The following is a 72,089-nucleotide window of genomic DNA, read 5'->3' on the forward strand; positions in this document are numbered from 1 at the left end:
TGGTGTTTTGATGTCCCTAGGACAAATCAATGCAATTAATCAATACAAATTTAAAAGAGAAACATTTGCATTCTTACAATTGTAAGATTTCAGTCTAACTGTTCAGGGAGCCACTGAAATGTTGGGGTCATCTACAAAATTTTCCATACACAACAGTTTCAAGAGTAGCTTTGGAGCATTTCCCATTCCTTGGAGCTTTCAGAAAGGAATTCCATCCATGTCCACTGACTTCCCAGAATGAACAGAAAGAAGAGGGGAGGTGCGTGTATGTACGCACAGAAATAGTAGTCCAACAATAAATGGCAATATCCTATACTATGAAGATTACCCCCAAACTTTAACAAAATGTGTTGGCAAATCAAAATGAATTCACATAACATTAATACTTGACCAACACATGGAGGCATGATTACAAACCTACACTGCAAAATATTTTCATCACACAATCAAACCCAGGTATTCAGCAGGATGCCTATTTGACAAAACTCCCCAAAACCTAATGGAACCAAGTTCCCTCATCCAAGAGGCCTGAAAAGCATAAGATTAAACAGTTAAATGTTATTTTTAAAAAACGTTATGTTCTGGGAAAACCCTACTACTGCACCCTGGGGTACTCTAGAAAAGCCCTACTGTATCCTAGTGTTAGGCTTACTTGCACTCTACTGTACCCTGTGTTAGGAGAATCCTGCCCGTACACTGGAGTACCCTAGGAGAACTCCAGGGGTACACTAGGAGAAACTTACTGTACCCTAGGAGAACCCTACCGTACCTTGGTGTACTTTGGGTGAAATCTACTGTACCCAATCCAGCACAACATGTGTTTTTGGACCGTGGGAAGAAACTGGAACACCCAGACGAAATGCACGCGGACATGGGGAGAACACACCAACCTCCTAACAGACCGTCACCCAGAGCGGGGTTTGAACCCACAACCCCAGGACCCTGGAGCTGTATCACAGCGACATTACATGTTGTGTCACTATGTCACCCACAAACAGACAAGATCTACATTCTCTGTGAGTCTCATGAAAAACTGGAGGGTCCACTTAACTGCAGTCATTTCATCTGGCAGGTGTGAGGGATACAATTTTGGATGTGGGCAAAACCTGGGCCAGTATCACTCTGCTCTCTGAGTGGTCATTATAGGACTATTGTATATTGTAATTATTTAAAAAATACATTTTAATTTAGAGCTCTTTTACCTCACAACCATCTGCATGTATTTTTTTAATAAGACTATTAAATACCTATAGGAATATCTATACCTAAATTTATTCCTGGTGTGGATAAATGTATGTTTTAGGAAATACTTCAAATGTGTGACATTATAAATTTGTTAAGGCAATTTTAAAATTTTTTCATAGGGTGTTTTTCTTTTTTTTTACATTGAGGGCACATAATTGCATGCATTCTTAAACAAGTCATTATAATTTATTGGCTCTTTTTGAATGATGCATTCCTCTTGATGAGGATGTGGTGATTGATGTTCACACCTGCTGAAGTGATGTAAGCTGCTCCTTCAAATTTCAACCAAGGCCAAACAGATGGGAGTCTGATGAATATGAAATGTGATAACTGACTATTCTCCTAATTATAAATTGATTCAATTTAAAAAGCGTTACTGTGAAGGAAGTGTTATAATATTTCTGTCTTTTATATTACAATCTAAAAATGTTCTGAATGAGAAACAAATTGAAATTACATAAATATTAATTTAACCCCTTTCAGCTCGGTGCTGAGACATAATCTGATAAAGTACGTGTGGTCTAGTGCCACTACTATCATGAACATGTCTGTACTGCAGTCCTAATTAGAATTTTAATCAGTCTCCAGTGTTTCCCAGCCTCTGTCTATCACAGCTTTAGTATCCAATCCATTCCCACAATGATGATGTCTTTTCATGAAAGAAAAAGTCTTATGCCTTATCTATTGTAACAGGCACTGCTGAAAAGAAGACCTTAACTTAAAACCTGTTTACCTAACAGACACCATGAACACACTCCTGAAAGAGTGAGCAACATCACTTCATCCAGAGCAACATCACTTCATCCAAGGTTGTGTGTGTCCTTACACAACCTTAACATTAAAACAGAGTCAGGAGACTGGAGTTCGGCATTGACCGGAGTTTATTTACACATACACAGGATCATGTATGAGTACAACTGGGTGATAGTATTTTATCTCAGGATGATCTGAAGTTTGGAAACTGGAGGTTCGGAGATTTCCTCACGTGCATGCAGAAAAGCACGGGCACAGCTTGGTCATCAGTTTGTCACCGGTTCAGTCTATAGCCAGTTAATTCTGTACAAAATCCAGTCTAACACCAAATATTTTAGGAGGGCCTTATATACATTGGAGTAGTGGGGGAAGGGAATTGGATAAAGAAGAGGAGTGAGAGGAAGGGTATGTAGAATGAGGGTGATGAAGTATATGTGTAAGACAGAGGAAGGGGGGAAAAGGTGAGAGAAGATGGAATCGGGTGGGATAGGAGGAAGAATGGGAGTGAGAGGAGGGGTAGGTGTGATAAGGGTGATGATCAAATTAAGAAGAAGATTAAGAAGAATATAGATAGAGGAAGAGGAGTGAGTGGAGGGGTATGATGAAAGACATGCATGATGATGCAGATATGAATCTAGAATTATCTGTACTTTCTACCCAGAGTCCAAAAAACACAGGCTGGTAGATGGCTTGGCTTTGCAAAATGCCCATAGGTGTGAATGTGATATCTGGTAATGGTTTCCCAGGCTTGTTCCTGCATTGTGCTTAGAGATACTGTGTATTTTTTGACCCATAACAAGCCTTGTAAGGATAAAACAATTACAGAAGATAAATGAATGTATAAAGTCCAAATATAATATGTGGTCTGCACTGTTGTTTCAGATATTTACTGTAAGTATATATATCTCAAGTATATGTTATTGTCATATGGACCCATTGTGACCCTGAACTTGATAAGCTTTTGCAGATGAATACATATATATTTTTACTAAACAAACACCAACACACAAAATGCTAAACATGGACTCCTTTTTCTACACTCATTTTCAATTTGATCAGATCCTTTGCACACACTGGTCACTCAGCATTTCTAGTTACAGACTGTGGCCCATCTGTTGCTCTGCATATTTTGATAGCCCCCTACCCCATTCAGTACCCACACAGAGCAGGTATTATTTGAGTGGTGAACCATTCTCAATGCTAGCAATGAGACTGACATGGTGGCATGTGAGTTGGACCCTGGGGCTGTGGCCATCAACATGCCTTTCAGTGCACTATACTTACCAGTGTAAAGTCCAGATAATATATTTACATTTTATGCTAATTTTACTTTGTGGTGAAAAATACTTCATCTAACCAAAAGATGTTTCATATTGATATCAGCTGCATATTAAAACAAGCAGAACTGATTTAACATATACAGCTGTTTTCCACAGCATTTTTTTCAAATCCAGAGATTTGCAAATTTTATTTTATCTGGGCCAGGCAACAGTAAATTTCCTCTCATTCATGCTTGTCACAGTTATTAGACATGCTCCACCCCATGCTCCTCAAGGATTTAAATATTTATTCTCTAGCATGGCTCTCTGAAGAACCTGCCAGATATTCTGAATGATCTGTATTTCATAAGATTCCTAAAGATATTTTGCATAAAGCCTGACCTTATTAGCATACTGAGACATACTGTGTTATGGGTATATGCCACTGCATTTGATGAATGTCAGAAAAAAACTTGAAAAACTTGCAATGGATAGCATGTTTTGTGGATGTTCAATAAATGATAAAAAAAATATAGGCCAATAATTTAATAGTGTCCTGGAGTGTATGCTCCAGTGTCAGTTGACATATTTGTAAGTGGTTCCATGTTTGCATTTCTATGTTTTTAGTGAACAGATGTCATGTGAAATACATTTAATCTCCAGTTTGTACTATGAGCCTTTTAATCATGCTGCATTTAAAAAATAAATATATTAGATCCCGTAGTCCAGAACATTTATATCAATAATGTATATTGCAATAAGATTCATGGTGTACAGATGAAAGCCAGGTGCTAACCAAAAAGGCCAGATGGTCAGCCAGAAAGGCAGGTGAACAGCAGAAATATCAGATGGACATCAGGAAGACCTGGTGCACATTGAAGACATGGTTCACACATGTTAAAAAGGACAGGTTAGGGTTAGAGTTATGATGGATAAATGATGCATGATGGAAAACAGAGTTAACATCCCTGGATTCCATCGAAAATAATGATTCAAATGCTTTTAATAACACCTTCATGGGCCCTTTGTATTTCCAATTGTTTGGATAAAAGATGGCCAGTGTCACGTTGCAGGTGTAGGGGTGGTCAAAACATGAAGAACAGGAACAGAGGTAAGTGCAGGAGACTTTATTAACAACCACAAGGGAACTTAGACAGAGAGGATCTGGAAGAAATGTCTTCATCACAAAGTCTCTCACTAAGAAAAGATTATCTTATTCTTGTCTGTCTGAAGACACTGAAGGTGAAATCAGCCTCAGTATTACACTTATGACCAGCAAAGTTCCAAAATAAGTGCCAGTAACTTCAACCCATATATATTACCATCATTACCACGTTGGGGGGAACCATATCTGAGTAGATTCTAATAGCAGATATTACTTCCATCCATCCATTATCTGTAACCGCTTATCCAATTTTAGGGTCGCGGGGGGTCCAGAGCCTACCTGGAATCATCGGGCGCAAGGCAGGAATACACCCTGGAGGGGACGCCAGTCCTTCACAGGGTAACACAGACACACACACACACACACACACTCACGGACACTTTCGAGTCGCCAATCCACCTGCAACGTGTGTTTTTGGACTGTGGGAGGAAACCGGAGCACCCGGAGGAAACCCACGCGGACACGGGGAGAACACACCAACTCCTCACAGACAGTCACCCGGAGCGGGAATCGAACCCACAACCTCCAGGCCCCTGGAGCTGTGTGACTGCGACACTACCTGCTGCGCCACCGTGCCGCCCTGCAGATATTACTTTCTCTAGATAAAAAGTCAGTGAAACATACAACAAGACCCAGTAAAACATAGCTCCATTTCTGTTTATTGAATTGTGGCATGGCTTTGCTGACGACCAGACCAAGGGCTGTTTGTGTGTCCTCCAACTTAGGGAGAGTCATGGTCTAATGGGTAGAAAAGTTGGCTTATGACTGGAAGGTCATTGTTTGATCCCTACAACAGTTGGGATGGGGTGGGGTGACTGGAGGAACAGCACTCCCTATCAGTGTGTGTGTGTGTGTGTGTGCACTGACTGCTATAGATGTGTTAAATGCAAGACATTTTGATGTATGTTGCATGTTGGAATTTGCTGCTGACTAAGGTTCTGTGATTATAAAAACGTTTAAACTGGGACAGAGCAATTTCATGGGTCATTTATGCCAGGAAAGAAATTGAAGGAGCAAAATGAAATGGTGCCCCCTCCAGGGTGTATTTCTGCCTTGCACCCAATGATCCCATGTAGGTTCTGGACACACTGCGACCCTGAATTGGATAAGCGGTTACAGATGAATGAATGAAAATGAAATGGTGTCAGACTGGCAGGGCACTTCCATGAGTCATCTGAATATGTTGAACACCCTGAAGCTTTGGCTAGTGAGATTGACCCTGGGGTGTGCTCTATAACTCTCTCTCTCTCTCTCTCTCTCTCTCTCTCTCTCCTTTTTCAGGGACTTTCCAACTGTCAATCCACTCACCTGCATGTTAAATGTAAAACTGAAACACTTAAGTAATGCTCAAGGATTTATTGTTTGTTTGTTTGGGGTTTCATGCACTTAATCTTATAAAATACTGAGGGGAATATTCATCTTAAAGTTTCTGCACAGCAGGAAGTGCATTGTGTAGAATTCTTCAGCATAGCATTCTCCCTATTTCACACATTTTGCTTCTTATAATTACTGACCAAAACATCTCAAAAGCTTTGCTGGACAGGATCCTAATGTCATTATGTTTGTGAATGGACCTTTACTGGGTCAGAGAGGTCTGTAAAATGACATCTTCATTCCAGTAAGAGAACAGTGCCCCCACTGGCTGCTTGGGTTTGGTGCTGTGATATTTTGATTTGGGCTTTCTGGCACATGGGTGGGATCCAAGCCCTGTAGGGTCCGGAGAGAGAGGTTCATTGGAGAAGGAGAATGACCCACATTGCTGCTGCCTGCTGTTCTGGGCAGTATAATGATGTGATGTTGATCCATTTCTAGTGAGTGAAAGCGAAGCAAGGTTTTTGAGTTACAGGAAAAAGGCAGGGTTAATAAAGGGAACAAAGCATTAATTCAAGCTCAGACAATCGCCCCTGACCTCACCGGCCAGTTCTGGCTCTGAATCCGGACATTTTCACTAAGGCTCAGGAACTGAAACATCACCATCCAATCCCAGCTCCAGAGTCTAAGCACTGCCTGCCAATCTTAGGACAGAACACGAGCCTGTGCTAGCCAATTGTTTAATGGGGGTGTGGTTTGTGTAAAAAGCTTGTGCGCGAGTGCTGGACATTCACACTGTGGTTCACTAAAGGAGACTGTGTGTCTCGTGTGCCTTTCTGAGACAACTCAGCGTATGCCTCATTTTTCATCTCAGCGTGAGGGAAAGAGAGGAGGTGGAGGAAGGGAAGGAGGCTCTTATTTCGACTTTGGACTTCAGTGTTGTTTCTGAGGCTCCATGCAAAGCTCCATCCTCAGCATTCTGCTGTGTGTAGCCTCAGGTAAGTCTTCAGATCCTTCACCTTCAGACATGCACCGTTACCAGCATTGGACAGAGAGGACAGAACAGAGGATGATGGGGTATGAAGCAGATTTGTGGATTGATTTGTTAATTTCAAGTAACTGAATATAAATCTATAACTTTCTGCATGTTTCACAGAGCTTCCAGAGCCCAGTCTTTAATTACAGTCCAGCCCTTGCACTCTGAGGCTCAGAACAGGTTTACAGGTGTGTGTGGTTTACCTCTATTTTCATGAGCTCAGTATTAAACTACTGAATTGTTTAAAGTAAATTGTGATGTGTAACTCTGTGTGTAACTCAGTAAAAAACCTTGCTAATTTAATGATAATTTAGTGCACATGTCGAATATTGGAGTTGTGTTCTCCAGAGTGACTGCATTTAGGTTGAGTTTGAGTGGAGTTTACAATCCGGAGCCAATTTTTGGGTTAGTATTTGACCTCACTAAACCTTCAGACACATCTTCTGTGTAATGTAAAGTATTCACACAAGAACAGAGGCTGGGGGAGTGTGGTTGTTCTAATCCTGCTAATTTAAATTTATATTTAAAAATATGCAGTCTAAAAAATTCCTTGTGAATGATCACTTAAAATTTCTACAGACAGATACAATTAAAAACATTTCATTAAGATTTTTAAGTGGTTTACTTCTGGAAACAGATCATTTGTCCTATTTATTAAGACATTTTGGATGAACTGTGTCCACAAACAACTGGCCACTATAGTGTCTATGTTCTGAAGATTAAAATGTTCTTTTGGACCGTTCTCAAAGTATTTAAAATTTAAAAATATCCAAAAGGTCCAAAATACACCCTCCCTCTTCAGGGAGACGTGCTTGTTCCGGAAGCATTGCAAAAACCTGTCAAGTGAAGTTCAAAGCAAATCAAAGTATTTATTTAACAATATTGGATCCAAGAGAACTAATACATGAAAAAAAACAGTCTAATGCCCTTCCCAAGTAAAGTTCTGACCTCTCCCCATCTGACTCCACAGTTATACCCCCTATGACGTATAGCCTGGTGTTGAGGCGTTTCTGGCTGATTAACATATATTAATATGCACAATAAGACATGTTAGTACTCAGGTTTTTCGCGTGCGAGTTTCACATGCACCCGTGACCCCAAAACATTCATCATGCCCTTCTGACAATATACCTTTTCTTTCCCAAGCCTCCTTTTCTGTCACCAAAATTTAGGGGAGTCCCTAATGGAATTCAGGGTCCTCCTAAGCTTAACACTTGTGATTTATATCAGCATGCTAAAAGTCTAAGTGCACCTCTGTTCAATGTTAAATGTTTAAGAATTTAGAAAGGTGTAAATACTGAGTCAACATGCCAGTTAGTGTGCAGGATCTAAACTGTTTACTACATGGGTAAATACTGGTTAATCATTCATATGAGTACATATAAAATACAAGATTTCATACAATGAATATGTAATTATACTTTCTAATTTTAACTAATCTTCATTTAAGGATATTTGTCCACTAATACAAGGTAAAAAAATTGTTTCCTACAACAATTCCCCCTTATGACGTGTCCCAAGACACGTCATCACACTCTAAATCCTCCAAACATGTTTTTGACATGTAGTTAACCTGTGAGAGCGAAAACCTGTCGGGCAGCCAACCAACCAATTTTTTGACAGGAAAAATTCTCCCACTTGCCCCTTCTGCCCCCAGGCGGCCAAAATTTTAACCATGTCAACAGGAGGAAGTAACATTATTTCCCTGTTTGTTATCCCCCAAACTACTTATTCTACAACAGTAATTCCTCCCGCTCTTCCGCACACTCCAACATAGTTAACATATATGGTGGTGGAGGATCTTTGCCCTTTGTTATTGTTCTCTCTATCAGGGACCTAATACAAGGTACACAGCAGCATCCGCACGTGACTAGAATAGCGGCAAATACCACTACGACTGAAGCCATAGATATGAACACGCCTTTCCATTGTCCAAAAGTTCTCTCTAACCACTTAGTGATTGGATTGTCTACTCCCGTGTTTTCTGCCATCTCTCTAGACAGAGATTTTAGGGCTATTAAGGCTTTAGTCACCTTTCCATCTGGGGCCGTATTATTTGGAATTACAGTACAGCATACATCTCCGAGCATATGACAAACGCCACCCTGATTACCGAGTACCATATCTAAAGCTATACGATTTTGTATGGTCATTAATGAAGTTGCAGATAGTTGTTCTGATAAACCAGTTATTGCTGCTCCAGTGATGTTAGCCAGTCTCATTACTTGGTAATTTATGTAATTAATTCTATCAACGTTCTTGTTTGGTGTGATCCAAATGAAAATACTTTCCCATCCTGCCGCTATCTGATCTACCAATTTATGTTCGTCTGGCACTGCACGGGGAATTCCTATTGCGTCTATATAAGTGGGTGTGTTTTTAGTTAAGTCGAAGTCATAGTCACCTGATCGTCTAAGCCTATTGTGATTAGGAGTGGGTTTGTGCGCGCCATACATAGTGATTGGGGAAATTAATCTAACCATAGCACAAAGGCCGTGACTATCCATAGGTAGTCTTAGCAATAGATTTAACCCTCCACAATAATAATACAGTCCTGCTCTAGCCCATGGTCCTATATAGTTACCGGAGTCATGATTAAATATAGTGTGGCACCATTTAGGATTTATGTTACCTAAGTGTTTTGCACTCCGTGTCACGTCACCTGCTGTATGGTTAAAACAAGTGAAGTTACCTGATTCAGGAATCTTGAACGGCCCTGAGCCTGTGTTGTTTGCTATGACTGGAAAAATGTTTACCAAGGCAGTACTCGGAAATAATGGGGCTGGACCTAAAAACAATGTTGGTCTGGCTATGCACCCGTCCATGTTAGCTTCTCTGGCTTGCGCATTTATCCATCTAATCCATAAGTTACTCCCTTCAAACCCTGTGCTTAATTTTACGATTTGTTCGGTTGTCCATGTAGAATAATCTGTTCCCAATATAGACTGATTCCCCCCAGTGTTGTCTGTCATGTTTTTTGTGTCCTCAACGGTGTCGGCTGTTGGTTTATTTCTAACTCTGACCTTAATCCACCCCACAGGGTCATTACCACTTACATCTACCCCGACCCCTATGAAAAATGCTGAAGACTTTTCCCCATTAGAGTCGGCTTGCCACTCCAATGCAATAGTTATCAAATTGGTTATTAGACCATTATCCCTCTGTATGTTAAGTTTTTCCCATTTCTCCCGTTCACGAGTCGCTCAACGTGTAGTCGGATTCCAATTAACATGTGTTGACCTCATCACATCTTCCCATTTGTTACAAGGTCTAGCCTTATAAGCTGCTTGGTCGGTGTTTTGATTACATTTAATATTGTCGTCACGAGTCCAACACAAATACACCGGCTCCCCATTATGCCCCAGCTGATTTGTACCACATTTAACCACTTCACATAAGTTCACTCTCCATGTGGTTGTCTCACCCCAATGATAGTCTAATTCTATACCTCCCCAGCGTCTGATGCATTTAGATTTAGGCTGAGAGATGGTTCATCGTTTAGTTCTACTTAGCTGTGATGTTAGTTCTTTAATTGTCGCGTTTGCCGGGCATACGATTGCTGAAATATTGACAACTGTTCCCTCTACCGTTGTTAATTGTTCCTGTGTGAAGATCATGTCCAGTGTTATTATCATTATACTCAATAGAGTAATAGTTATGGTTACCTGGAGCCATATCAGAATATCTGGAGGAAGTACTGGTTGGTAATGTTGTCTGCATTTTGTCCTGTCACACCCCCTTTTACCATACCAAGCCATCATTAAACAATCAATGTGTTTCCCCACTTATTTTTATCTTACATTTCCTTATACTTAAGGAAATATTATCTAAACTCTTATATGTTTAAGTGTTAAAGTTACAGGGTGCGTTTTTTTTTTTTTTTTACAATTTGTTTAGAAAGTTCAACCTGCAAGGAAAGGAAAAAATTAACAGTAGAAGCAACCTGTAAAAAAGAAGAACAGTCCACGACAACCTGTAAAGAAAATAATAATGTGTTCTGGATCTTCAACAGCTTCAGACAGCACTCCAGTGACACCTGTTGTTCGCAGAGTGTCCAGCTGGCACTTGTTACTAATTAGATGCTTGCTTCTCCGGCTGGGGCTCCTCTGGTGGCAGTGCTGGCTTGCACTGAGACAGGTGGTACCATGAGCTGCCTTTACCTTTGAGTCGTACCGCGTGGCTGGTTCTCTCTGTCACCCGGAATGGGCCTGTCCAGCGAGGTTCTGACCACTTTCGCTTGATGGCTCTCAGATACACCCATGGAGCGATGGCCACTTCAGGAGGTATCTCATGCTCCTCGTCTCCTCCTCTGTTTCTCCGTACCTGCACAGATAGTTCCTCACACACTGATTTTAGTTTCAAAAACAGTTGACGATACTCATCTGTGTTTGTCCCAGGCAAGCCCGCATCAAGTCTTGTTTTCGGGCCGGGAAATGCTACGCCTCTGACCAGTTCAAATGGGGAGAAGCCTGTGCTTCTATTAATTGAACTCCGAATACTGATCAGGGCAATTGGGAGGGCATCAAGCCAATTCATGCCCGTGGTCAGTGTAATCTTAGCTAATTTTGATTTCAAATTTTGATTCATCCTCTCCACCTGACCTTGTGAGGCAGGATGATACACACAACCATAGCTATGGCACAGCCCCAACGACTGCTCCACCCACTGCAGTGTTTTGCTCGTGAAATGACTCCCGTTATCTGAAAAAATTTTCCTAGGAAACCCATGGTTCGGAATCCAACAATTAATCAGAAACTTACAGACTGATTTTGCATCTTCCCTCAGAGTGGGGACTGCCTCTACCCACCCCGAGAATCTATCTACAACGACCAGGAGATATCTATATCTCCTAATGGGGTCAATCATATCTGTGTAATCCATTTGAATCTTATGTCCATGAGAATCTGGCAATGGAAACCTTCCTGGAGCTAGTTTAAATGCTTTTGCTACGTTTTGTGTATTACAAATCTGACATTTAGTGATGTGATCAACCACTAATGCTGACATGTATGGGTGCCACCATTGTTTTAGATTTTCCAGTGTCTGTCGTCTTCCTACGTGCGCCACTGTGTGTGCTTCTTCTAAAACTGCTTCTGCTAGTGACATTGGTAAAACTACTTGCCCTTCTTGTGATGTCCACACCTGACTGTTTGGGCTAGCTCCCTTTGCTAGCCATACTGACTTTTTCTTCTGATCCTGTATGTGTCTAAGCTCTTGTTCTGTGGGAATCGGTTCCCAGGGTACACTGGAGTCCAACACAAGCATGTTGTTGGGTTCCGTGTATCCTGCTGCTCTTTTTGCTGCCTCATCTGCAGCCTCATTCCCTCTGTTTATTATTGTGTCTCCCTTTTGATGTCCTTTACACTTCACAATCGCTACCTTATTTGGCTTGTGTATAGCTGCTTCCAATCACATCAGTTCTGTCTTGTGTTTGACTGGTTTCCCTGTGCTTGTGACATATCCAACCTGCTTCCAATGTGGAATGTCTACGTGCGCAGCTGTTACTACGTACGCTGAGTCACAATAAATAGTGACGTCCCTTCCTTCTGCCACTTCTAATGCTGAAATTACTGCTAGCAGTTCTGCCTTCTGCACTGATGGGTTTTGTTTCACCTCCTCTGATATAACTGTCTGAAACTCATGTGTTTCCCCCTTTGCTTCCTGAACTACTGCGTATCCTGCTCTGACTTCACCTGTATCTGCCCTGTACCCACACCCATCCGTCCATAAATTCCATGACCCTGGAATGGGTGTGGCTTGTAAGTCTGGTCTTACTTTTCCTTGCCTTTCCACCTGTTCCTCACACTCATGTGGTGGACCTTCAAACATTCCATCTGCCATGTTAACTCCTTCGTGTGTGTAGGTGATGTTGGGTGCAGTCAATGCTTTGTGAATGCGTCTCTGTCGCAATGGAGTGAGTGTGAACATCTGTGAGTTTATGTACGCTACTGCTCCGTGTGTGGTTAGAATGCGCAATGGGTATCCTGCTACTAGATGTGCTGTTTTCTGTACTAATTTGGTCAGTCCTGCTACATGTCTTGTGCACTGTGGTTGTCTCCTCTCTATAAGGTCCAATGGGACACTTAAATACATTAGTACTGCTCTACCTTCCCCCTTTTTCTGAAACAGTACACCATTAATCACAGTGTCTGTTTCAGAAACATCCATGTAAAAAGGTAATGAATAGTCAGGTCTGGCTAAGTCAACTGCAACGGATAAGGCTTGTTTAACATCTATAAACGCCTGTTCTGACTCCACCGTCCAGGTGAGCTTACCAGACAAATTTCTCATCCCTAGAGATTTCACCATGTCTCTAAGAGGTTGTGTACGTCCGATAAAGTCAGGAATGTATTGTCTGCTATAGCCATTCAGTCCTAAAAATGCTAACATGTCTTTCACAGTTTCAGGTTTTGTGTGTGACAGTATAGCGGACCGGTGTGTGGCGGACAAGCCCATGGAACCCTGTGTTACTACTCTCTCTAAGAAAGTAACCCTAGATCTGCAGCACTGTAATTTCTGTTTAGAAACCTTGTACCCCGCGTCTGATAAGCATTGCTTCAAAGCAGATTTCTGGTGTTTTAGCCGCCAAAGCAATATCATCAACATATTGTATCAATAAGGAGCCTTCTGGCAGTTGGCATGAGTCCAGACTCCGCCTCAGGGCCTGATTAAACAATCCTGGAGAGAGAGCAAAACCTTGAGGTAATCTAGTGTATCTGTATTGTATACCTTTATGTGTGAATGCACATATATCTCTGCAGTGTTCTGCCAGCGGAATACAGAAAAATGCGTTAGCCAAATCAATACAAGTGAACCATTTCATGTCTGGACCTAGTTCCGACAGAGCGGTGTACGGTTTAGGAACCGGAACAGTGGCAGTAGCCAAGGCTGCATTCGCGGCTCTTAAATCATGGGCCATCCGATATTGGCCAGGCTCCTTTTTCAGAACCGGCAGAATCTGTGTATTCCATGCTGATTGACATGGTTCCAGGACTCCGGCCTCCACCAAAGCCTGGACCATTTTATCCAAAGATTCAACAGCATCTGGCTTGTGTTTATATTGGGGAATCCAAATTGGTTGTGTAATATTCATACAAAAAGAGACAGGTGTTTGATTAGTGTATCCTACATCAGCTGGTCCTGTGGACCACAATGTGTCAGGTAGTGATGCTAATAGTGCCTCCGTCTGTGGATGATCAGTGTCCTCACAACCATGGTGTCTAGGCAGCAATTGATGGTGCAATGTTACTAGGATGGGTGAGTTATCAGTGATGTGATATGTCTGTGTTGACTGTGAAAACATGACACCAGGCAGCTGGGTCCGGACCCAATCCGTGGCCTCATTTGCTCTTTTTACCATAGGGCCCAACTGCTTGGCCTCGTGTCTCGGATGGAGAGCTAGTGAAATGTGTGGTGCCGCCGTGTGAGACAGTTGTACCTCTAATTCTGTTTGAAAAGCTTCATGGTAATTTAAATCTCCCCCTACATCATAGAACAGGGTGACATGGAATGGGTCGGGCGGAGGGACGTAGGGTGCCATGGCTGTAATCCAAGGCGACCACTGGTGGAACAAAGCAATGAGTCATGGTAACGGGTCCGTCTGTCCAGTCACTAAACCCCAGTAAATGTCTACCGACTCATCCTGCTGAGGTCTCATCAGGTACATACCATCAGTGTACCCCACCACTGACACAGTTTTGTGTCCGTCCAACCACGTAAGTGTGATCCCATCTGGTTGGCATAAAATAGATACTCCCATTTTCATCAACAAGTCTCTACCACAAATGTTCAAGGGTGCTTGTGGTGCAATTAAAAATGAATGTGACACAGTCTGTGTACCAGTACTGACTGGCAAATGTCTTGTTTTTGGCAGTGATGTAGATGTCCCCGAGAAGCCCCTTACTTGCACAGTGTGTTCGCTCATCAGATGTGCGGGTAATACTGTGTTGATGGCTGACCATGTGGCTCCCGTGTCTACCAGAAAACGGATTTTGGAGGCCCCCACAGTTAATGACAGCATGGGTTCTGCCCTGGCCCTGCTGTCCTGGTGCTCCTCTGGGCCCCGTCAATGTCCACCCCACGGCTCCATGCTGTATTGGCCACCAGGAAGATGTGATGGCTCCGGTTTTGGTGCCGCCTGTGGGTGTGGTGCCTGGTGTGGATAGCCGGAGTCAGTAAAGAGTGGTGCCCTACATTGTGCTGCCCAGTGGTCCAAGGCTCCACATCTTAGGCACGCCCCTGTCCGGCGGCGGACCCTGCCCCTCCACCTGCCATTACCCCACCCCCTGCCCCCTGAGTAGGGCTGGTATGGGAAATATGGACTTGGTCCATAATTATACGGTGGGTTTTGTGGTGGCCCTGATTGGGTAGGCATGTATGTCTGTGTGTTCATGAATGTTTGTGGTGATTGCATAGTTGGTGGTGGTAGTGCAGTCATAGGCATCATGGTGTCAGACTTTGTTTGCTTTTTATTATCATTTATAGATTTCCTGGCTTCTGCTAGTTGAACAATTAGTAGGTCTCTTTGTAACTTAAGTGTCTCCTTGTCTTTGTTATCTAATTTTTCCTTATATTTGTTCATATGGAACAAAACGTGTCTAACCCACAGGTCATGTGGTGCGTCAGGGCCCACATTAGGATCGTCTTCAATTTTGTCCTTTATGAGGGCTGGCAGGCCTTTCACAACTGCAGTTCTAAACCAAACCAACTGCTGCCCCCTAGCGTTATAACGTCAGTGAGGCGCTGCGAGTGAGTGTGGAAAAGATCATAATTAGGTTGAGTAGATGTCTGAGCCTGTCTCTCTATTTCAGCTGCTTCCATGGAAGTAGTCAATCTTTTAATAATGTTTCTAAAATCCCCAAGTGCTAGAGTCATGCCACCTGTCAGACTGTCCAGCTTTCTTATCCAGGCAGCCGCTCCACTACATAAAGGTGGAAGCTGATTGACCAAAGTCTGTGCATCACTCAGTGATAATGGTACATATTTATATGTTCCTGTACTAGTGGCCACTAATGGAAGCATAGTGCCGACGTTAGTGTCAGTCCAATATCTGTCAGGCGGGTGTCGGGGTCTGGTGCTTCGTCTCAAAATGTCCGTTTTGTTTGAGGTGTGCTGTCGCATTCTAAAGTCTGTTGTTTTAATTCCAATTGTCTCTTTTCTTCTAGTATGAGGTTTTCCATGGCACGCAATGTATTGTTCAAATCAATCATCCGTCTACCACCACGTCGTCCATTCGCACTGTCCTCATCATCTGCTATGTCCCTCATCTTGGTCAGAGTCATCCGTTGTGACATGGCCCTCTAAATCTGCTTTAATCCTGATGTTTTGTTTATTTTTACTTGGCATCGGGTTCTTAAATGGTGTTGTCAGTGTTTGTTTATTGGCAATGCACACTTTATCCTGTTCTATATAATTTCCTGTGGTATCTATAATGTCAGAACAGTCGGTGTTAATATTAGTGTGTGCAATTGAAATTGACTCATGTGGCCTTCGCAATTGAAATGGATCTTCTGTGTGTGCATTTGTGTGTGTGACTCTGTGGGCTGCCTGCTGACAAGCAGAGCCCCTCCCGTCTGTGTCTGTCTGTAAACTCACTGTGCCTGAGTCTACACTGAAGACTGGTAGGATATTGTCAGGTGTTGGGACTTGGCCTAAGTTGTATGGCGGAGGCGGAGCTGTAGGCTCCTCCCCCTTGTGTTTGGTATACTCAATTTCCACTTCCGCATTCTCGGCAGTAAGTGAAACAGCCTTCAAATGTGACGGACCTGGTGTTTTCAATATAACGAGCTGCGGGGTGATACTGAGAAACGCCATTTTAACAGCTGTTAACTCCGCAATGTCCGTTTTAGCTATTTTCAAACTTTTCTTTGCCTTAGCTCTGTTGAAAAGGCTAGCCCTACTAACCTCTGCTTCAGCCTGATGTAATATTTGCTCCTTTTCTCTCTTCAACTGATTAATGCAAGTTATCAAAGATACAGTGTCCCCTGTGTGTGTTTTAACCCAGTCATCAAATCTCTTGAGCACACTTTTGTGCACAATATCCCGCTTTTTCAAATTTATTGCTCCATTTTTCACTCCCTCAGCGATCATTTCAATTTGCTGAACTAACGGTTTCCATTCCCAATTCCCCACGCCGTAAATGGCGTTTAATTCATTATGTAAGTCCCTAGTAGTAGCCATATTGTCTGTAAGGAGCTGATTTAAAAAATTGGACCTTACCTGAATGGGTCTTCGTTCTAGTTCACTCTTTAATTGCAAATCAATTAACACTGCAAGGTTTCATCACAATTCAACAGTTTCCCAGGGTCTCCCCCACACAGCGCCCACGCAACACTTAAGCGCTCTCTGGACGGTATATAGAAAAGAGAAGAAAAAAAAAAAAAGTCCAAGTTTTAAAGTCAGGTTTAAACACAGCCAATAAAAGCAGGACCACCTCAGCCCTGTGAATAATTTCACAGGTGGATAAAAAAACATAAGCGTGTCTTCAAACAATATTCAATCAAAAGCAAGCGAAGCCTAATTTACATTAATTATGAAACCGGCCCACGGACCGAAAAAGCTTATTAGGCAGAAGCAAATAACACGCCAATATACGAAATACAATTCGTAGTAAATGGAAAAAGCAAGAAAAGCAGGACAAGTATCTCACAACACACAATTAAACCAACGACTATATTTTAGGAACGAAAACAAGTTACCTGACACACTTAACCGTCAACAAGCCACAAATGTGCTTAATATGTTGAGAAATAGTTCCAGCCAAACAGAAGGAACATCATCAGCACACCGTTAAAAAGGCAATCAAATTCCAAGTTATATTATAACAAGTGAAAGCAAAATTTTTGAGAACTACTGAAATAGCAAGCAGGTTACAAAATATGTTATGATGAACGAAAAGTTCAAACCGAGGCAGAAAATAAATTTTTAACACAAACTACCACAGTCAAAAAAAAATGCAAACTGAACCGGAAAAATAAGATTCTTAATATAATAAGCCATAAACGAAATACAAAATATATTTTTATCCACAGCGAGTCTAAATGACCAATATATGCAAATAAACCCCAAAAAGAAAGACACAGAATTTTTAAATCTGAGCAGGCGCTCTTGTTCAAATAAATCAACCAGTTTATGCAATCCTCTATCGCCCTCTAGCGAGCAGAAACATACACGACAGTCATGTAACAGCCTCTAAGAATAACACAGGCTCTCAGAACAGACATAAAACATGAATACACAATCAAATTTCATTAAAATACACCAAAACCAGGTGGGAACAGCTTCCACCTTTTTTGCGGGAACAGCTTCCGCTCGCGGGTACAGCGTCCGCGACTAAATATGAAATGTGCGGGAACAGCGTCCGCGTGATTATACTTCAGAGGAGACGAACTCTCATGGACGAACCTTTTCGACCAGGCAATAAACTCGAAACCTCGTCAGGTTCCGAGTGGAGGACGCCACCTCTCTGTCTCAAAGATGGGAACCAGCATCCATCTATTATATTTTAAATTCAATAATTATTTTTTTCAAACAAGCAACCCCAAATGTATAAACTGATAGAAAATTATAAAAACATATTTAACATAAATTGATTTGCTCAATACCCCACTCCGGACCGCCGTCGGACCTCCGCACCACTCCAATTTAAAAAGTCCAATATGCAGAGTTTGAATAAACAGGGTCTGCGCACCCACCTTAGTTCATTGCGGCTGCGACTGGAAAGGAGTCCAAAATCGTCCTAATTCTCGAGCTTCCCGCACGTCGGGGTCACCAATTGAAGATTAAAATGTTCTTTTGGACCGTTCTCAAAGTATTTAAAATTTAAAAATATCCAAAAGGTCCAAAATACACCCTCCCTCTTCGGGGAGACGTGCTCGTTCTGGAAGCGTTGCAAAAACCAGTCGAGTGAAGTTCAAAGCAAATCAAAGTATTTATTTAACAATATTGGATCCAAGAGAACTAATAAATGAAAAAAAAAAACAGTCTAATGCCCTTACCAAGTAAAGTTCTGACCTCTCCCCATCTGACTCCACAGTTATACCCCCTATGACGTATAGCCTAGTGTTGAGGCGTTTCTGGCTGATTAACATATATTAATATGCATAATAAGACATGTTAGTACTCAGGTTTTTTGCGTGCAAGTTTCACATGCACCCGTGACCCCAAAACATTTATCATGCCCTTCTAACAATATACCTTTTCTTTCCCAAGCCTCCTTTTCTGTCACCAAAATTTAGGGGAGTCCCTAATGGACTTCAGGGTCCTCCGAAGCTATCAGCATGCTAAAAGCCTAAGTGCACCTCTGTTCAATGTTAAATGTTTAAGAATTTAGAAAGGTGTAAATACTGAGTCAACATGCCAGTTAGTGTGCAGGATCTTAACTGTGTACTACATGGGTAAATACTGGTTAATCATTCATATGAGTACATATAAAATACAAGATTTCATACAATGAATATGTAATTATACTTTCTAATTTTAACTAATCTTCATTTAAGGATATTTGTCCACTAATACAAAGTAAAAAAAATTGTTTCCTACAACAGTTCATAGTGGGTACCACAGCAAATGAAGGTAGAGGAAATGTTCTGATACATCTGAGACCACCCTGGGTTTGAGCACTTGATGCAAGAAGGGTCATGAAAAAGGTAGATATTGGATCACCTGCTCCTGCCCCCTCTGGGTGGGCAGGTACCCCACAGGTATTTTTTTTCAGAAGACCTTATTTCCTGGCTTCCACTGATTTCTAATAAGCTGCAGACTTCCCAGTTTGAGACTCAGTGTTATTGGGAGCAGTCCAGCATGAAACTGTTTACAGTGGTGCTTAATGGGACCAGATGTCAACACAGATGTATTTTATTTCCTGTCCACCACCTGTTAACATCAATCACCTGTAACATTAAAACCTCCTGCTTAAATTTGTGTGGGTTCCCTCAAGCTGCCCAAGCACCTGTGACTTGATCGGTGGTGGAATCTTTGTGATTTCTGAAGGATGTCCTGTGTTCTCTGAATTTAAGGCACCAGCATCAGTTTATTCAGTACTGTAAGCTGTGATGTGGATATGGTCCTCCATGGATATGGGCCTCCATGGATATGTGTGTTTACTGTGTGGCATGTAGCATTTTCCTGCAGAGAGAGAACACCGTTGTTAGAGAATACAGCTGCTGTGAAGGGTGGGCTCTGCCTGCAGTGTTTAGATGGTTTGCTAACGTCAGAGCTAGCTGCTTCTGTTTTAACCAGGAAGCAGTTTTATGCTTTAAGCATTTCACGTGTTGTTATGATGCTGCTTGACAGTGGGACATTCAGCTGGTGCTGCCCTGGTTGCTGTTGGTGATGGCTGCAGTGAGCGCATTCTCATGCCGCTGACTGTTCACTCTGCTGCTGTGTTGATGTGGTGACCTATTTCAAGCTTCTGACTGCTAAAACTGCTATTATCTACAATGACTGCTAAGTCTAAAACTCTGGTCATGTGTTGCTCATTTGCCGCTACATAGACTCATTATTTGTGTTGTGTTGAATTTTTTTATTGCTGTGATCCTCTTGATATTCTGTTTTTGCTATTTTGTAATACTTTGGGTTCTTGAAAAGCACTATATAAATAAAATGTGTTTTTATTATTACAACAATATGGCTAGAGAGGGTCCATGGACTGATGGAGCTCCATACAGTACCTTCGGGATGAGTTGAAGTGGTGTTTATGATTCAGGGTTGGGGTCATTCATTCTTCACCCCTTGCCTGATGTTTTTGGGGCTGAATGTAACCTAGCATCACATACGTTTTTTTCAAATTTTCTGTAACATAAAGTTCTAGATTCCAGTATTTTAGTCTCTCTCTCTCTCTCTCTCTCTCTCTCTCTCTCTCTCTCTCTCTGCAGTGGCTCTGATTATGGTTAATGTATCAGAGGGGTCCTCCCATTGCCCTCTGGGATATTTCCCCTGTGGTAACCTGAGTACCTGTCTGCCTCAGCTGCTACACTGTAATGGAGTGGATGACTGCGGGAACCAGGCGGATGAGGAAAATTGCGGTCAGTCTTCAGTTTCTATGAAGAATCCATTTGGTTAATTTTGTTTCAGAATTTCAGAAACTCAGATTCAATTTGTTACTTGCTGTAAATTCTCTTATGTGAGAAAAAATGGTTGGTTGATTGAAAATTTTTAAAGTATCAGACTATTTGCGGCAAGTCTCAGGTCTGTGATTTCATGGTGGAGTCACCGGGAGCAAAGTACTTTCTGTTTTTTTTTTTTTGTTGTTTTCTTTTCTTTTCTTTTCGAGCATCTCACATTAATAAATTCATCCTCTTCACTGGGCCAACTGGGTTTTTTAATATTACACAAAAAAGTTTTACTTGTGTCTCAAAAGCTTTTATTACGACTTGTTTGAGCTGAAGCTCAAAATGCTTTAGCTCAGTGTGACAATGACCTTTGAAATAATTTGAAATTCTAATAATAGAACTATGGATATTTAAAAGGATGGTGATATATAATTTTTGCCACATCCAGGGCACCATTAATCCTTTAATATTCACCAGTCCAGTGTTTCATTCATCATTTCTAAGTTAATTTCTAAGTTAATATTAACTCAATGACAGTGGAGAGTTATTGGATAACAAACCTCCTGATGTGAACAAGAGAAAAAGCTTATGAGTCCATCCTTCCATCCATTATCCACCGCTTATCCGGGTCCTGGTCGCGGGGGAAGCAGTCGGAGCAAGGAGATCCAGACCTTCCTCTCCCCAGCCGCTGTCTCCAGCTCCTCCGGGGGTATACCGAGGCATTCCCAGGCCAGTCGAGACATGTAGTCTCTCCAGCGTGTTCTTGGTCTGGCCCGGGGCCTCCTCCCCTTTGGACATGCCCGGAACACCTCACCAGGAAGGTGTCCAGGAGGCATCCGGACCAGATGCCCGAACCGCCTCAACTGGCTCCTCTCGACGTGGAGGAGCAGCGGCTCCACTCCGAGTCTCTCCTGGATGTCCGAGCTCCTAACCCTGTCTCTAAGGGGGTGTCCAGACACCCTGCGGAGAAAACTCATGTACCCGTGATCTCGTTCTTTCGGTCACTACCCAAAGCTTGTGACCATAGGTGAGGGTCGGGACGTAGATCGAACGGTAAATCGAGAGCTTTGCTTTTCTGCTCAGCTCTCTCTTCACCACAACGGACAGGTACAGAGCCCGCATTACTGCTGACACTGCACCGATCCGCCTGTCAATCTCCCGCTCCATCTTTCCCTCACTCATGAACAAGACCCTGAAGTATTTAAACTCCTCTACTGGAGGCAAGATATCACTTCCAACCTGGAGAGAGCACTTCACCATTTTCTGACTAAGTACCATGGACTCGGACTCCCTACCGCTTCACACTCGGCTGCAAACTGGTCCAGCAAGAGCTGGAGGTCCCGGCTCGATGACGCCAACAAAACCACATCATCGGCAAAAAACGGACATGGAATCCTGAGACCACCAAACCGGGCACCTTCCGCCACTTGGCTACGCCGAGATGACTCGTAGCAAAGAGCCCAGTACCCCATATTCCAAGAGCACCCCCCACAGAATATCCTGAGAGACACGGTCGAATGCCTTCTCCAGATCCACAAAACACATGTAGGCTGGTTGAGCAAACTCCCACTCACTCTCCAGGATCCTAGCAAGGGTAAAGAGCTGGTCCTGTGTTCCACGACCGGGGCGGAACCCGCATTGTTCCTCCTGGATCCGAAGTTCAACTATCAGTCGGACTCTCTTCTCCAGTACCCCCGCATAGACCTTACCGGGGAGGCTGAGGAGTGTGATCCCCTATAGTTGGAACACACCCTCCGATCCCCCTTTTTAAAAAGGGGAACCACTACCCCAGTGTGCCAGTCCAGAGGCACTGCCCTCGATGTCCACGCAGTGTTGCAAAGACGTGTCAGCCAGGACAGCCCTACAACATCCAGAGCCTTGAGGAACCCGGGGCGAACTTCATCCACCCTCGGGGGCCCTACCGCCAAGGAGTTTTCCTACCACCTCGGCCACCTAAGCCCCAGAGATAGACGAGCCTCTGACTCAATGTCACCGGCCTCCCCCGGGATGCAGTTGAAGCTCTGCCGGATGTGGGAGTTGAAGATCTTTCTGACAGGTTCCTCTGCCAAACCTTCCCAGCAAACCCTCAGCACACGTTTAGGCCTGCCAGGTCTGTCCGGCATCCTCCCCCGCCATCTGATCCAACTCACCACAAGGTGGTGATCAGTTGACAGCTCAGCACCTCTCTTCACCTGAGTGTCCAGAACATATGGCGGCAGGTCCGATGATGAGACTATAAAGTCGATCATCGAAATGCGGCCTAGGGTGTCCTGATGCCAGGTGTACTTGTAGACACTTATGCTCGAACATTCGTAATGGACAAACTGTGACAGGCACAGAAATCCAATAACTGAACACCACTCGGGTTCAGATTAGCGGGGCCATTCCTCCCAATCACGCCCCTCCAGGTCTCAATGTCATTACCCACGTGAGTGTTGAAGTCCCCCAGCAGAACAATGGAGTCCCCAGAATGAGTGTTCTCCAGCATCCACTCTAGGGTCCCCAAGAAGGCATGGTACTCTGAACTGCTGTTCGGTGCATAAGCACAAACAACAGTCAGAGGCCTTTCCCAAACCCGAAGGCGGGTAAACCCCAACGTACAGGCGCTAAGCCGGGGGGCTATGAGTAAGCCCACTCCTGCCTTATGCTTCTCACCCTGGGCAACTCCAGGGTGTGAAAGATCACTCCTCAGCCTCCCCGGTAAGGTCTATGCGGGGGTACTGGAGAAGAGAGTCCGACTGAAAGTGAAAGAGCATCCAGCCCCTCTCAAGGAGATTGGTTCCAGAGCCCATACTGTGTGTCGAGGTGAGCCCAACTATATCTAGCCGGGACCTCTCAACCTCGCGCACCAGCTCAGGCTCTTTTCCCATCAGAGAGGTTACGTTCCATGTTCCAAAAGCCAGTTTCAGTAACTGAGGATCAGAACGCCAGGGCCCCTGACCCCCGCCGCCACCCGATCCACAATGCACCAGACCCGGATTACTACCTCTCCCACAGGTGGTGGGCCCATGGGAGAGTGGACCCATGTTACTCCTTAGGGCTGAGCCCGGCTGGACCCCATGAGTCCGGCCACCAGGCGCTTGCCAAGGAGCCCCTCCCCCAGGCCTGGCTCCAGGGTGAGGCCCTGTTAACCCTACTCCGGGCAAGGGAAACTGTGTCTCTGTTCTTAATCTCTTTATCCTTGTCTTTATGGATCACTCTTTGTCTGGCCCATCACCTAGGACCAATTTGCCTTGGGAGACCCTACCAGGGGCTATTGCCTCTGACAACATAGCTCCTAGGCTCACGCAGGCACGCAAACCCCTCCACCACGTTAAGGTGGTGATCCGGGGAGGGGAAGCTTATGAGTTAACCTCTTAAATTCTGCTTAGAATTCAGTTATACAGCATAAGTGGTATTGTCCAGTACCTGTTGTGATTTCATTTTGGAACAGCTCTGAAAGGAAGTTGAGTTTTTAACCAGCCCAGTGTAGGTCATTTCACTGATTCTCTGTTGCACTGAGATGCCCTCTAAGACATTCATATTTACCTATGAACCCATTTCTTCTCAGGGTTAAGAATTGGGTTTAGGGTTACTAGTGAAGCATACAATTTGGGTCACTACTATGCTGGAAGGTACATCACTGAACGTCACTGCCATATGTTTTTCAGGGGTAGTTCCAGTGAAGGGGATCCTTAATACTCCAGCAAACCAAGACATTATTGACAACCATATACTTTGTGGAACAGTTTGGAGATGTTGCTCGTCTATTCCATCACGATTGTGCCTCAGTACACAAATCAAGGTGCACGAAGGCCACCATGACCAACCATCACATACATTTAACCTCAAACCCATCAAACACATTCATGATGAACTATAATGGAGATGGTGAGCTAGACACTCTTGTCTAAATTCAGTGTCTGACCTCACAAAGGCTTTTCTGTATGAAAGGGTAGACATTCCTACATTCCACAATCTTGTAGAAATCCTCCCCAGAAGAGTGGAAGCTGTTATAGCTGCATATTAATGCCTATTTATTAGGAACAGGGTGAAATATGGTCAGAAAATGTACTTTAGGTGTAGTGTGTGAGTGCCATTACTTTTGTGAGCAATGTTACAGAAATATAATGGCTGCATGGCTCTGAGTTCTAACCTCCTTCATGTTTTGGGTTTTTGTGCAAAATGACAGTGAACCCTGGGGATGACTAATCCTGGTGTTGGCAGCTGAGTGTGAAAGTTCAGAATGGGGCAAAAAGTCAGATCCTACATAATCACAATGGACATTAAAGGTTGGGAACAGTAAGAAATGGAAACAAGCAATGAAGGGAAGGCTAATGCCAGCTTGAATCTCTAAACTTTACCTCTGTGAGGAAATAATTCCGATCAGTTTAGCACAGGTTTCTACATCTTAACTATTGCCACTTCTCATAGAGTAATTTGGAATCAAAAGGAGAATTCCGGAGGAGTGAATTTTTCCAATGCTTTGACAAAAAAAAGGAGTGTTCTTGGAATGAGAGTGATGGAGAAGGTGGGGAGTTTGAGGGCTGAAGCTGAAGAGAAACCCCTGACTCTCAGTAAGATGGAGATGAAGGTTTCCACCTGAACTCGGTCATCTGCTCTTTCTTTCATTGTATGGATAGGGAGGGGAATAACATAGCGATTATTCTCAGTGGGGTTCTACTACAAAACCATTTGTCATTCTGAAGTCTTTGAACCTCAAGAGCTGAAAAAAATTAGACACAGTCTCTTCCTGAAGATTCCAGACCTGTTATTGTACTCAAAAAACGAAAGTATTATATCTACTGTACTCTCCAAACTCGGAGACAAAAAAGAAAATGAGATAATGCCTTATTCATTTTTGATTAGATTAGATTTGGTATAAAAAAGAAAAAGTTGGACTCAACAGCTGCCAGTATCCTGGCAACACACCAAAACTTTTTCCATTACATCAACATCCAGATCTGACCAAAATCACAATGGTCTGTCCTTCCACCCTAGAATAACAGCTCAGCACTATGGGTCTGAAAGGATGTGGATCCAGAGAGAAGAAACATGCAGATGAAGAAAAAAAAAGACACAAGGAGAATATTTGCAAATACAATAAAGAAGCTGCTGATGTTAGACTTTGCTGGCCAGCGTCATGAAGAGAATGCTGTTCCTTTAGGGCAGTGATTCTCTGAATAAAACTGTGGTGCTGATGTGAAACGTGCTACTGGACGTTCTGGGTGGGACATAATTTTTGGCCTGGAGTGGCAGTGATGCTTGTGTCACCTCACGTTTGTGTTGGGAGTGGTCCAGCCTGGGTGAAGGATGTATAGAGCCTGATGTATAGAGAGAACGTGGCTGAGGACAGAATGTGAGAAAGCATGATGGGTGATCAAATGGGGCCCAGTTAAGATTGTAAAAATGGTGAGGCCAGTGTTATTTACAGGAATAAAGATTAATGGGCTGAAAAATAAGCTGTAGGGATTTTGAGGAGCTACTGCCACGTTCTGCAGAACAATTTTGTGGTCAGAAATGGGTATTATTGTGTGTTCTAGAATCGTTTTGTTTGAGCTGTGGACCAGGTTGCTGGTGAATGGATATAGATCAAACCAAGAACATTATCAGGTTCTGTGTCTCATTTTGTATTGTGTCTTTTTTGAAGTACTTATTTTCCCCTGTGTTCTGTTATGTATCCCCCCACCCCCATCTGCTCACCTTCTCATCTCTTTCCTAGGTGCTATAATATTTCCCAGCTGTGTGTCACTTGATCTTGTGTGTTTATGCCCTCTATTTCTGTCTGTTTTTAGGGGGTTCATTGCCTGAATTCTGATATGTGTTTTCTGTGTGTTCCTCTGTGCTGGGGTCTTGATTTATTTATTGATTTACTTGATCTTCTCCCTGTCTGTCTGCATCTTCTGAGATATTTTATTTGAATGCAGGGAAAAGAATGCTTCAGTGGATTCTGTCACTGTCCTCAAGAAATTGTGTCTTTTCTGAAAAAGAGAACCTCCCTCTCTCTCTCTTTCTATATATATATATATGTGTGTGTGTGTGTGTGTGTGAAAAACTTCATCTGGAGGTCTGTTATAGTGTCAGCACTGGGTTGAATATGTTTATACTCAGGCATGTGATAAACCCCTATCCTTGCTGAACTCAGTAAGCCACAGTTAAAACAAAGACCTGTGGGATTTTATCAGACTATTTTAATGTACAAGCTGTGTTCCTACCTGAGAAAGACCGAGTTATTTTACACCAGCAGTGAGGAAGAAATCCTGGGTTTTTCTCTCTGTGTGAGCCATGCACAGAGAAAAGTGTGAAGACCTGCTGAAGGTGTCCTTCATGTTTTAGAAACAACAGCTAGTAGAGCACTGCACTTCGTGGAGCATTCTTTCTCTTCTCTGTATACTGTTGCATTCCAGTATGGTTCATTGTTGTTTTTATTTGGGTTCCTTTGGCACAGTAGCATGTAAAAAGGCCACCCTGTTGGCTATGGAGCGTTAAAGGACTTCTTGAAGTGTTGGAGTTGTCTCTGCTTTTCCATTGTTTGTTGACCCTGTCCAGTTTATCGGTAGTGAGCCAGGTGAGCAGTGGTGTAAGTAACAAAGATTATTTCATGCCGCTCACTCCACAACACCTATATGAAGGATATCTGCCTAGATGCATTTGTTAATGACTGGAATTAATGATGTGTACTGTGACACACTTATCTCCTCCAGTGTGAAAAGGGTTTGAGTCATTTCCAGACCTTCCTTTATGCATTGATTAGCTTGGTGTGGTGTAGTGTAGTTGTTAACATCCTGCACACAGACTGGGGTTCAACTCCCTGCTTAGGTAAATGCATCACTCTGTACCTAGACTGAGTTATGTACCTGTTCTCTGTAGGAGCTTTGGGCAAGGCCCCTAACATTCCTTCATTTTTCTACATCTCAACCTGGACCAGAACAACTGCTACACATATCATCACTAGGATAAAGGCATGACACAGAACTGAATCATTAAATAATATTTCATTATAATTCAATTTAATTCTTAATACAGAAAACTGAGTGAATCTTAGCTGTTTCACCTGGAAGTGAAATAATGAAAAGATTGTGATGTGATGTGTAGAAGAGTTCTGAAGGATTGAGAAAACACTCAAATTTTCCAGTGAGACATGAAGCCGATGTTAATCAGAGAGTGTCTGTGAAGTTCTGGGTGTAAAGGTGTGACAATATCTGGAGTTTTTGTGACACACAGATGATAGTTGCAGTCTGTCATGTTTTGTTGCTGCACCAGGCTGAGCTGCAGGTTAAATACAGTGTGAAACAGAAGGAGCTTTGTTCCCTGAAAGAAACATTACACAATTAAAGCTATCCCTTATCCTGCTGGGGACATTTGACATTTTGCCCCCTCAACATTTTAAGTATTAAAAAAATAATAATTCAGCAATAAAATCTCTTTCCTGTAAAGGCCTTCTGGCTGATCAGAAACCTGCCCAATAGAGGTATACTGCCAGATGCACAAACAGATACAAGCAAAGATTAATTTGTTACAGAATCTATTTGGAAAGAAAGTCTCTATTTCTTGTAGCAGAGGTTATATTAGTTTTGCAAATATTACTTAAATATTAAAAACTAAAGTGATGATGTTTTCTTTGAAAGCATCAGCTGGAGGTTGCAGGGTTTGTCCCATTTTCCTTTTACACATTAATTTTAACATTTCTAAATGATCAGATTTAAATGATAGAGCTTCCATTTCAACAGTTTCCTGCTACCTTCAACTGTCCCCAGCCGTCACTGAGGGATGATTGCTATTATGCTGTGACAGAAGAAAAGCTGAAAACAGGATGGAATTTGTTTCATATACAACATCTTTTTATTCACATTTTCAGTGGTGTACCGCTAGTGCATCATTTGACCTTGATTCATACTGCAAAAAAGTCCTGGTGCCACATGAATAACAGCCGTGGTGTTATTCACAGTGATACACACATCATGTGTTCTATTCCTTATTGGAGAGTCAGCACATTTCCACTTGAATGGTGCCGAAACTCATGGGTTCTCAGCCAGAAAAACGTGCCTTTCTGAGCCTATAATCTTGCTGATCTGGAACTAATGAACCTGTGATGTCCAAATATGTCAACTTTGGCCCATTTTTAAAAGTTTCACTAGTTTAAAGGAACTATTACCAGCTCCAGCACAAGCAACTGAACAGAACAAAAATGTTGTTAGAAAACTAGTAAGTGTGGAACCGAAGCACAGAACCATCCTTGGACTGACCCATAAGCGCCGTAAAGTCTGTACACGGGTCATAGATATATCCTGGAGTCCTGTAAAGTATCGTTCCTTCATGGTTCACTTTCTCATTGTGTTAAAGTTACTGGCAGGTGACAGAAATTTGAGTTTAAAAGAATAGCACTAACTTGTTTTCAATTTATCAGACTCTGCAGACTGACACTGAGGACACCACAATTTGGGTTTGGGCTTCATATACTTCACATTTGCATTTTTGCGGATGCAGGAGGCAATAAGTACCAGAGAACTTTCTCAGTCAAGCTTCGGAAACATTGTATTGTAATGATCTCTTTTTCCTCCAGGAGACAACAATGGCTGGCCTCATTTGTTTGACAAATATTTTGGAAACCCCAGCAATGACCTTGGGACCAAATCTAACGTGTGTTGTGAGTATGATTTCTCCAAAACACCGCAGCAGAAAACAAAGGTGTGCAAACTGTACTCAAGTGGTTCTTTAAAGCAAAGCCACAGGAGAACTACTGGGTCCCAGTGGGTTGTTCCTTAATTTAATATATTCAGCCTTTTTCTTTGTAATCTCCTATGTCTCCATCATACCCTCCACTAACTCAGATTCACAGACTCCCTGCTTTTAGTCAGTGACGTGAAACACTGTGGCTTTAATCACAATAGAAATCCAAGGGTTTATTTTGTTAAGTATATGTTGTACATTTTTAACCAGCACCATGCACAAATTAAATTAATCTCTGAGGAGAAATTATGCTTTGGACCAGAGTCAGATGATAAGTGAGAGTCAGAAGTTTTTCTGCAGCACATCTTCTTTACTACCACTTTTATTTTAAGAGTGTGAAGCCGAAGCACATAAAATTTTAGGAAGATTCTGAAACTGGCTTCATGAAATTTCAGAGGAGGAGACCAGTTCCTATTTCAGCAGCCAATGAAAGGCATTTACTTTAAGATCACCTTATTAGAAAATTAATCCTAGACTGTTTCCTTTTGTTTTGTGTAATCCGTGCAGCAGGAAGGCAGTGATTTCCTAAGAAATTCTGGGTGAATACTTCTCGAATTCAGCTTTGAAGTTGAATGTCTATCTGTCCCTCTGCTCATCTGTCCATCTGTCTGTCTCTATGTTTGTCTGTCTGTCTCTCTGTCTTGGTCTCTCTCTCTGTGTCTGTCTGTCCTGCAGTACTTGGCCCTGTTCCAGCTGGGTGTCAGTGCAGGGATCTGGAGTTGGACTGTGATGGTGCTCACTATAAAGATGTCCCCTTTGTCTCCATTAATGTCACTATGATGTGAGTTCTGCCACCTTGAGTAGGGAGCGTTCTCAGAACCGTACACTGGTCCAAATATACATACACACACACACAGATAATCCAGAACCTAAAATATACCTCCTAAAAGCACCCCTCCTGAAATAACGACTGGCGATTACGGTGGAAAAAATGAGGCCTGGGCCTGATTGGTACAGCTCCAGAACCACGATGGGTCAGGACACGACAGTTGTCTGTCTGTTAAAAATTAAAGTTTTTCCTGTCCCACTTCACTTTCTTCTGAATGTGAGATGAAAGTGTCATATAAGCTTTTCCCCCGTGAAAACCAGAGCAGATTGTGCCTGCTGTGGTCGGCTTTCAATTTCATGGGTGCTTTGCATTTACTTTATTTTTGAGCATGAAATTAAATGTAATTTTATCAAATTATTCTCCACGCAAAACAGCCGTGGCTCTCCTGCTCACTCTAAGAGCTTCCAACTGGGGCTCGTATAATTGTGAGCATAGCTTTCAGCAAAGGCCTGGCATGCCTTACTCTGGCCATGCTGATTCGTCAGTTCAGAGCCAAATGTGTAAATTGTAATGAACTGAACTCAGACGCCTCCAGCACAATCTCAATCAACAAATTAACCATCAGTCAGACAGGTTGTCCTAATGTTTTGGTTTAAAAGTGTAATTTCTTCATATAATTATGAAGAAACCCACACACACATACACAGCCTCATTCTTCTATCAGCTGACAGACAGAGACTGACGGATCTGATGTTTAACACTGCTCTGCTTTGGCCAGTAGCTGTGTGTCCATTCTCCTGTTAGACCCTAATCCTGTTAGGGACCAGTCCACATATTTATTCCAAATGATTAATTATTTAAATATTTTGTTTTAAATTATTAAATACATTTTAAGTATCAGCTTGGATTCATTTTGTTGAGAACTGTTTCCAAACATTTTGTACTTTGGACTTCGTATGTTTATCCTAAATCACTCTCCTCCTTTTCTCTCTCTCTCTCTCTCTCTCTCTCTCTCTCTCTCTCTCTCTCTGTGTCTTCCTCTCACTCTCCAGGTCTTTGCAGAGGAACCGGATGGGGAAGCTGAATGCTGACATGTTTTTTAAGTACCAGAATCTTCAGAAGCTGTGAGTCTGTCTCACTCTGAGATTAATTTAATTCTGGACTAACCCCCATACTGACCTGAACTCCAGTGATGGCTGTGGAGCAGGGGAACTGTGTTCTCAGGAGAGACTGAGCACCCTTCAGAACACGTGGGATGAGTTAGAGTGGTATTTATAATCCAGATCTAATTGTCCAGTGTCAGCATCCGATCTCACTGGAGAACTCGTGTCAGGTGTTGCACGAAGTTAAATCTGGCGTCAGACTAGTGACCGATACACTGACGGTCAAATAGACAGATATTAGTTCTGTAACAAAGTAAAAACGTCATGTTCTTATACTCAGTAGGGTCCTGTTACTGGTGGCAAAACACTCATTTAATGCTGCACATTTGCTACCTGCAGAAAAGCAGAATTCAACACTCTTTCCAGAAATAAAACAATATCTGCATTCATCCAGAATAACAACAAACAAAAACAAAACAAGCCTCATGTAAATAAAACAAAAGGGAAGTTTCCCTTCTCTCAGTTCCAATTTATATAGAGTCTTTAATCTTGTGGTAGACGGAGGCACTGTTGTGGAGATACAAAGCAAACTTATGAGGAGCAATGCCAAATGCTCAGGGAATATCAATGAGGACCCACAGCAGCACAACAAGCATTTGATCTGATTAGGTTTCAGCTCACGCACAGATTTTATTAGTGGCCACTCACCGTGTGGCCCATGGTAAATCCTCAGAACCTGTCACTTTAAAAGAAACAGCATTAATTCTTAATTAAGGACCCGTCATTGTTTTACACACTGACGGCTCTTTGCTTATTCACCCTAAGTTAGTCAGGGATGCACGTCACTGTCCAGAGTTCTTCTGCCGACTGTTTTCTGTCATGTTCCGTTACTTCGTCTGTGATTTCAGACCCAGGACCTCAGGCTGTTTGCAGTTCCTCCTCGTGTTCTGATTGATTTTCAGTATTGTGCATGTCCACTTGAAAGAAAAAGTTAAAACAGGGTAAAATCACATATTTCCTTTGCTCTCAGATCACACCCATACTCATTCAAATTTAAACACTTCAGTGAGAGACTTCTGTGATCGTGTTGTGACACGGCCTACCTCCTACCCCTTAAATCACCAAACCCTAATGGTCATAAGAGGGATAATACCCACTAACAGAATGGGTTATATATATAAAAAATACCCTGTGATTATAGTCCGACTACCACCTGAGGAATTTCATCTCAGGAAATAAGACTAGTAAAACTAGCCAGGCAACCCAGGTTCATTTGTTGGAGACAGATACCAATTGTCCACACTCAATTTTATTCTCACAATAAGATGATTTTATTTCAGTACACATTCAAACATTAACCTAAAACACTAAAAGACTTTAGCTGCAGCTTTTAAATTAATAGATCAACATTCAATAAAAATCAGTCAAAATTGACAAACTCAAGAAATAACCAATTACAACAAAACCAAAATAAACAAATGAAAGTCAATAAGGACAGTATACACTCAAAGACCACACGAAAAATAATAAGAAAAGAAAATGAGCAAGCCCAAAACTGGTATATAACCAGCTAACTCAACCCAAAAATTGACACAAATAATCGAACAAAATAGAAAGGAAACTTAACACAAGAGAAAAGCAACATTTACCAAAAAAAAAAACAGTTGTCGCACAATAAACTTGAAAACGAAACAAAAAGAAAATGACCACAAATAAACAAACAAAACGATTTAACAGACCCGCAAGTGATACGAATCTATAACAGCGCAGCAGCACGACTTAACCAAGACGTGGAGAAAACAGCAGCACCTCGAGAGGAGCAGCAGCTAGGGGAATTTAAAAGGAGTTTATCCATTTCTGTTGGCACGGAGGTGTGACAACCGATAGAAGAGAAGGAGCAGGTGGCAGTGTGACGATTCTAACGAAATATAGAATGTAAATAGAAAAGACAACTGGAAATATTCTTAGAGACAGGGAACATGCCTAGCTGGAATTAAGCTGTGAAGCAGCAAAATAGTGAAGATGCAAAGCACAGAGCAGCAACGATGCGAAGCAGAGAATGAATAAAGGCCTCAGACCATGTGTCAGGAACGAGGGGTGGATTGAGGGAGGCGGACGCACTCGCTAAAACACGGTATACGTTTATTTTAACTGAAAATAACAAAACAGACTTTAAACATAAGGAAAACAGACTAAACTACACACTAAGAAATAAACAGGGTAAACGGGGACAGACGGACAACAAAGCGAAACGACGACAGAGGAAACTTCGGAGACAGACAGAAAACACGACTGACTAGACTTGGGAGAAATGTGAAATGAGAATGTGAATGAACGACAAACAAGATGTGACACAAGAGGGCTTAAATACAGACACAAACGAGACACACCTGGACAGATAACGAGGACGGGCTAACACATGACACGGACGAGGAGGCGGGACGAGGGCGGAGACAAGGATATAAACAAAACATAGCCATGTGCGAATAAAGCACATGGCGGGGACAACAGACTGACAGGACGAAGTCGTGACAGATTCCCCCCCCAAGAACGCGCAACTCCCGGGCGCGTACTCCTAAACCCCCCAGGAGCTGGCACAGGAGAGGGCACGGAAAACAAGACAGGACAACAAACCAACGGGTGACAGGACTCAGGACAATACGGGAACAGACACTGGAGCTGGGGACACAACAGGACCGAATATACGAGACGGGACATGGGACATGACAGGTGACTGACAAAGGGAGGTAACAGAAGACTGGAATGGACTGGACACATGAGACTGGATGGGGTGCTTTACATTAGACAAGACACTGGAAGGGAACAAGGACTGGACCGGAGACAGGACAGATGACGGGACTGAGTGCTGGGACTGAACGGGAGCAGAGACTGGTGACAAGACACTGGACAGGATAGGAACATTAAACTGGACAGGGGTATGTGACTGGACAGGGGTACATGACTGGACAGAAGACAGGACAGGTGACATGACACTAGACTGAAACGGAGACGGGACTGGAGACTGGACAGGGGATTGAAAGGGATACTGGACCGGAGACAAGACAGGTGACTGGACATTGGACGGATACGGGAACTGGACGTGAGACAAGACAGAGGGTTGAAATGGGGACTGGACAGGAGTAACAGGGGATTGGACATGAGACAGGACAGAGGGTTGAAACGGAGACTGGACAGGACTAACAGGGGACTGAACCGGGGGTTGAAACCTAGACTGGACAGGACTAACAGGGGACTGAACCGGGGGTTGAAACATAGACTGGACAGGGCTGACAGGGGACTGGACTGGACTTGGCAGGGGAACAGGTACAAAAACATTTACAGGGACTGACACAAACACAGTGACCGGGACCGGGACAGAGACAAAAGCTGACATGGGTACTGGGACAAGGACAGAGACAGGAACCAAAACAGGGACAGACAGGGGAACCAATATAACAGGGGGGTGCCCAGGACTGGCTAATGTCTGTGGGGCATTCTGAGGAACCAGCCTGGGCACAGTTCTGGGGATCGGCCCTGAAGTCCTTCGGGCCGACCTACGGACATGGACAGGAGAGGCCGTAGCCACAGTCACGGGGACAGGAGAGGCCGTAGCCACAGTCACCGAGACAGGAGCGGCGGGTGCCGCCATAGTCACCGAGACAGGAGCGGCGGGTGCCGCCATAGTCACCGAGACAGGAGCGGCGGGTGCCGCCATAGTCACCGAGACAGGAGCGGCGGGTGCCGCCATAGTCACCGAGACAGGAGCGGCGGGTGCCGCCATAGTCACCGAGACAGGAGCGGCGGGTGCCGCCTTAGTCACCGAGACAGGAGCGGCGGGTGCCGCCTTAGTCACCGAGACAGGAGCGGCGGGTGCCGCCATAGTCACCGAGACAGGAGCGGCGGGTGCCGCCATAGTCACCGAGACAGGAGCGGCGGGTGCCGCCATAGTCACCGAGACAGGAGCGGCGGGTGCCGCCATAGTCACCGAGACAGGAGCGGCGGGTGCCGCCTTAGTCACCGAGACAGGAGCGGCGGGTGCCGCCATAGTCACCGAGACAGGAGCGGCGGGTGCCGCCATAGTCACCGAGACAGGAGCGGCGGGTGCCGCCATAGTCACCGAGACAGGAGCGGCGGGTGCCGCCATAGTCACCGAGACAGGAGCGGCGGGTGCCGCCATCACCGAGACAGGAGCGGCGGGTGCCGCCCTCACCGAGACAGGAGCGGCGGGTGCCGCCCTCACCGAGACAGGAGCGGCGGGTGCCGCCCTCACCGAGACAGGAGCGGCGGGTGCCGCCATCACCGAGACAGGAGCGGCGGGTGCCGCCCTCACCGAGACAGGAGCGGCGGGTGCCGCCCTCACCGAGACAGGAGCGGCGGGTGCCGCCCTCACCGAGACAGGAGCGGCGGGTGCCGCCCTCACCGAGACAGGAGCGGCGGGTGCCGCCCTCACCGAGACAGGAGCGGCGGGAGACAGGAGCTGTAAAGGGTTTAGGGGGTTTCACAGGCACACCCATTAGATCCCCTCGAGGTGCGCCCCTGTTAGCCTCAGACCTCAGAGCTACGGAGGTGAGGCGGTATACGTTTATTTTAACTGAAAATAACAAAACAGACTTTAAACATAAGGAAAACAGACTAAACTACAGACTAAGAAATAAACAGGGTAAACGGGGACAGACGGACAACAAAGCGAAACGACGACAGAGGAAACTTCGGAGACAGACAGAAAACACGACTGACTAGACTTGGGAGAAATGTGAAATGAGAATGTGAATGAACGACAAACAAGACGTGACACAAGAGGGCTTAAATACAGACACAAACGAGACACACCTGGACAGATAACGAGGAAGGGCTAACACATGACACGGACGAGGAGGCGGGACGAGGGCGGAGACAAGGATATAAACAAAACATAGCCATGTGCGAATAAAGCACATGGCGGGGACAACAGACTGACAGGACGAAGGCGTGACACCATGGCACAACACCCACAGCAATCACTACTAAATACACACAAAAATCACCCCGTTACTCCACACATTGTAAACCCACACAAATAGGGAAAAATATACCGACCTAAAATAATTAAAACACACAAATCGTTGCAGTTGTACCTGAATCCACCACGCCAAGCCAACGACAGGAATGTCAAGTTCACCGGAAAGGTGGGGGTGGGGGGGGGGCAAGCAGGGCAAACGAATCACTAAGTCCTCCTACTCCCCCTTCTTATAGGGCTACAGTGACATTCCCCAATTAACCCTTGACATTACCCTTACATGAGTATTAACTGGAAATAAATAAAAACACAATCTGCCACAGTGTGAAGTCAACATGATTTCTGAAAGATTTTAGAAATAAACCAAAGAGCCACAGGTTTCCCAGAAGATACAAACAGTTCAGTCTGAGCTCGATATGTGTCCATTAATATGTCCCACACTCTGCAGACACTCCTTACTTAATGAATTCAGCTGCTCTATGATGCACATAGATGTTCTCAGGCAGTAATTTTTGTTGCCTAAAATGTAATGGGACACTCTGGAGCTACTCGTAAAATTCACGTTATCATACTCAGTACCAGATGTGGGCAGCAGTTGTCCATAGAGTGTAGTTATAGAGAAATAACAATCATAAACTTCTTACACCAGTTTAAAATTCACAGTGCAGCAAAATGATGATAGTTTGAGACAAAGACTCTTCTGACACTGTTCCCTCTTTGAATGTTTCTTTCAGATACCTGCAGCACAACCGAGTCAGAGTGGTGGAACTTCATGCTTTTCGGGGCCTTTACAACCTCACACGCCTGTGAGCACCTGATCATTTCAGACACGGAGGCCAAGGAATTTGTAGTATAGTGGGGGTGGGGGGTGTAGTGGAGGTGTAGTGGAGTGGTGTTGTGGGGTGAGGTAGTGGGTGAGTGTTGCTGCCGTGTACTGGTGGGGTTTGTGGGGGTGTAATGAGGTGGTGTAGTGGAGGGTGTGTAGTATGAATGTAATGGGGGTGTAGTGAGGGATTGATTCTGTGAGACTGAGCAGAAGGCCTTAACTCTTTTTTTTTTTTTTTTTTTGCAGGTATTTGAGCCACAATCAAATCTCAAGCCTGGTGCCCGGAGTTTTCCAGGACCTGCACAAAGTCGAATGGCTGTAAGTACTTTACATTTCTCTAAGAAACACCCATCTGTGGACACTCGACCTGGTCACAGGTCTTTTCACTGAGGGCTATGAAGTCCCCCAGCATTGTGCTATGCAACAGTGGAACTGTGTTCTCTGGAGTGATGGAGTTCCTCTGGTGTGTGGAACAGCAATGGAGTTCTATATTGTTACCTGGGAGTGGAGTGGTAACCCTGCTAGGGCTCCTGGTGCTTATTTCTGTTCTGTCTTCTTCCCGAATAAACACCTGTGAATTGTAAACACTGTGCTTCATGTTTTCCTGAATGAGAGCTTGACAGGGTCTGCCCCGACTCACTATGTGTTTGTGTTTATTAACGAGCTCTGTGTTCTCTCCATATCTCTGACCAGGATCCTGGAAAACAACAAAATCCAGCAGGTTTCCTCCCTGACCTTCACCGGCCTGCGCTCCCTCATCCTGCTGTGAGTCTCTGCTGCTGTTTGAGCTTAATCTGAGGTTAAAAAGTGTTCTATTATTTAAGACACATCCACATACACACACCTACATATTAACACACACACACACACACACACACACATACATACATATAGACACACACACTAGTGCACCGGGGGCTGTGAATGCACCCCAGAGTGTATTCCCAGGTGCCCAGGGAGTAGTTGTGGGTTCGGTGCCCCTCAGTCATGGAGGGAGGAGGACAGTGCTGGAATCAAACCAACCTTTCAGTCCAGAGCCTGGGTTTTGCACCAATAAGTTACACATATATTTCATATCCCGAGATTGTATTAAAGTGTGTGTGTGCTTTACAGTGTTCTGTTGGATAATGCCCTGATGAAGCTGGAAGATGTTTGCCTGGAGATGCCACGGTTGAACTGGCTGTGAGTGTGATGCTCCTGAGGGCTCTGAGTGTGGGGTTAGGGCTAGGGTTTAAGGTCAGGGTACGGAGGTGTGGAGGATGTAGGAAGTCACTTGAGAGTGGAGCAGCTGTTCTTCTGATGGAGATCTGTTGTTGTGTTTTTCGCAGAGACATGGAGGGGAACCAGTTGGATTCGATAGAGAACACAACCTTCTCGTCCTGTAACATGCTCACAGTGCTGTAAGAACCCCCTCTCTCTAAACTATCATCACAATAAGCCCTCTCTCATTCACTCTATCTGGCTCTCTTTCTCTTTCTGTCTCTGTCTGTCTCCCTCTATCTCTCACGCTTAAAAAAACAAAACCAAAAGGAAACGTATATTTGTGTACACAAACATATATTTACACACATATATATAATGGAAAATAGTTAACTGTGTCATTTATAATCTATATGTAAATGCAGTTTAATAAATGATAACACAGCTGATTATTTTCAGAGCGATAAATATTCTTTGTGTTTGTATACATTCCTCTTTTCTCTCTCTGTATGTTTCTATCTCTGCTTCTCTCTCTCTCTCTCTCTCTCTCTCTCTCTCTCTCTCTCTCTCTCTCAGAGTCCTCCAGAGAAACAGAATTAATCACATCCATGAGCAGGCGTTCTCTGTGCTCCGCCGATTAGGAGAGCTGTGGGTTCTTAACCTGAATAAATCATTACCTTTCTCTCTCTCTCTCTCTCTCTCTCTCTCATACACAAACACACACACACTGCTCCTTTGCCCAGGAAAAGAGTTTTAGGTTAGGGTCAAAATTCCCTATCCAGTTTTAAAAATACCCCCTCTATTCACTGTCCTCTCTATCCTCTGTCCACTGTCCTCTCTATGCTCTGTCCACTGTCCTCTCTATTCTCTGTCCACTGTCCTCTATATACTCTGTCCACACCCTCTGTCCACTGTCCTCTCTATCCTCTGTCCACACACTCTGCTCTGTCCACACCCTCTGTCCATTGTCCTCTCTATACTCTGTCCATATGCTCTGTCCACTGTACTCTCTATCCTGGGTACCCACGCTCTGTCCACTGTCCCCTCTATCTGCTGTCCACATGCTCTGTCCACTGTCCCCTCTATCCTCTGTCCACACACTCTGTACAGTGTCAGAGATGCAGCAGCAAGGATTAACTTCATTAGAGGACTCATTAATGTGAGACTGAAAGTAAACTTCCTCTGTCATCTGTCTCTCTCAAATTCAGATTCAAAGGTGCTTTATTGGCATGGCAAATAAACAGATAAATGTAGTCCATATGCTTACAAGAATAAAAACAACAATAAAAATAACAACATTAATAACAATAACCCAAAATAGTCCCTCAGACTGTGGCAGGCCTGGACGCTCTGCACTAGTGTGGACACTCACTGTCTCTCAGACTGTGGTTAGGGGATTTAATGCCGGCTCATGCTTATAACTTTGAATAGGATTTCCCATAGACATTATGATTGAGGACATTACCAACGTGGCATGGTACTGCAACCTTAGGTGGCGTGTTTCCCCAGGTTTCGTTTGACACTTTGGGCATGTCTGAGCTGTCCTGTATTGCTATGATTTCAAGTGAATACTTGGGGTTTCGCATTACATGCACCATGTCTTTGTTATTGACTCTGACCCATCTGTTCTGCACTTACCTTTTCCACCGGTCAACTGGTTGACCAATGAGTGGACAGTGCCAGAGGTTAGGGGAATTCATTACCTAAGTGTTCAGGTGATGTTTTGGTAATGTGGGTCTAGAACGGTCCATTAGGGTGTAATTAGCCATTCCACCTTAAAATGCTAGGAGTTAGGGTTAACATTACCGAAGTGGAAGCAGGACGGTTTGGTGGGTTTAGAATGGTCAGTAAAGGTGGAATTAGAAGTTCCCCCTTAAGAGAGTTAGGAGTTAGTGGAAACCATTGGAACTAACCATCCCCCCTTAAAAAAAATCAAGAGTTAGGGTTGACATTACTGGAGTGGAACTGGACACTTAGGTAATGTGGGCTTAGAACGGTGTCTTAAGGTGTAACTAACCGTTCCTCATTAAAAACGGAAGAGTCAGGGTTTACATTACCTTAGCGTCCAGGTACCACAGTGGCAAAATCAGATTCAAATGGGGATGCTTCGTCATTTATTCCCCTAGCTTCCTAACTGTCATTTCCCATTTCCTGGAACATAGAAATGAAGTACAGGAGGAAGTAGAGGAGCCATCTTTTGGGCTTAAGTTTGTACTGCGAGACATTCAAGAAAATTCTTTTGCGGGTGCTGTAGGAGGTAGAATGACTGTTCCACTTCGTGAAGTAAGAGGCAAAGGAGCATGTCCAACACCAGTGCCCCCTAGTGTAAATTATGAAATTTGCACTCAGTTGAGAAACTGCAGCTCTGTCTCAGACCTGTTCAGAGGGCAGTACTGACTCTCTCTGCTCTCTGTCTTCCTGTGTCTGCCCGTCTTTGTGGCCAGGCCGTTGGCACTGAGTCTGTATTTTGGCAGGGTAGATCTCAGTTTGGGTATAGACTGTGTGGTCAAGTAATCTCTCTCTCTCTCTCTCTCTCTGCAGAGACTTGTCTAGTAACAGAATCCAGAACATCCCTCCAAATCTCTTAGTGAATCTCAGCGACTTGTTACAGTTGTGAGTTTCTCACTGCTCATCTCATCGTTTATATTCATGATGGCACTTTAAAACCAATCTTCAAATTCCCAGAGCACCTTCAGCTGCTGCATTGTTCAGCTGTGTCTGTCTGAACGATCTCTGAATGTGTTCCAATCTGATGGCAGATTTCTCTTCTCTCGCTTCACAGGAATATTTCAAACAACCCCATCCAGGACCTGCAAATGGACCATTTCCACCAGCTGCACAAATTAAAGTCTTTGTGAGTCATTTATGATTTCATTACTCACATGGCTCTGGCAAGGGTCAGAGGGCATCAGTGGGTGAAGTATGAATTATGAAAAGGCCTTTAACATTATTATGTTGTGTTTTGATGTAAAAAAAATTGGACACGTTCTGTGAACCCGGAAAACCTCAGCCCTTCACTGTCTGAGTCTGAGGACAAGAATCATTGGATTATTTAGATACATTAAGACTGTATTCAGAAATGCTGTATTTATCCACATTGTCAGGGTTTTCAAAAATACCTCCATACACGCAAAAGCCCCAACAGAACACCTGAGCACTCTGGACCACTCAGACACATGAGGGATGCCTCTAATAATAATAATAATAATAATCCTTTCATTCATTCATTCATTCATTCATTATCTGTAAGAGCTTATCCAGTTCAGGGTCGCAGTGGGTCCAGAGTCTACCTGGAATCATTGGGCGCAAGGCGGGAACACATCCTGGAGGGGGCACCAGTCCTTCACAGGGCTAATAATAATAATAATAATAATAATAATAATAATAATAATACTGTCTGTCTGTCTCTGTCTCTCTCTCAGAACTGTCCAGTGTTTTTCCAGTGCTTTGTGCTTGACAGTGTGTTGCTCTATGTTAGTGGTTCTCAAACTGTGGTACGCTTACCACTGGTGGTATGCGAAGCAGCAAGAGGTGGTACGCCAGATGACTTTGAAAAATTTGCTATAATTAAGGAATTAACCCTTAATTAATTTTTTTTGTGTTAATACAAATACATTATAGGCTACACATACACAGCTTTTTTTTTTCGTCTGTAAGGGAAGGTGGCAAGGGGGGCAGAGCAGGTGTTCCCCTGTGGTTTTCCACAGAGGAAGCAAACGAGATCCCCCAGTATTTTGTGAAATTCATAGAAATCCAAAGAAAGCCCAGTTTCAGCACCTTACTGCATGTAAGTAAAGGCGTAGAGGAAGATGTGAGCGAGAAAAAACATGCTGAGACCAAAAGAATTCTGTACACATGAAGACAAAATAGAAGAAAATGAAAAAAAATGTCCCAAAATGTTGTTTGCATCCTTCACCTCCTGATACAAGCACCAAGAACTGCTGTAAGCACCTGCTTAATATCTTTAAGCAAAAAAGTTTATATGTTTTCATAAATGTGTTATCTCTCTAATTTTAGTAATTATTTTAGAATAATTTTGGGTACCACTAAATTACAGCCTACTAATTACTGGGTAAGTACAGAGTAAGTACCTGTTAAGATACAATACGTACTGAGTAAATAAAGGGTATGCTACTAGAAATATGTGTTTATTACTGAGTATCTTACAAACATTTTACAAAAAAGGAAAAAGACCAGAAGAGAAACATCTATTTCATCATTAGTCAGCTATGTTCATATAATGTCTTAATACGTATAGGCTAAACAGTGTAAAATATCTCCAAAGTATGTGATGATGATTACTGTGGTAAATCAAATCAAATCAAATCAAATTTATTTATATAGCGCTTTTCACAACTGATGTTGTCACAAAGCAGCTTCACAGAATTCCAGTAAGACAAGATTTGACATGAAATGTAAAGACAAATGTAAAACCCTCAAGTGAGCAAGCCAGGGGCGACAGTGGCAAGGAAAAACTCCCCCAGCTGAGGAAGAAACCTTGGGAGGAACCAAGGCTCACAAGGGGTGACCCATCCTCCTCTGGTCAATCTACTGGTGATGATAGTTAGTAGTCCATGAGAACTTCAGTGTAGGGACAGCTTCAAGGCACTTGGTGGTTGCTGGAGCGTGGGCAGCTGGTCTGAAGCGTGGAGGAGGATCTCGACAGTCATCCATCAGTGTCCAGACAGACAGTTGGCAGTCGTTTACTCGGAAAGATGTAAAGGGATGGAATTAGTTTTGAACTGTTTTGTGTTTGTAAAGTAGAAAATATGAAAATTTCCAGAGTGTGGCTAATGACTCCGGCAGATCTGACTATGACAGCATTAACTAAAAGGAGAGAACCAGGAGGACACACAGACACGGGAGCATCCTGAAACACTGGCATCCCTCCGCTCCACCGTCAACAAACCTGAGTGATCGCGAGAAGCGGCGGGACGACAGCACCAGCGTCTCAGTATACTATAATTCCCTGTGTCCATGGACCCCCCGGATCTGCCGCCTTTATCTATGGGGGAGCATTAGCTACCAAATGATAAACTAAACAAATGAGTTTTTAGCCTACATTTGAAGATTGCGACTGTGTCTGAGTCCCGAACATTTTCTGGAAGATCATTCCAGAGTTGGGGGGCTTTATAAGAAAAGGCTCTTCCCCCAGCTGAGGCCTTCTGAATTCTGGGAACATTTAAAAATCCAGTATTCTGTGATCTGAGTGAACGTGGGGGCTCATAATAGGAAATTGTATCTTGAAGATATTCAGGAGCAAGCCCATGTAGAGCTTTATATGTTAATAACAAAATTTTGTAGTCAATGCGGAATTTAACAGGCAGCCAATGAAGTGATGATAAAACTGGGCTGATATGTTCAAATTTTCTAGTTTTAGTGAGGACCCTAGCTGCAGCATTTTGAACTAGTTGAAGTTTTCTTAAATTGCTGCTCACATGTCCTGAACCTAATGAGTACAAAGCACCATGAAACTCTGCTTGTGCCTGTAATGTAAGCAGTTGATCATGTCCTTCCCTGTAGGTGCACTGTAAATAATTTTAAAGGGTCTATAATTACATTCAAAAACAGTGAATTCAAAATAGTAGCTGCATTCCTTATTTATACAAAGTGACAGTAATAGTCACTTGCATAAACTGTGATAATTTTAATAAAATTTTATAATCTATAATTATGCTGAGAAGTACAAATGGATTCGGATGTAGTCATGTGCCTTATTTGTATAATGTTTGTAAGATACCCAGTAATAACCACATATTTCTAGTATCATTACCTTTATTTAATCAGTACTTATTTTATCTTATGGCTTATTTAACAGGTACTTTCTCTGTACATATTCAGTAATTAGCGGGCTATAATTTAAAGTGTTACCTAATTGTGTGTACAGAAAGTAAAAGGCAAAACATGCAAAAATTAAACCAAGATTTTGCCTTATACCTCCCACCAAAGGTGGTACTTGGAAGTTTTGGTGAAAATGTGTCAGACTAAAAGGTTTGAAAATCACTGCTCAAAATAAATGTAGTTGTAGTTATTTACCACTGCAAACCGACAGGGAAATTATTCTCATTCCTCATCCATATTAAACACATTCAGAGGAGCCTGGTGTCCAACAGCATTCGAGAGGCTGCGTGGGTGGGTCTGGTACAAAAACCTGTGTTGCTAAAAGATGTTTAGAGGCAAAAACAAGACATTCATAGCTTTAAGGAGGCCCTGAGCCCTCAGTTATCTCAGTGAAAGACCCCCACACTGTAGCCCCTAATTATCAACAGCATTCACATGAAGCCCAGAAGAAAGCAGGGTACAGAAATTGAGTAATAGGCTGTGTTTGTGTTCTAGCTTCAGTGCACGGGGTCTTCTCTTTTCAGTCTCTACACCAAAGATTTCTGCAGAAGACCTTGCAGAAAAAGAGAGAAAATTAATGAACAGTTGGTGCAGGGGGGAAAAGAATCAAGAGAGTAGCATTTTGAGATGTTAATGGAATTTGTGCTTAAAAGAGAACCCTATTTCACAGGAGCATGGAGGGGATGGAGATTGGAAACATTCACAGGAAGATGTTCGAGCCTCTCAAAAACCTTACTCACATGTAAGTGCTACTTTTCTCCTCTGAAATGTCACTCATTAAACTTTTATGACTTGGTGAAATGTTCGCAGTGACATACAGCTTCATGTCTCTGAAAGCGACCTTCACTTTGCGCTTATCCTGTTGGGTGATACGTCACAGCACTTGTCCCAGAATTTTGGGCCCCTTGAGATTCATATATGGGCCCCGTGCTGCACTCCATTTCTCTTAACAAAACATGTGCATAATTACTTATTTACAGCTTTATAATTCAATCTTGTAAACAGTCTGCAACAAACTGGGCCCATAATTACAAATAGACACAACAAAAATATGTAATCTGGAGAAGCAGAATGTGATATTTGTTCCTCTACAGAGGTCTGTGTCATTTCTCAGAGGACCTCATTAAAAATAAATGAAGGCAAAAGTTTTTCTGGCCCTGAAACTAGACCTGAAAGGAAGAACGGTGATGGTGATCAGGTGCTGAAGGTTGGAATAAAACTTATAGAAACAGAAGAATGAGGTGTTTTGCACTTTGATTCCTGTGCCTTACTTTGTCATTTAAATTCTTTGTGACTCTTCCACAATTTTCCACTTCCTGACTGTGACTCCTGTCTTAGCCCCGTACTGTGGATGAGTGACGGATCCATGAGCATTTACACACTTTCTCCTGACATAAGACAGATAAAAATGAAGAGCCCAGAAAACCCATCTTTCAAACCCAAACTAATTTCTGAATTCTTTCTAAACCCATGGGGAGTTGATAGAAAATAAAGGGGTGTAGCAGAGTAACAGTATTTGAGTTGGTTATGTTTAATGGTGATTATCACTTATAATAATAATAATAATTATTATTATTATTATTATTACTGAATTAAATGACAAAAATACTAATAATTTAGTAAAGATTAAAATACCGTCAACGCTAGGAAATGAGTTCTCAGGATTTTCAGACTCTTAAGGAACAAACCCCACACACTGTATTATTTCAAATAATGGAAACACTTTATTAAAAGGAAAGATAATAGGTTGATAAACATAGCACAATCATCAAAATCTCACGGAATCAACGCAGGTGAAACCAGTTCGAATTTAATACTTGGCTAGGCTATATGACTTGTGAATGATGTGTTGCTAGCCCCCTCCAGGGTACAATCCCGCCTTGCGCCCAATGATTCCAGGTAGGCTCTGGACCCACCGCGACCCTGAACTGGATAAGCGATTACAGATAATGAATGAATGAATGATGTGTTGCTAAATGATTTAATTAGGGTATAATTTTATCAAGAGATTTAATTCGATATCAGCTCTGAACATGAGGAATTTAGCTTACTTTTTCCACGATTCAACCACTCGATGGGTACAGCAGCACTTTGAGGTGATTGGAGCTAGATCCAGCCTGGCTCCGGCAGTTCTTTTTGTGGGAGCGTTGATGCTGGGTCAGCGTAGGTGTTGTCACTTGCGAGGCAGGCCGCTTCAGGCACCCGCAGAGCGTGGTGACGTCAGTTGAAGGATTTCCTCTGGCTCGCTGTCCTGAGTGGGAGTCTCCTTCCAGATGGAAGGGTTTCAGAATAAGTTTGCGGTTTTCCTCCGATCTTCAGAAGCTGCTTTACGAATTAATTAGCTAATACTTAGTTTACGATTTCAGCGGTGGCCCTTATTCTGGCCAAAATAAGTTTCACCTGCTTTGATCAGTCGTAAAATTAAACTTGGATTGGGCTACAAACAACGGACACAAATGAGAAAAGCAAAGATTACTGACAATTAATCGACCGTTTACTCTTTTAGTTTCTGTATTGCACTGCTAACTGACACAAGGCGTCCCCTGTAAGTTGCATGAAGGTCCTTTTCTTTTAAGAGTCTTTGGAAGAGTCGGCTTGTCAGCGTAGACGAGAAGAGCTATGCGAAGAGTTAAAAGAGAGTTCAAGAAGGAAGAAGAAGGAACACGCCTCCTTTTTTCATAGGTGGTGCGGCCACGCCCATTTGGGAGTTCTTTTCTCTGATTGGTTCCTGGGTCTGAGGTTCACATGACTGTCTTCAAATTTCAGGGAAGAGAGAGAGAGATCATAATTTTTTCCGGCGGATATATAAACTCAATGAATAAAATATACTTCATACATACTTGAATATAGCATAATGAGTATACTGGATTATTTTGATCAAATATATATATATATCGAGTACATTACCAACTATTCTAGATGTTAGAAATTAATTTGTCTTTCTAAATTGAGATTGAAACAGTAATTCACATCACTCGGTTAGTTAGTAGACAGTCACCTGAGAATAACAGAGGATAACATTAATAACACATTGCATAATACATGTTTAGAAACAATGACATATAAGAGTCCGATATGATTTTTAGAGGTAGAGAGGGCGAAAAGTGATTTTGCAAATGTCCACTTGGGGCACTGTTGGTCCATGCTGTTTGTCTGGTTTGAACTCGCGTTGGAGGTCACCATTGGCAGTCCTGGGCCATCTGTTGATTTGGATAAGATAAGGTACCCGTCGACGCTGAGTGTGTGTGGCGGGGGGGTGCAGAATCTTTCAGCACACACACACACACTGTGGAATGCAGGTCCTGTCCAAAACTTATCATCAGAGTGAAGAGTCAGAGTCTTAATTTTTCATTTCTTGATCTGGGTCCATACTCCACTACAGGGGGGTGAAATGCATTGTTTTGAGGTCAATTGATGAAATGAAATTTTGCAGTCATAATTCCATAAATACTACAAAAAAACATACTTAAAAACATAAACAAGTGTTGAGTAATTAGACATAGAGAGAACAACATTCTTACCCTCATCACAGCTCAGTCAGTGTTTAGCATTTCCCAGAATTGAGGCTTTACTTGCATCACCTTTTATAAAAATCTGACCATGGCTTTTGTTCGGTCCTGAAACTCTGAGAACTAATGAAAAAAAAATGTCATCCCTCTCTCTGCCCCCACCCCCACACCCTCTCTCTCTCTTTATCTCTCAGATACTTTAAAAAGTTTCAGTACTGTGGTTATGCTCCTCATGTCCGAAGCTGTAAGCCCAACACTGATGGGATCTCATCATTTGAAGATCTTCTGGCCAACATTGTCCTGCGTGTGTTTGTTTGGGTGGTGTCGGCCACCACCTGCTTCGGCAACATCTTTGTCATCTGCATGCGCTCCTACATCCGTTCTGAGAACAAGCTACACGCCATGTGCATCATTTCCCTCTGCTGTAAGAATGTCCAGTGTTCATCACGTCTGTATCTCTAAAATGATCTCTCTCCTCTAAACCCAACCTCCTCTCTCCTTTAAACCCAACCTCCTCTCTCCTTTAAACACAACCTCCTCTCTCCTCTAAACCCAACCTCCTCTTCTCTTCTAATCCCAACCTCCTTTTTTCCTCTAAACCCAACATCCTCTTGATGGAAAAGGGCAGCTTCAAAGTCAAGCATTACATCAGCTGTTAAGCATGCAGACACTTGTGGCTGTTGTTATCATGAGTTTTAATGAAGTGTCCAGTTCAGAAACAATATCCGATGCTCTGCATGCGTGGCCAGCTCAGAGTAATCCACATCACTCCTGAAAAGAACTTCACCACACACCACTCACTGGAATCGGTGAAACTAAAACACCCAGCTTAATGAGATGTCTTTGTGAAGTGCACTTACTCAGTCTCTGGAGAAAGGATGAGGCCTTTGAAAATATTTTCATCACCACACACTACATTTCAGATTAAAGATGCAGACAGACTCTGTTTATCTGATCAGGCCAGTTTTGGTCCAGGCCAATTTCTGCACCAGTCTTTCGTGATGGAGTTGCTCTGTAACATTACATTATTTTGTATTCCAGTTTTGGGAACATGTCTTTCTTCTTCTTAGTCGTTCTTGCTATACTCCTCAGAAATATTAAGTTCCACTTAATAGCAATTTACAATGAAAATAAAATAAATTAAGTCTTGGCAGCAGTGGGCCTGTGCACATCTTATTGCCCAGACAGGGATTAACTTGAATCTGAACTAACACCTGAACTGACCTCTGCTTCCTTGGGCAGGTGCTGATGGTTTGATGGGAGTGTACCTGTTTGTGATCGGGGCATATGATCTGAAGTTTCGGGGTGAGTATAACCGCCATGCCCAGGCATGGATGGACAGTGTGCCATGTCAGGTGGTGGGATCTCTGGCCATGCTTTCCACAGAGGTGTCTGTTCTGCTCCTGACCTACCTCACCATGGAGAAGTACATCTGCATCGTCTACCCTTTCCGCTACTTGACCCCTGGACGCCAGCGCACTGTCTCTATCCTGGTGGTCATCTGGATCCTGGGCTTCATCATTGCCTTCTTGCCCCTGGTGTGGAAAGAAGTATTCAGGAACTTTTACGGAACCAACGGAGTTTGTTTCCCTCTCCACTCTGAACAGCCAGAGACTGTAGGAGCCCAGATCTACTCCATCGTCATCTTCCTGGGTGAGTAGAAAAGGCTGCATTGTGGAGATGGTTGATTTTTCAGATTGCAACTTATGAAAAAGGCAGCTGCTCACATCAACATGAATATGAAATGTCTGAACTGACCAATCACACTGCGTCCACTTTGGGTCTGATGTGAAATCACATACAAATGCAGCTTGAGTTTGATCAGAATAATTTGGAACTATCTTGTGACTTTTTGCCACTGTGCAGATGCTCCAACTGAAACCTACTGTAGTACATGTTTGCGTAACGCAGTAGCCACAATAGCTAGTTCACTGTTTGTATAAATCATTACACCACAGTAGTATTCACTATGAGGAATATGTCAACCACAGATTGGGTTTGTTTATCCTTTAGGCGTTTGACCAGTATCAATTTCACTAGGTTCACTAAGAAGGGCTGGAACAGAACTGCAATGGATCAGAATGTACTGGGTTAAAGGTGCAATGATGTATTTATTAACAGAATATCATAAGCTTCTGCAATTGTGTGCATAAATGTGTGTGAATAACTAAAAAAGGAAAATAAAAGTTCAAATTCATTCAGTTCAATTTAGCTCTATTCAGATTTCAAAACAGATACTTCAGTGTATTTATTGACAAAAATGCAAAGGTTCAGATACCCAGAGAAAACAAAATTTTTCTCCCAGAGTGCACATGAGCAGAATGCATCTTATCTTCAGTAATAACATAATAGACTTCAGTGGCATTCAACTCATCTTTCCACAGTGTAATAGTCTTTGAGTGAAAATGAGAACCAACGGGTTTTTCTTAAAGTTATAGTCAATGTTCTTTGTTTCTTCCTTTTTCCCTTTTTATGTGTGTAATAGGTCCATACGTATCAGAAAATGTATTCAGATCTTCACTACCTGGGTAGACAAAAGTTGTGTATGTTTTGAGTTTCTCCTCTATCTGCAGCTATCTCTCTCCATGCAGTGATTGCACTGCAGACATCACTTGCACAGTACTCTGGGACGTGTAGTTTTGGGTTTGCTCACTATTTTGGATTTTTGGGAAAGTTCACTTGCTTTTCCCTTGGAGAAAAACAACCTGTACAATACAGCACTTAGTTTAATAAGGTCTGTACTATGAGCATATTCATCTCAACACGTGTCTGATTAATAAACAGCAGAATTTTACACTTATCTTTAAGTTTCTGTAAGTAGTTGCAGTTTTGTATGAATGTGGAAATAAATTCCAATGGAGTTTGAGTAATAGAAAAGGATGTGTGTCAAGTTTTATGGGGTGCACCACGGAAAACATTTGGGAACCACTGCTCTACAGAATGGCTCAAAAATAGCATGGTTATTTTAACAGGGTTACACTTGTGACCATGTTGCCAGTGCTGGCGAGCAATCCTCATACAGCATGCCCTTTTTACAGGCACACAGACTATGCCACCCCAGCTGGAAATACTCAAATGAATGAGTTAAGTTGTTCCACACTGACCAGACTTTATTCACATAATAAGTGTTAAAATTAATGCTGTACAACAGCTTCACGATTACTGGCAAGAAGAGTGGCAATAAAATTTCTTTTTGGCAATAAAAGAAATCTACAAACTGCCCATCAATCACAATAAGAGTGTTGACCACAGGTTTACTCCCTTATATCCACAAAATTACAAAACGTGGAATATGGTCTCTCACTAACCATGAAAATATAAAAATACATCTCGAAACCATATTTTATATAAAAATAAGAAAAGAAACTAAATAAATAAAGACAACCCAAGAACACCCAATCACTTAATCCACACAAAAAAAGAAAACTTCTAATAGTATGGCTTTTTAAATTACTGCCCCAAGCCAACCACTTACTATGACAATTAAACTATACACTTTGGAATAACCTGATGACACTAGGCAGCCAGTACAATAAAGAACAAAGATTTTACATATAAAAATATTTTGGCTGCAATGTGGATCCATACAAATATTCAACTATATCTCAAATTTATATATATATAAATAATAATAATGATGATAATTTAAAAAAAAGGGAAAAAAAACAGTGGCCTGCAGACAGCCAGGTCTTGTTCCTCTAGACAAGAGAAAACATCGCAATAGCAAAATTATTTAAAAAATATACAATATTTTAACAATCAGATCCAAACATTAAAACACTCCATTGTCAATTAAATGAAAATAAGATGAAATAACAAAACAAATCAAAAAGGACACCTACCTTACCTTATCACGTTTGTTTACGCAAGCACCAACAACCCAACAACCCCCCCCCCTTCCCCCCGACGTACCTGGATTAACGTCCACAGATTAATAAAAAAAAAATGAATTAATATAACAAAATGAAGGCTAATAATTACTAATTCTTAAATTAAATAAATAACATTTAAATGAAAGTAAATAAACTCTTCAAAATTAACCTATGATTTGCACCCACCTCTCAGTTCCAGCAGAGGTCAAAAACAGCTCAAAAGTATTATTCCCTCAGTCCTACCACACACTACTTCCTTATTTAAGCATTTAGTATTGTTTTTCCGTAGGCCTGAACCTGGTGGCGTTCCTCGTTATTTTGTTGTCCTACGGGAGCATGTTCTACAACATCCAGAGAACTGAGACGCAGACAACAAAATACAGCAACCATATCAAGAAAGAGGTGACAATAGCCAAGCGCTTCTTTTCCATTGTCATCACAGACTCACTCTGCTGGATCCCCATTTTCATCCTCAAGATCTTATCGCTCATGGATGTGGAAATCCCAGGTTGGTTTGTTATCAGGGTCTTTATGTTCAGGTATAGAGACAAAACCAGGATTTAAATATGATGCTGTGTGTTGGGTTAGGGTTAGGCTTTATTCATTAGAGTAATCTCTGTCTTCTTCCTCATGTATCTTAATGCAGGAACCATCAGCTCATGGGTGGTCATCTTCATCCTGCCCATAAACAGCGCTCTGAACCCCATTCTCTACACTCTGACCACACGGCCCTTTAAAGAGACCCTCCTGCAGGTTTGGACAAACTACAGACAAAGACGACCTCTGCTGAGCAGCCATGCGGCTCACCCGCCCTTCTTTACCTGGCAGGAGATGTGGCCGCTGCAGGAGAACAGCCAACACCTGACCTCACCCGAGTACCTGGCACATCCTTCAGAAATGTCCTGCACCTCTGGGACATCCCAGCTCCTGCCCCCAGATAAAAACAACAGGACATGACTCTTTGAGGATGGGACTCGGTACTGGACTCAGAATGACCCAAATACATTTGAGCACAGAATAATCGTGGATCTGGATCGTTTGATTGTCTAGGTTCAGAAAGGCCTGGGCTTGTTTTTCATTAGAAATCTGTGATGAGAAGTGGATAATGAGCAGCATCTTGAAATATGTTTCATCATCAGTCGTCGCTAAGTCTCAGTCATGCTGGACAGTATTTTGTGAAGTGACCGAAGATGGACTGGGGGTCGGCGTCAGCTGCTGGTCGGCAGCTGGATGTTAGAGAACCCACTGACTGTAAAGAGAAACAACACAAATGTCAGCTGTGAATTCGGTGAGAACAGTGACACGATTCATCCTATAATCACACACCTGCATTCTTTGGGGAGTCACCAACTCACTTGGGGCAGAGAGTGCAGGAAACAGTGGGGGGAGTTTAAGTAGCATTAAAAAAGCCAAATTAAATATTATTTCGTCACAGCAGAGTAAACCACTGACTGCAGACAATAGCCATTAGCAACAGAGCTAACACAGCAATGAGCTAGCCGGTGAACACTAGCACTACAGAAACTAAAAAGATCATTTATGTATTCATTAATTTATAATAAAGAGGATCATGTGTCTGCGTGGGTTTCCTCCGGGTGACTGTCTGTGAGGAGTGTGTTGTGTTCTCCCTGTGTGCGCGTGGGTTTCCTCCGGGTGACTTTGAGGAGTGTTGTGTGTTTTCCCTGTGTCTGCGTGGATTTCCTCCAGGTGACTGTCTGTGTGGAGTGTGGTGTGTTCTCCCTGTGTCTGTGTGGGTTTCCTCCGGGTGACTGTCTGTGAGGAGTGTGGTGTGTTTTTCCTGTGTCTGCGTGGGTTTCCTCCGGGTGACTGTCTGTGAGGAGTGTGGTGTATTCTCCCTGTGTCTGCGTGGGTTTCCTCTGGGTGACTCTCTGTGAGGAGTGTGTTAGGTTCTCCCTGTGTCCACGTGGGTTTCCTCCGGGTGACTGTCTGTGAGGAGTGTGTTGTGTTCTCCCTGTGTGCGCATGGGTTTCCTCCGGGTGACTTTGAGGAGTGTTGTGTGTTTTCCCTGTGTCTGCGTGGATTTCCTCCTGGTGACTGTCTGTGAGGAGTGTGTTGTGTTCTCTCTGTGTCTGCGTGGGTTTCCTCTGGGTGACTCTCTGTGAGGAGTGTGGTATGTTCTCCCTGTGTCCACGTGGGTTTCCTCCGGGTGACTGTCTGTGAGGAGTGTGTTGTGTTCTCCCTGTGTGCGCGTGGGTTTCCTCCGGGTGACTTTGAGGAGTGTTGTGTGTTTTCCCTGTGTCTGCGTGGATTTCCTCCAGGTGACTGTCTGTGAGGAGTGTGGTGTGTTCTCTCTGTGTCTGCATGGGTTCCTCCCGGTGACTGTCTGTGAGGAGTGTGGTGTGTTTTTCCTGTGTCTGAGTTTCCTTGAGTCTTTCCATGTTCCCTCATGTTTATGATCTGCATGTTGTGTCCTTGTCAGTTGTGAGGTATATGTCAGTGGTTAACATCCACAGACATGGTGTGCTCATTTTGTTTGTTTATTTGCTTGAGTATCCTGAAAGGCACTTTTAAAATAAAATGTATTATTTTGTAAATATATTTGTTTATTTATTATTTCCAGAGGGGAAAAAAAACTTAAGTTCATCTTTCAAAAGAAAACAACAAATTTTCTATTAAATGGAAATATTGTTTTATAAACCCTTCATTAAAATACAGTGTTATTCCACCCGACTCCAATTTATGAAACACTGTATGCGTGTATTCTTGTCCTATGATATATTTAGTTGTATATTTATGCATTTATTTATCATAAAAATCTCTTCTCAGAGAGAAATTCCAGCATTTATCAGAATAGCCTGTTCATTTGTATGTGATATTTGTTTCTGTTGTTTGATGAAAGTGCAGCTTTAAAATTACTATAATAATAAATAACATTTAATCAAAACTGAATTACATTTATTTGTTATTACTGCAACAAAAAACACATTAAACAACAAAGCTATTAAACCCCATTTCAACACAGACAAATCATCATTAAATTTCATTGTCTCATCACTCCACGCTCTCAGAGCCTCAGAGCTATTGATCGACCGATATGGGTGTTTTGATTGCTGATGCCGATTTTTAGACAGCAGTAGTGGCCGATGGCCGATACGTAAAGCCGATATTCCCATTCCTCAGGCAGTGAATAAACTAAAGACATTATCATGATTTATTCTTACAGAAAACCCTTCAAATTTGTAAAAGAAACCATTTATAGGTCCTAAAATACATATGAAGTGGTCAAAAGTTTATGAAAACCACAAAAAAATGTAGGCGCTTGTCTTATTTTTGAAAAAAAAAAAAATGTTAGCGGCTATAAACTGAAGTCCCATTACTTTTTTCTTTTTAAAGTTGTGTCTCCAGGGGTCTACTTTCATCAGGTAAAATTTGGAGTTGATACCTCATACTGACTTCAAGTTATTGAAGCTGAAGCAGACAGTGGACAGATGGCCTCTCCAAGTGTCTCTTTAGACCCCAAGCTCTCCATAAGGAAAATTATTACGTTTACTGCAAAGATACAGTGTACATATCTTGTCTAGACCTAATGTCAACATCTTAGTGTTTTTCTTTATTTTCTATGAGAAACTCGTCTACTGTCCCTCACCTATGGAGTCAAAAAAGGGTCAAAAAATTTTGAGTTGTAAAACAATACTCACAAACGTAACTGACTTTGTAACTGCGTTTGAGCAACTACTCACACGTAAAACTAAAATCCACAAATGTATTGGAATGCACAAATTTAAAACAACAATAATAATAATTTAAATTCACAAATATGAAAAAAAAAGATTTGCATTTGTAAATCAAGTGTTGTTAATGTGTGAATCAGAACCTTCTCAAATGGCTTAAAATGTGCAAGAGCAAACCTTTTTAAGGTTCCAAATGTGACAGTGAGAGTTTTTGAATGAGGTGGAAAAAATCCACACATTCGCCTTTTCTGCTGCGTGTGCGAATCTCTTTTTGCAGTTGCCATCTACACTAGGATTTCTTGTGCGCGTCTACATCACGGTTTACGGTAGAACGTGTGCGAGCGAGAGGGGGGGACTGGCAGAAAAGATAGTAGTCTTGAAAACAAAAAGACAATAACTTTCAAACTTTAAAAACTGATTTCAAGACTACAGACATGATGTCTAGCATCTTTTGAATTTAACATTTTTAAAATTCTATTATAACTGTCATTTTCAGGAAATATGAATTACTAGCAGGAGATAATCATTAACTGCTTTTACCCACAATAGCAAAACTAAACGATAATGAAATCATATGCACATTGTACCTAAGAAAAAAGGTTTTAAAGACTGCACTTGGCTCCCTGGTAACACTGCAATTGTATTTAACCATAATTTTTAGGGACATTTGAAATATTACTATTCCAAACACACACACACACAAAAAAAACATATACTTTTTACCTGAGACCATGTTCTTCGTAAATGCAGTACATATCCCTGCTAATTAGTACCTAGTACTATAAACTTTTTATGGTCTTAAACATTACAAGATTCATAAAATTAAATTATAATTTCTTTCTGAATTTTACCATACTCTTCCTGCAAATTCCTACAGTAAAAAGTTATGAGAATTATACCCAGGGAAACTGAAAATATGTACTTCAAGACTGCAGTGGACAGTTTCTGGTAAATTATCTGGTAACATTTTGATTTAACCCATTATTAGCACTCACTTTTGCAATATGTGCAAATTGTAGCGTATGTTGGGTTTTTAATCATACGCTGAGAAATATAAATATATTTCTATATTTATATTTATAGTTTGTATTTATAGCGTTGACCTTATTCAAACTCCTATAGTCTCTGATATTTGACTTTATGATATTAATTAAAGTTTATAATTGGCTTAAGCAATTAAAATGTTAATAATTAGTCTGAGAATGAATATTAATCAAGCTAAGTGAGTTCTTCAGGATTTTCAGAAATTCTAATGAACAAAACTGCATACACTGTGATTTCAAATAATGAAAGTTTTATTAACAAGAAGAAAGATATTTACTTAACATAGCATAACCTTGTAATCTCACGGCGTCAGCGCAGGGGAGACCGATTCGAGCTTAAAGGTGAGCTAGGCACTTCTAGCTTGTGACTAAATTGTTGCTACTTAAGGTTTAATTAATAGTAAATTATAAAGGGACTTAATTAGACATCAGCTCCTGGAAAAGTGTAAGATTTGCTAGCTTACTCTTTTGCCGTTTCACCGAGCCGTCGCGTCCTGCTGTTTAACCTCCGTGTTCGGGGGTTGTTTCTCGTCGTTTCCACGTAGTGAGGAACAGGCCCGCTTGTAAAGGAGATTCCCTTCCGATTGAGTTAGAAGCTCTCGGCTTCAGGCGGAGCGGCGTCGATCGAGATTTCCCTTCTTTGGAGAGTCGCAGTCGTGGCTGGTTTCTCACCGAGGTGGAGTGGCTTTTTCAGAGTATTAGCTCGTCTCGTTGTTCGGTTTCCCAGGAGTAATGCCTTCAGAAGTCAGCTTTATAACATTAATATAGCTGCTATCAACTAATCAAAAAGGTTGATATCTTATTCTGGCCACGAAAAAGTTTCGCCTACTTTGATCACTTGTAAGATCACACTTCGATGGGCAATAAAACAAAACACACTTAAAAGAAAAGAAGATATTCAAATCACTCGACGCATTATTAAATTTCTTTCACACTAGCTAACTCAAGACGTCTCTTGTGAGCTTTGGTGAAGTCTTTTAAGGTTCTTCTTTGTTTCGTCGGCGTGAAGGAGAAGGCATCTCGCTTTGGAGAGGTTTTGGAATTTGGAGCGTTGTTTTCTGTTGATCTCTTTGTTGTTTCGACCTCAGTCTTCCTCTTGAACTTCTCGAACTGTTTGAAATCCTTCTCCTTCTTCTGTGTGCTGAGCTTGAATTTTCTGTGTTCTCTTTCACTGCTGTGTCGAGCTGTCGAGCTGTTTCTCAAAGCCAGTGCGGTCACGCCCTAATGGGAGGCGTTCTTTTTTGATTGGACGCGAGTTCAGGCTCACGGGACTCTCACGAGGGGAAGAGAGTAGGAGGGGGCGTTTGAATCAGCGGTTCACAGACGGAATATGAATTTCGCGTATGGAAATTCCTTATACACTTTAGTAACATATAACAATGAGTATACTGGATTATTAATATCAAACATTTACATAACATTTCATCTTGGGTACGTTGTGTTCACGTCCCATTTACAATAATATTATTATGGTGTTTAATTCACGTTTCTAATCAGAAGCAGAACTTCTTTTCATGGTTAACAATCAGCAATATACATCATTTCATTAGAAGGTGGGCATTCATCTGAGGGCACAGAAAGTGACATTAATACATTTGTTTATACACATTTAATCAGAATTTGACTTCATTCCAGTCATTTGTTTTAGGCGACCCCGAGCGAGGCGTAGTTTCGCCAGTGTCCATTTGGGGTCGCTGTTGGTCCATGCCGTGTTGGTTGTCGAATAGGTGAGTCACGGGGGTTCAACCGAGGTCACTTTCGTTCAACCATTTGCTGATTCTGTAAGCGATAATGAGCGGACACTTAGGCGTCCCTGTCGTAAAATAGGGCCGTAAAAACTCTCTTCTTTGTTCTGTTTTCCTGTTTCTCACAAGAGAAAGGGGGTGTTTGGGGCCATGTGTCACTTGAAAGTGTCTTTGATGTTTAGATTAGGTGTGTGTGTGGGGGGGCTGCAGGGCCTTTGCACCCCTGCGGTTCGTGCCTTGGTCGCAGACGAAAGGTCCCCTTCAGACTGGAAAAGTTTTAATTCAAAACTTTTCATTTCTTCATTTTTCATTTTAATTTTTCATCCGTTATTCATATTCGGTCCATACTCCACTACATTCCCCACTTTCTTTTCAGTTTTATGGTTCGGCAGGGAGCATGGATCTGAAAAGAACTTTTGCTGTGGAGGAAGGTGAGATCAGCAAGCATATTCAAACACATTTCCAGAGCTGATGTATTCCTATTAGTGTGTGGGTGCATATGGAATGTGTATGTTTGCATGCTGAAGGGATTCTAATTATTTAGGGGTAGGTCTTGTTCAAACGCAACCTCGAGAGCTGATTCTTCGACATGGCCTTCGGCTTCATATCTAAAACTTGGGGGTTCACCTCTCTGGGCTCTTTTATGTCTGACGAATTTGACCATTTTATTAGACCAAGTTTCTAACCTGCTCTGGAGGGTTCGAGTGCGTTTGAAATAGAACCAGGCTATGCCAAAGGTCAGAAGATATCCTAATCCTACCAGGGTAACTAGTAAGGTGTCCGGAGTGGACCATGCATAGGTGACAGGCTGAACTGGCCATAGGGGTTGAGACGACAGCTCTCTAAGAGTGTTATCTATGGGGGTTAGATCAATGACTTGGGTTCCCTCATATTCTAGGCGAGTTAGTGTTTTAGTATCTAGCTCGATGGTGTGTTTGGAGAAGAACTCTGAGATTTCTATGTCGCTTTCATATTGGTCAGGGTTTAGGTGATACAGGGCCAGGTCTCCTACATGTAAGATTGCGTTTACGGGGACATCTACCCAGAAGGTTTGGCTAGGAAGGAGTACCCTTTCTGAGGTGTCATGTTGATCATAGGTTAGTAGGGCCTCTCTAAAGGGGGTGTTAACCAACCAACGATTTCCAACAATTTCAGCTTGAGTACTGGTTACCAAACTTCTGGGTGTGACGACTACCGGGCATTGAGTATTACTCATCATAGGCTTGAGGCCACAGATCCCATTTGCGCTGTCACGAATGAAAGGTTTGCTAGGGCACAAGTAGTGAATGTCTTTAGTGAGCGTGCACATAAGCAAATTGGGTACCAGATATAGGTCAGGGTTATCGTCTTGGTATGCTACAAGAGATGTTGTTTTTACACGAACGTAGGCAGAATCTTGCCAAAAGCCAATGTTGACAACATCTTTCAAGCGGTAGATGTTTTCAGGCGCCATTATGGGAAGGTTAATGATGAAAGCTAATTCTCGGTCTTGAGGATTAACGTAAATTGGGATGGCGCTACCTAAGGTATAGGCTAGGTGGGCCTGGAGATCAGTAACTACTTCTCGAGTTGCTGTAGATAAAATCTCCTGTACTAAGGATAGAGGCACCAGGTAGGGAGGAATCCTCCCCATGGCTAGGCTATCTACAGAGGAGCTGATTTCTTGTAGCATATCAGACAATAACATATTCACAAGCTGGATGTGGGCAAGGTCACATTGTACTACTGAAAGCATAGAGTTAAACGTCTGGAGCATTTTGTTCAAGGTGACACTGTGAGCGTTGAGCACTACGACGGTGCCACGTAGGGTTTGCCCAATTGTTTGCAGGTGCTGCTGCTGTTTGTCTAATTGGGTTTTAATGTTCGGAATTTCAGCTTGCAGTTCCCCTACTTGACGTTTAACAGTGGCTACATTGACGGCATTGACGGTGGACGTTCCGAGACTCAGTATTGATCCCACAGTTGCAGCTGCCATTAGCAATCCGCCTATGAAGCGTTTAGGTCGTTTGTTAAAACCATTTAGTTCTGATTGCGTTACGGTGAACTTTTGTAGCTGGCGGAGCAAATGAGTTACGTCGGCTTCAGCATGGCTGATAGCTTCTTCAGTCCATCTAACTCCGTTCCGGCCAGTCTGCAGAGTGGTTATCGGTAGGTTTTTGCTACACGCTTCGGCGGGATTCAACCGTACAAATACTCTCTGGGTATGGAGGCGGCAATTAGTGATTAGCAGTCCCGGCTGGTCTTTCAGTATTATTCCAGAGTCAGGACCCGGTTCGATCACTTCAGGGAGCACGGCGGTTCCTAGGGAGCCGACGATCAGGAGAATGAGCAGCGGGGCCATCCTACCGGAAGAGATGCTCATGGTTAGATTTAGGGTATTTACGGCGAGTCGTTTAGACAAATTATAAAATTTTTCACGATACCCCCCTTTTGATAAAAGTTTCCTAGGGTAAACACTCTACAATAATTGATGATGAGGGACTAGGGTCTTGCACCCTGAGTGTCCTCAGTCTGGTTAGAAGCTTGTTGCCTGCTAAAGAGTGAGAGAAAAAGGGAAAAGGGATAGGAGAACTAAGGTGTGAGTAGAAGGTTGTAGTTGTTTGTTAACTAACACCCTTCCTGCCTTTGGTTCTGTCGTTTATGATCTAACACAAGCGTGTTAGACCTTCTGCACTTTTTTCCAGTTTCTGCTGAGCAAAGGCGAAAGTGGCTTTGAGGTGTTTCTGCAGATCCTCCATATACTGATGAGTGGTGTAGGCTACGGCTATGCTAGCTTCACCTGGCTGATATAACAGATGTAGAGGCAGAGTCATTTGTCTCCCTGTCATCAACTCAAAAGGTGAGACCCCGACCGCATCGTGTGGGGTCGCCCGTATGGCCATCAGTACAAGGGGTAGTTTGACATCCCAGTCTCGTTGGTTTGCTGCTACGTACTTTTTCAGTATGCTAACAACAGTTCGGTTGGCTCGCTCTACCTGACCTGAGCTTTGAGGATGGTAGCTAATGTGAAGGCTGGCTTTTACTCCTAAGAGTTGCCAGAGCTGCTGCATGACCTCAGCTGTGAAATGTGTCCCTCTGTCAGAGTCGACACGGCTGGGTAGGCCAAACCGTGAGAAGACATGGTTCATCAGTAAGTATGCAGTGGTTAGCGCTGTGTCATTCGGTGCGGGGAGGCATTCTACCCATTTAGTGAATGCACACGTGACTGTGAGGAAGTACTTGTTACCTCTTACTGTTCGAGTGAGTGGTCCAACCCAGTCTATCTGGAGGTTTGACCAAGGGAAGGATAATCCCTTCTTTTGCAAGGGGGCTCTATGAAGAGGATTCGAGGGTTGAAATTGGCAACATACCAGACAGTCTTTAATGTAATCAGCCACATCTTTTACCATGTGGGGCCAATATGCCACCTGCCTGAGCGCATGGTGTGTTGCTTTGACCCCTTTGTGTTCCGCAGATGGGGAGTCATGGGCGTGCATCAGCATCACCCCCCTGTGGCACTGAGGAACCACGAACGTAGGTGAAGTGTGCGAGTCAGTGGCATGAACTAGCAAGCCTTTGACGACTTGGAGGGACGCTCTGGCGCCGTATAGGTCTTTAAGGCCTGCTATGGTGTCAAGATCCTGTGCTGCGATGGGATATGTAGATGGGTCAGAGACATGGCTAAGCATTTTAGAAATGGATGGGTCTCGAGCTTGGAGAGTAACTAAGTCAGCATCCGAAAAAGCAGGGTTAATAGAGACAATGGTAGGTTTAGCATTGTCAGGCGATGCCTTCGTTACAGTTCGAGACCGTGTGACAGCTAGGACTAGGATGTCGGGTGGGATTGGATAAAGGGAGGGATCGAATGTCCACGATGTGCCTTCGTGGGCCCCTTGTTTGGCTAAGCTGCCTGCTTGGTCATTGAATTCTTTGTCATCTCCCGGGACTCGGGAGTGACCCTTCACTTTCTTCCAGTAGATCTGCAGGTCATGTGTGTCTACCAAGTATTCGCATGCCACGAAAAGCTCTTTGTGTTTAACTGGCTTTTTGTTTGACGTGGTGTAGTTGTTGGTTTTCCACAGTGTCAAGTGGCATGTGAAGCTTAGGAGTGCGTAGTTGGAGTCTGTGCAGATCACCAACGTTTTTACGCTTTTCTGGACCACGGACTGGATTGTGATGAGAATTCCTGCTATTTCAGCGTATTGGGAGGACTGGGCACCCAATTTGAAACTTAGGGGTTTGTGAGGCCATCCGTTTATTCCGATAATACCCACCCCTGCCATCAGGGTGTGTTCTCGGCGGAACGAACAACCATCTACATACGCAGTGACAAGGTCTTTGCATGTGTTAGGATCGAAATAGTGGTGGTTAGCCACATTAGGTAAGAGGGTTTCTGGAGTTTGTGGCACTTGGGAAGGAATGTTTCCTTCGCATCACCTGCAGGAAGCAAGGCCTTTGCCTAGGGGGCTCTTGTAGTTTTGCGCGTAAGGTACCTCTAAGTCAAAGCTTTGGAGAGCCATTAGCCAGGATGTTACTCAAGCGTTAGTTACTACACCCTCTCGAATTCGTTGGCTGTTTAGGAAGGTGACTGGCTGATGATGAGTTTCAACAATCACCTTCTGACCACCTAGGTAGTTGGAGAAATGTTTGACTGCCCACACTGTTGCTAGTAGTGCTTTTTCGCAGTCACTGTATTTGTTTTCGGCAGCCAGCATAGTTTTACTAGCATAGGCGACAGAGACAAATTACACGTTTGTCTCTGTCGTGTAATTGATACAGACCGGAGCTGAGACAGTGGTCCGAGAACCCTACTTCTAGGTAGAATTATTTGCTACTGTCAGGATAGGCAAGGCATGAAGCCGTGCACAGTTTCGATTTCAGTGCCTGCATGGCGTGTTCCTGGGCTTCGTCCCAGGTGAACGGAGTATCCTTTTTCAGGAGGTCAATGAATTGTCGTGAGTAGTTGCATACTCCTAAGAAACTGCGGAGTTCCTTAAGATTGGTGGGTGCTGCGAGGTTTGTTACCCCTTGCACTCGACTCACTTGTGGTTCAACACCATCAGTGCTTACGAGCAGACCGACGTAATTCACTTTTATTCTGCACCACTGACATTTGGAGAGTGATATTTTCGCACCTGCTGTTGTAAGCTGGTCAAGAACATGATCAATCTCGTCAATGTGTGCCTGTAGGGAGTGGTTACGCATGAGTATGTCGTCCACATATATGAGGGTGCCTCACTCGCGGGCATCAGGGCATGCTTTGTTTAAGAAAATGTTAAACTCCGCGGGTGAGTTGGCATATCCAAAAGGGCACCGAGTGAATGTGTACTGTCGGTTTGCGAAAGTGAAAGCGAGCTTGCGTTGGTCTTCTGCTTGCACCGGGATGGTCCAGAAGCCAGAGGCTACATCGATGGTGGAAAAGTATTTAGCGTTTCGGACCGAGGGAAGTTCTTGCTCCAATTGTGTCATCGGCCACCGAGACAAGGGAACCTGTTGATTTAGTTTCCGATAGTCGATGGTTAAGCGCCATTTACCATTTGGTTTTATGACGGGCCATAATGGTGCCGAATATGTGCTGTTGCAGGGTCGAATTATGCCCTTTTCCAGCAAGTCATCAATGATTTCTTGTACCGGTTCATAGGATGCCAACGGAATTTTGTATTGGCGGACAAACGTGGGTGGTGCTCCTGGACGAGTGGGAATGCGCACTGAATGAATATCAGTGAGACCACAGTCCGTTGAATCTTTGGCAAAAGATTTCTGATATTTAAGGAGCACTTCACAGAGTTTCTCACGTTCTTCTTTGCTTTGGAGGGCGTCGGCCTCCTTTAGAACTTGTTTGACTTGGATACGGAATTCGGAGTCAGATAGTTCTTTTGAAGTACGTGAATTTGAAGAGTTTGCTCCCGCTTTGGGAGGAGGAGGTGGTTCCTGGGAGGATTCCGGGGATGAATCTAAAGAAAGAACCATGATCGTCATTTGATTGTCGTCAGCGAGATCTATCCTGCAAATGGCGTCTTTACTCATGTCCAGAGCTGAAAAGAGAGCAACAGCTCGCGTCGGATGAGTGTAGAACACCTTTGATTCTGGATGATCAAGAAGCAGGGATTCAGGCATTGGTCCTATGATCGGGATTCGCAACTCGAAGTCATGGAATTTCGTACTGACTAACCAACCCAGAGGAGATGAGTGAGGGATTGTCAAGGGTTGAGTGGTTTCGTTTCGTACGAATAGATAGGTGGATCTTGCTCATGTTTCCACCAAAGGTGTGGCTTCGAGGGTGAGGCCTAGCTCGAAGAACTGAGGTGACGGTTGGAAAAGTGTATGCGCGTGGCTTAAGTGTTGGCCAGTCGCATGACTAAGCGAATGGGTACATTTGCGGTGTTCGCAGGTACCACAAGTGAACCTTGGTTAGTGACCTGACATACCTCGGGAATAGTTTGTCCTGAGCCTAGGTTGTTGAGATCTGAGGACCAGGTTTCCATTGAAACATCAGTCAAGGACCACAACACACTATTGAGGGTGTCTACGTGGACATCGAGGCGCACCAAGAAGTCACTTCCAATATAAGCATCGTGCGGCAAGTTAGGGACGACCAAGAAATAATGGGTGAGTACCCTTTTGTTCCACTGGATAGTTAAGGCGCAAATTCCATCAGTGGGTGACATTACTTTCGATGTCGGGTTAAGAGGAAAAAGACAAGGACTGCTCACCAAAGGAATATTTGGTTGAGTGAGGCGCAGAGTGTTAAAGAGGGTTTGGCTTATGGCGGACTTGTCAGTCCACAGAGCCAGAACTGCATTGTCCACATGATAGTCCTGCATTGTGAGACCATTCACGATGGGAAGGCCGGGAGCGTCTGTTGTGGACGGCTGTGTAAAAGTGCACAGGAATGTGTTCCGTTGTTCTAACATGGCACTAGGGGGCCAGGGAGAGACTGTTGTCTCTGGTGTGGCCGCCATGGGCTCAGTTTCCTCTTCCTCGAAGTGAGGGATCTGACTTGGTGGATCTCCTATTGATTCAGGCCGGATTTCGAGATGGCAACACAGCTTCCCGGTGGTGTGGGGTGCAGATGGGTAAAGGCTCACGCACTTGTGCCCAGATCTTTGACCTTTTGAAGTCAATCAGTGGTTCGAAGCGATTAAGGAGATCTTTGCCGATGAGGAAGGGAATTGTTTCGAGAGGAGACACATGGACTGGATGCACTAAAGTCATTGGTCCAATGGCTAAGTGTATTAGTGCCATAGATTGTATAGTGAGGCCTGCATGTGAATACGGCTGAATTTTAAGAGAACAGTTTTGGAGCTGTATCTCATGATTTTCACGCCGCGCAATGGCTCGAACCTGGTGGAACAAGGCGGAAGACATGAGCGTGACATCTGATGCAGTGTCCAACAGGGCCTCATGTACTAGCCTTCTCTCCACAATGGTGGACAAATAGAATTTGCGTGCAACCCCTTTCTCAGTTAAGTGTCCCATGAATTGTCGGACGGGTGTGTCGCCTTCAATGACTGAAGGGTCATTTGGCGTTAAACCTTCTGTACCGTCTAACTGAACAACCAAAACAGCACTGGAGGGTGGTTGCGAGTCACCCCCCTGTATCATTGGGTCTTCAGTGTTTGTTTGGGTCACGAGGAGATTGCACGGTGCGCTAGAAGACGGAGCTTCGCTTGTCACTTCTCCTACATAACTCTCTAACATTTCTGGGGTGTTAGAGGATGGCTTTGGGTTAGACCGCACGGAGGTGATAGAAAGAACATCAGGTTTTTTCTTTTTCTCTTTGCAAATCATTGCAAGCATTCGGCGGATGTCCTCTAACTCCTTAGAGCTGAATTCCTTGCCTTTAAGCTTGTCTTTGGTGTGATTTTCTTTATTTTGATACCAGTATTTCTCTTTCTTTTCTCTATTAGAATCAGAAAGCTGGTTCTGAGCTGTTCGCTCATATCCCTTATGGGGATGTGATGGTTTTCCACGGCCGGCACCGCGGTTTTCTGCAGGGTAATAGTCACGACCATACTCAGCCCTGTCCTGAGGGTTCAAGAAATCTTTGTCGTGATTTCTGTCTGGCCTGCGAGGAGGGTAGCGCTTGTATTGGTGTGAGGGCGGATGAGGTTTCGGGCCCTCACTAGTCCATGGAGTGGAGGAGGGGTCTAGGGCGAATCTTGGTGGATCGGTCTGGGTGGCACCTTCCAACTCTAAATGTGGGGAGCTGGAGTCGACATTGAAGACTTGGGCTGTTTCGGACCGTCTGTTGGGAAGTTGTTGGGATTTTAGGAAACCTCTGAGTGCTAAATCGCGCAGCTGCCTGCTTTTTGCGAAAGTGCGAGGGCAAGCTGAGACTCCCAACTGATGACTGGTGTGGGGATGGAGGTTTTGATAAATAGTGATTTGAAATTTAACTCTTTCTCCATTCCGGAGTCATTTCTAGGTCTGAAGTACGCCTGTCTGAGTCGGTTATAATATTGTTGAGGGGATTCCTGGCGTTGCTGTTTTATGTTCAAAGCAGCGGCCAGTCCGGTTTGTGACAGGTGATTGGAGAATTCGTCCTCCAAGGCTTGGCACAGCACATCATATCGTGCTTTTACATAGTCTGGCTGATGTTCAATGAAGTTACTGACGTCTCGGTTGGAGGTCAGTTTGATCACATATAGTCTGTCATCTATGGTGATCCCGGGGAACCTTTGGAGGTAGAAGTCAATATCTTTTAGGTAGGAAAAGATATCATTAGAACCGTCGGGTTTGGGATCAAAGCGGGTTATATTACGCGCGATTTTATCTCGGTCCTTGTATGAGGGACCGTGAGAGGGTAAAGGTTGAGGGGACCAGACACTGGGTTGCAGTGCTCTGGGTCTAGCAGGGCGTTGTAAGGGATGGCTGACAGGAGACACAGGGGAAGGTGAAATACCCGTTGATACCAGAGGAGGTGCTGCAGCAGCTCTAAAGGTTACGGTCCCTGAGTCTGGTTCCTGATCCTCACTATCTTCCTGCTGGCCTTGTCTTTCTGTAGCGGCACATCAGGTGTGACCTGGGGCAGTGTGTTCCCTTCAGCTATTTCGCTTTGAAGTTGACTTAACTCTGCCTCTACCTTTGCTCGCTGTCGCCGTGATACGTGATACGTTCACTGGCCCTGAGCTGTACTACATCGAGGAGGGCTATTTGACCTAATGCCTCAGTTAGGGGCTTGCCCTTGAGGATGTCGGTTAAGTGGTTCTCTACCCACTTAGCCACCATGTGGTCACAATGGGCCTGTGAGGTTTTCTGCACAATTTCTGCGAGTCCAGGCATCACATCACTGGTGATGCTGGTCAGAACAGAGAATGCTTCATCCCACAAACCTTCTACATATACTTCCGAGGAAAAAGTCCCTTCTGCCATGTTAGCTGTGTTTTAACTGCGAGATGTAACTTACTTCTATTTAGTTCGGATTAATTCTGTTAATTCCTTTCCTAACTAAATTGAACTAACTTCACCTGTGCCGCGTGCTCTAAGAGTAACTGCTAGTCGGAGTGGCGTTGGAGTTCACTTGTGAATCTCTAAGGGAGGTCTGTTAGTAGTAGAGGGTGGAGTGAAGGTTGCTATAAGTGAGCAAAAGAGGAGAGAACACTATTCTAAAAAAAATTTTTTCAATAATTGAAATTATTAAAAATTTTGAATTTAAAGAATTGTTGAAAAATTTGGATTAAAGAATTTTAAAATTAAGTAAGATTTATTACTAGATATAATTTCCAATTAAGGAATTATGAAAATAAAAGAATTTTCCTAATTAAAAAATTATTAAGAACAGCTAAATTAAAAGACTCTCTCTTTTAACTGCATTTGTGATCTGGTATCAAGTTAAAGTGTCAATCTCTAATTACTGCACACTGTCTGCTATAGTTGTATCAGCTTATTATGCTTCCAAGCCTTTACTTGTAATTATTCAGATGTGCAGAGTTTAGAGACAGCCACTAGAGCTGTAATACCAGGTCTTATCAGTGTGAACTGGTCGACAATTTCAATTGCGATAGCAAGTTTCTCCACTAGAGGGTACTGGAGGTAAGTCTGAATGGCAACAGCAAGCTTCAGTATTTAAGTTGAACTTAAATTGTAATACCAGACTGGGACACCAGAGGGCGACAAGCAAGTTATAATGCAATAGCAGCAATGGACACCAGTCGGCGCTGGTGGGAATCCCAATAAACACGGCACGAGCAGACACAATATAACACAAATGGGAATTTCCACTGTAGCGGGAAGTTTTAATACTAGAGGGCGTTATCAGATTAAAATCTAAAATGGGATAAAGATTTTAAACGCTCAGATACTTTATCAAAAATAAAAATAAAAATTTAAAAGGGGAACAGAGATTTTACACTAAGGTGCTTTAAAAGAATTTCATCTGTAATGACAACTTTTAAACACCAGAGGACTGCGAAACACATATGTTGTCTCGGCGGACAACCTCCCAACCACTAGAGGGTGTATGGGAATCAAACGTCAAGGGTAGCACCACACTTGACCACAAGGAGGAGCACGGGAGGACACGCTTCAATGGACGCTAGTTATGAAGTATTTTTCCCTGCAATTACGCACTTATACCACAAGAGGGAATTAGTCTTCCTCTGTTTTGGGGGGCGTTTTGAATTTCCCTCCTTAGTTTCAGCTCCGCCCCTTCAAAGGGGTTCGTTCCTTTCCTGAAACTGCGTTCAGTTTAACTGGAACAGCTGACAAGAGCAGATCGCTCTTCACACAAGCCGTATTTTCGGCTGTTTCTGTAATAACCTCCCAATCGCCTAGCGCGCGATCTCGTTATTAACGCTGGTAGCGACCCAGTTTAAAACGAACGGAGGTGTTCGGTTCGGTGGTCTCACTTCGCCGGAATTTCGCGGCGGGAGGTCGAATCCGACGGCAAAGTCTTACAGCGGAGTTTCGCGCAGTTAGACGTGCCCAGGCCTCAATTTAATGCATGCAAAATGGCGCAGAGCTGCGCTCTTTCAAAAACAACCAAGCTTATTTTTCTAAACAGTATATACCACAACAGTTTTTCAACAATAACAAACACAACACGAAATTGCCCACATCAAGCTTTGAATCTCAATCGTTATTCAGCAACGCAAACAGCGGAAAGTATTTCATAAACCCAAGCTGAGATTGTTTCAGTGTTTTACAGTTTGTACATTAAAAAGCCTTTTTCCTGGCCTCGCGTGGGCGCCAAAATAAAATAAAAGATATGTAGCGTATGTTGGGTTTTTAATCATACGCCGAGAAATATAAATATATTTCTATATTTATATTTATAGTTTGTATTTATAGCGTTGACCTTATTCAAACTCCTATAGTCTCTGATATTTGACTTTATGATATTAATTAAAGTTTATAATTGGCTTAAGCAATTAAAACGTTAATAATTAGTCTGAGAATGAATATTAATCAAGCTAAGTGAGTTCTTCAGGATTTTCAGAAATTCTAATGAACAAAACTGCATACACTGTGATTTCAAATAATGAAAGTTTTATTAACAAGAAGAAAGATATTTACTTAACATAGCATAACCTTGTAATCTCACGGCGTCAGCGCAGGGGAGACTGATTCGAGCTTAAAGGTGAGCTAGGCACTTCTGGCTTGTGACTAAACTGTTGCTACTTAAGGTTTAATTAATAGTAAATTATAAAGGGACTTAATTAGACATCAGCTCCTGGAAAAGTGTAAGATTTGCTAGCTTACTCTTTTGCCGTTTCACCGAGCCGTCGCGTCCTGCTGTTTAACCTCCGTGTTCGGGGGTTGTTTCTCGTCGTTTCCACGTAGTGAGGAACAGGCCCGCTTGTGAAGGAGATTCCCTTCCGATTGAGTTAGAAGCTCTCGGCTTCAGGTGGAGCGGCGTAGATCGAGATTTCCCTTCTTTGGAGAGTCGCAGTCATGGCTGGTTTCTCACCGAGGTGGAGTGGCTTTTTCAGAGTGTTAGCTCGTCTTGTTGTTCGGTTTCCCAGGAGTAATGCCTTCAGAAGTCAGCTTTATAACATTAATATATCTGATATCAACTAATCAAAAAGGTTGATATCTTATTCTGGCCACGAATAAGTTTCGCCTACTTTGATCACTCGTGAGATCACACTTCGATGGGCAATAAAACAAAACACACTTAAAAGAAAAGAAGATATTCAAATCACTCGACGCATTATTAAATTTCTTTCACACTAGCTAACTCAAGACGTCTCTTGTGGGCTAAGTCTTTTAAGGTTCTTCTTTGTTTCGTCGGCGTGAAGGAGAAAGCGTCTCGCTTTGGAGAGGTTTTGGAATTTGGAGCGTTGTTTTCTGTTGATCTCTTTGTTGTTTCGACCTCAGTCTTCCTCTTGAACTTCTCGAACTGTTTGAACTCCTTCTCCTTCTTCTGTGTGCTGAGCTTGAATTTCCTGTGTCGAGTTCTCTTTCACTGCTGTGTCGAGCTGTCGAGCTGTTTTTCAAAGCCAGCGCGGTCACGCCCTAATGGGAGGCGTTCTTTTTTGATTGGACGCGAGTTCAGGCTCACGTGACTCTCACGAGGGGAAGAGAGTAGGAGGGGGCGTTTGAATCAGCGGTTCACAAACGGAATATGAATTTCGCGTATGGAAATTCCTTATACACTTTAGTAACATATAACAATGAGTATACTGGATTATTAATATCAAACATTTACATAATATTTCATCTTGGGTACGTTGTGTTCACGTCCCATTTACAATAATATTATTATGGTGTTTAATTCACGTTTCTAATCAGAAGCAGAACTTCTTTTCATGGTTAACAATCAGCAATATACATCATTTCATTAGAAGGTGGGCATTCATCTGAGGGCACAGAAAGTGACATTAATACATTTGTTTATACACATTTAATCAGAATTTGACTTCATTCCAGGTATTTGTTTTAGGCAACCCCGAGCGAGGCGTAGTTTCGCCAGTGTCCATTTGGGGTCGCTGTTGGTCCATGCCATGTTGGTTGTCGAATAGGTGAGTCACGGAGGTCACTTCAACCGAGGTCACTTTCGTTCAACCATTTGCTGATTCTGTAAGCGATAATGAGCGGACACTTAGGCGTCCCTGTCGTAAAATAGGGCCGTAAAAACTCTCTTCTTTGTTCTGTTTTCCTGTTTCTCACAAGAGAAAGGGGGTGTTTGGGGCCATGTGTCACTTGAAAGTGTCTTTGATGTTTAGATTAGGTGTGTGTGGGGGGGGGGGGACCCCTGCGGTTCATGCCTTGGTCGCAAACGAAAGGTCCCCTTCAGACTGGAAAAGTTTTAATTCAAAACTTTTCATTTCTTCATTTTTCATTTTAATTTTTCATCCGTTATTCATATTCGGTCCATACTCCACTACAAAATTAAACATAATATTTTAGTGAATTTTGCAATGCTATTACTCCAAATTCCTACAGTAAAAATGTATGACGATTGTACCCTGGGTGCTCTAGAACATGTTCTTCAAGGCTGCAGTGGAGTGGTTTGGTAACAGCTTGATTTAACCCTTTAATAGCTCTCAGAATTTTGCAATATTTGCAAATTAAACCATTTTTACTGAATTTTGCAATGCTTTTACTCCAAATTCCTACAGTAAAAATGTATGACAAATTTGATTTTTAATTTTAATTTCAGTGAAACTGTATTCCCTCCATTTTATGGATCTTTATTGACTTTAAGGGTTGCAAACCGTTCCTTTAGCCAATCAGGCCTGTTTTTAATATAATCTGTATTGAATTATGTTTTAAATTCCATTTCTTATGAGTTTTCAATATCTGCGCTTTTCTGCAGTCCCCCCTCTCGCTTGCACACCTTCTACCGTAAACCGTGATGTAGACGCGCACAAGAAATCCTAGTGTAAATGGCGTGACTGCGTTTTCGCGAAGTGCAGATGGCGTGACAGCGGTTTGATACAGCATCAGAACCAGGTCCTGGAACACCCTCACAAAATTAGTTGAATAAAGTTTGTTTAAATGTCAAGGACTCGCAGAGGGCGGAATGACTGAGGCGGACG

General features: G+C 43.1%; 1 protein-coding gene across 9 annotated transcripts; it reads left to right on the forward strand.

The window, feature by feature from the left end:
* The first annotated feature begins 6,553 nt into the window (after positions 1–6,553).
* Positions 6,554–54,462, forward strand: rxfp1 (relaxin family peptide receptor 1). 9 transcript variants are annotated; one of them, XM_066649725.1, is made up of 19 exons: positions 6,554–6,810; positions 6,890–6,957; positions 20,644–20,793; positions 29,363–29,446; positions 30,205–30,310; positions 31,351–31,422; positions 37,132–37,203; positions 37,470–37,541; positions 37,917–37,988; positions 38,337–38,405; positions 38,552–38,623; positions 39,000–39,071; positions 40,965–41,036; positions 41,206–41,277; positions 44,935–45,006; positions 47,968–48,197; positions 49,016–49,426; positions 51,935–52,153; positions 52,292–54,462. In XM_066649725.1, the coding sequence occupies exons 1-19, from the start codon at positions 6,689–6,691 to the stop codon at positions 52,600–52,602; spliced, it is 2,418 nt and encodes an 805-aa protein (XP_066505822.1). In that variant the 5' UTR covers positions 6,554–6,688; the 3' UTR covers positions 52,603–54,462. The 9 variants fall into 9 exon arrangements, with proteins under 9 accessions (XP_066505822.1, XP_066505824.1, XP_066505823.1 ...); XM_066649730.1 differs by having other exon boundaries at positions 6,670–6,731; XM_066649727.1 differs by lacking the exon at positions 39,000–39,071.
* Positions 54,463–72,089: the final 17,627 nt, after the last annotated feature.

The sequence above is a fragment of the Hoplias malabaricus genome, chromosome 17 (genome assembly GCF_029633855.1).
Source record: "Hoplias malabaricus isolate fHopMal1 chromosome 17, fHopMal1.hap1, whole genome shotgun sequence".
In the NCBI taxonomy this organism is placed as follows: Eukaryota; Metazoa; Chordata; class Actinopteri; order Characiformes; family Erythrinidae; genus Hoplias; species Hoplias malabaricus.

Coding starts and splice junctions, on each gene's coding strand:
- rxfp1 (XM_066649725.1), top strand. CDS start 6,689: ATGCAAAGCTCCATCCTCAGCATTCTGCTGTGTGTAGCCTCAGGTAAG. Junction 37,989..38,336: donor CTGCGCTCCCTCATCCTGCT/GTGAGTCTCTGC, acceptor TGTGCTTTACAG/TGTTCTGTTGGATAATGCCC. Junction 49,427..51,934: donor CTCCATCGTCATCTTCCTGG/GTGAGTAGAAAA, acceptor GTTTTTCCGTAG/GCCTGAACCTGGTGGCGTTC.